Here is a 72,089-nt window from a genome sequence, read left to right on the forward strand (position 1 = left end):
AATATGTTCAAATAATCATTGCTTCATTATTTTGTTGCTTTGTATTTATTTACTTTATATACATTTTTTTGTTTATAATATAAAAGCTATAAGCACCAGACATTAATACGTAGTTTCATGTTTATACATCTTTAAGTAACATAATAAAAATTAAATCAACATTCAGTAATGAGAATTATTTTCATTTTTTTTTAATATTGGTCTTATCCAATGAGTTAGGAAGTGTTCCCTTCTATTCTGTTTTTTTAAATTTTATTTATTTATTTATTTATGGCTGTGTTGGGTCTTCGTTTCCGTGCGAGGGCTTTCTCTAGTTGTGGCAAGCGGGGACCACTCTTCATCGCGGTGCGTGGACCTCTCACTATCGCGGCCTCTCTTATTGCGGAGCACAGGCTCCAGACGCGCAAGCTCAGTAATTGTGGCTCACGGGCCCAGCTGCTCCGCGGCATGTGGGATCTTCCCAGACCAGGGCTCGAACCTGTGTCCCCTGCATTGGCAGGCAGATTCTCAACCACTGCGCCACCAGGGAAGCCCGAGAATTATTTTCTTAAAAGGAATCTTTTTTTTTTTTTATACTATAAAGTGAATTTTAATTGAATTATTACAAGAAATGAAAGTAAAAGGGATCTCTGATAAGCATGACACAAATACCAGACTGACGAAGTAAAGCATAAAAAAAAGTACAGAAGAATTTCATTTATAAATAATGATGCAAAAATCCCAAGTAAAAATGCTATCAAACAGTAGTACATTTAAAGACTAATACACCAACTGAGATTTATTCTAATAATGGAAGAATAGTTCCATATTAAGACATCTATTAATGTATTATTAGTAGATAAAAAAGAAAACCATATGCTATGTTCACAGATGTTAAAAAGGAAACAATAAAATTGACCATTTTACTCTTGGTAAAACTCTCGATAAAATAGGAATAAATACATACTTTCTTAACATGATACAACAATATGGCTTAACCAAAAAAAGAACATCATGCTTAATGGAGAAACACTGGGAGCATTTACATTAAAGTTAGGAACAATACAAGGATATTCTTCATCATCATTATTTAACATGGTTTTGGAAGTATTAGCCCATTTAATTAGATAAGAGACAGGAATAAAGCATAAAAACTGGAAAGAAGGAAGCAAAAATTATAATCACTTGTTAATATTTTTATTTACCCCCAAATTCGAAGGGATCAAATGAAAAACTGTTACAAACAGTAGAGAAATTTAGTAACACGGCTTAATATACATTTTGCATGTATTATTTTAATCAACGAGTTAGAATACTCACTGGGAACAAGATCCTATTTTAATAGCAGCAAAATTATGAAGCATTGTCATTTCAACAGGACATGCCTTTTGACTTTTGTACTGCAGGCATGTATTATTGAATGAAAATAAAAAAACCTGTGAATTAATTGAATTTTGAGAACCTAGATAGTACATTTCCTGTGCTTAGAATTAAGCCTAGTAGGTGACAGAGCTCAAAAAAATGTTTCCTTCCCTTTCCACCCTTCTCCTCTACAACACAGCTGGCCCTGAATCTTGTATCTGCAGGTCTCTTTTTTCCACAGTCAAGGGCCATTCTTCTCTCTATTCACGTGTAGCGAGCCGGGCTGTGAAATCCTGAAGGTCCTCCACCCAAGGCCCATCCTTCTCAGGGGCCCCAGGATGCACCCTGTTCCAAGGAATCATCTCTCTCCCCCAACTGCCCCTGTGCAGGCCCTGCCTGACCATGAGTGTTCCCTGATGGGGTCAAGTGGCTCACAGGTCAGAAGTGTGGCCAAAGGCTGAAGGGTTTGCTTCTCATATTTGGTTATTTGAGTAGCAGAGTCACCACCCACCATCTGTGATGTGAGAAAATTTTGATGGAGAACCCAGGGGAGCAGCTCGTGCTGAAAATTGGTCAGGAAGACCTAGGCTTTAGCCCCAGCTTCACCTTAATGAGGTATCTGTGGGGACCCAGGGGAAAAGGGTGGGGTGGGGCAGATCTTGCCAAGGCCCCTCCATGCTCCAGTGTCATAGTGGTCTAGGCGTCCCCCTGGGGTTCTGTACTTGTCCGGATCTTCTCGTAGACAGTGTGGATGGCCAAAGTACACTCCGGGTTATGTGAATGGCAGCTGCCCTTCTCCCTGTCTTTCTACAATTCAAGCAGAGTTTAGGAGTGGTCTTGGTCAATTTCTAAGCATTAGGCAGATGGGTCAGTCAAGCTACATCTCTTCATGAGCTTCTTGTACTCAACTAGGTAATTCTGGCTCTCAAAACTGATAACGCCCCAAAATATAGCTTCAGCACAGACCTCTCTCTTGAACACTGCAGAATCTTTGCACTGCTCTGTCTTCTACCCAGGATGCTACCTCTCTCTCCCCACTCTAAGACTTCCACTTTGCTCACTCCCTCATCTCTTTCAGGGTCTCTCTTCTTCGTGAGGTTTCCCCTGACAGCCTTAATTAAAATCACACCCTACCCATGCATCTCTCTTTTCTGCTTTATTTTCTCATAACACTTATCATCGTCTAGCACTTCATAGTTTGCTTATTGATTCGTCATTCTCCCCTCCCTCAATCTAGAATGTATATTCTGTGAGGCCAAGGACTTTTCTTGTTTTGTAGACTTCTGTAGCCCAGATCAGAACAATTCAGGGAACACAGTAGACACTCAACAAATATTTGATGAACAAATTTATAAATCACCTTGACTGCTCTCGTTGCAAAAGTGCTTTGAAAAACTGAAAAGCATCAGATAAATGTAAGTTATTATTATTGTAATCCTCATTTTATGAAAGAAGAAACTGAGGCACAGGGAGGAAAGTGATTTTCTAGGGTTGATCAAGAAGTCTGTGTCACAAACTTATTTTACGAAATAGAAACAGACTCACAGACATAGAAAACAAATTTGTGGTTACCAAAGGGAAAAGGGGGTGGGGAAGGGATAAATTAGGCATTTGGGATTAACAGATACAAACTACTATATATAGAAGGGATAAACAACAAGGTCCTACTGTATAGCAGAGGGGACTATATTCAATATCTTGTAATAAACCATAATGGAAAAGAATCCGGAAAAGAATCTATCTCTATCTCTGTCTCTATCTCTATCTCTATCACTGTCTCTGTCTCTATCTATATCTATCTATATCTATATCTATATCTATATCTATATCTATATCTATATCTATATCTATATCTATATCATCTATATCTATATCTATATATCTATCTATATCTGAATCACTTGGCTGTACAACAGAAACTAACACAACATTGTAAATCAACTATACTTCAATTAAAAAAAAATCTGTGTCAGAGCTGGGCCTCACATCCCTTTCTGCACTTAACTCCCTGTCTCCTTGTAGGGAATTTATTTTCTCCATCAGACTGAGAGCTCCCCAAGGGCAGGGACTGATGTGGCAGGGGCTTCAGGACAAGGTTGTGTATCTGGGTCAGATGTTGCGTGTCTGGGTCAGATGTTGCCTGATCTGTTTCTCTACCCCAAAGCCACGTATTGCTCCCCTCCTGTGCTTCTCTGGTAGGGGTATTAGGGTTTGGGTAACAATGAACTATATCCTGAGTCCCCCTGAGGCCCAGGTTAGGTAGGGACATAACTGGGAGGGACTGACGTGGGAAGTCACAGTGTGGCAGGCACTGAGGCAGTTGGGGACACTGCACGGAACACTAGGCTGGGAATGAAGACACCCCTATCCTGTCTTGTGCTTGCCATGGTTCTCTGATAAGTCCAAGTGTTCCCTCTGTGTCTCACTTTCCCCCACTATGACCTGCTGGGACTGGACTGGGTCCTGATGTTTTGTGGAGCGATGATCTAGCATTGTCCCTTCTTTAGGGGAGTCAAGGATGAGAGAGGAGAGGACCTGGCCACTGGCTACTCCTGGGCATCCTGACAGCAGCTCTACTTGCTTCTCCTCTGCTCACCATTTTAGCCCAGTAGTTCTCAACGGGTGGGACCAGGAGTATCGGCATCACTTGGGAACTTGTTAGAAATGCAAGTTCTCGGGTCTGTCTTAGACCCATTGAATCAAAAACTCCGGGAGTAGGCCCAGCAAACTTTATCTTACCAAGCCCTTCAGGCGTTCCCGATGCGAGCTCCGTTTGAGGACCACTGCTTCTGGGAAGTCCCTGAGGTGTCCTCTCCTCCTCCTGCTAGTCCTGTCTCCTGCTCTTCCCCCCGGTGAAATCATTCCAGCTGTGACCATAGCACCAATTTGCAACTAAGGGCAAATAGCCATATGAGATGCTCTCCCAGGGACGTCTCATCAGCAGAGGTATCAAAGCCTTTACACAAAGAGGTGGTATTAATGGCAGGATCTCAGGCAGGTAGGAGGGAGAGAGACTTCAGGAAGGAGGGAGGAGGAAACGGGCCTTTCCTGATGCTTCTCAGATTCCTGGGTTTGCCCTATATCCAGGCCCTGCTAGTGTGCCCTACTTTTATTTCCTTGGGGCTTATATAGATGACAGGGTCTACCGGACACCTGGTCATTTACACTTTTGCTTCTTCCGCTTTGCCATCCCTCCTCCTTGGGTGGTAGCAAGGATCTGATGAGGCTGTGGACGTATGAGTGGGGTATGTTCCCCATCAGTGGTTTCCTCCCTTTGCCCCTCAGCTCCCAGCATGTTGTGGGCACCCAGGCACAGCAACCATATTGTCCAAAGCAAGGACTGGACCCAGAACTTGATGGGAAGCAGAATACTCTGGACTTCCCAGGACTCACTGTCTCTGAGCACATATCAGTTGACCCTAATCTGACTCCCTTAGACCCACCTTAGGGTGTCTCAGGAAGCTGATCTCTTCATAGGCAGGGTCATGGCTGTTGGCCACACCAGTCTGAAGGTTAGCAGATTCCACTGTGAGAAGGACCTGGGGAGTAGCTGCTGAGCCTGGCACCACTGGCAGGAGAGTGGACCCACCTGTATATAGCAGATGCTAATGAGAATGGATGGAACTCGTGGTGACCCCCCATCAGCCCTTGGGTGAGGTGAGAGCAGCCATTGCTCTCTGGTTCATAGCATCAGGTCCCAGACCCCTGTCCTGTCCCTGCCTTCCTCCACCCTTCCTTTCTGGGCATGCATACAGCTCCCACCCCCAGCATTGCTCTACCCCAGGCTTCTACCAGGAATGATTCACAAGAGAGGTCAGTGAGCCTCTATCTGACCATTGCCCTGCCACCTTCCCTGGGGTCTCCGTCTACTCCTTTCCCCCAGATCCACCCCCATCCCAGGGCTCCCCTTAGGGTCTACCCAGCACCTGCCTCTCCCAGTGTGCATCTTCTTTCTCATCCAGATCCACACTCCAGCCACTAGGCTCACCGTCAGAACCATGAGAAGGATGCCTCTCCAAAGCCATTTGCTCTGAAGAGAACCTGGAGTCAAAGGCTAGTGTCAGATCTGCCTCAGTCAGGCCTGTTGGGTAGGCAATTGGGAGGAGGTGGGGCCACCCTGGCTCAGAGCCTGTATTCCACGTGTACATCCTTGATGCAACCCTGACAGTTTTCCTCCTTTCTAGTCTCTCTACACACTAGCCGTTGTTACTTTAATGTTTCTTCACCAGGCTTTCTGTCCCATTTCTGCACAGGAACCTCAGAGGCTCCCATTAGCTGCGTGTGCCATTGCTCATCCCCTCAGCCTGCCCCTTTTCTCTCCTCAGACTCCCAGAAGAAAAATACATTCTAAGAGGAAGAAGGGATAAAAAACTCTGGGGTCACCAGACCTCAGGGTATGTCCTTTTCTCTGTTTGGGATGTCTTTTCCACTATGCCACAAGAAAACTCCTATTCATTCGTCAAGGCCCATCTCAAGTGTTCCCTTATCTGTGATGCCTTTCTCAACTCGGGCAGCAGTTACTTAACTTTTTTCTTCCTTCCATCCTTTCTCCCTCCCTCCCTCCCTCCCTTCCTTCTTTCTTTCATACCCAAACCATGTATTTTGTATTTGCTCCAACTTTAGCATTTAACATCTGTTTTTACGTTTAGAAATTTACTCCTCCCCTTCTTTGAGCTATTTTCTGATAATTACTGACATATTATGTGTCATGTACTGTGTTGATAGCTCTATGTAGATTATTTCTTTTCATTATCACAACAGCCCTATGAAGTAGATACAATTATTATCCATATTATGGAAAAGCTACAAAAATTAAGTAAGTTGTCCAGGGTCACACAGCCAGTGTGTGGTGAAACCCCCACTGCAGTAAGTTCCTTGAGGGCAGGGGCTTATCTTACTTTTCACTGAGCCTTTCCCCCATCACCAGCACCTAGTAGGCACTCAGTGTGAGGGTTGAATGCTGAGTGAGTGAGGAAATGAGAAGAAAGGGACTGTTTAGACGAGAGCCCCACCTGAGCAAGCAGAGGTCAGGAAGGCATTGGTGGGACGGGGCAGCTGAACTGGTAATTACACCTCTTTTTTAACATCAGTTGTTCCTGCTCTGTAGCCCTCAGGATAGTAAGGGATTTGGTACTTTATGACGCCAGGGCCTGGAGTTCTTTCGTAAGGGTTCCCACCCCTGTAACCTACCCAGTACAGTCCCTTTATGAAGCTGAGGTGATGCTCTAGGCTGAAGGGGGAAGGGTGGTAACTGGGTGTAGTGACCGCAGGTTCTCACACTGCTCAGAGGAGGGCTGAACTGTGGTTTATGTACTCAGAGGTGGTAGCCATCCTTTGAATGGGCAAGTCTGGTATGCAGCAAAAAACGGGCATCTATCAGCCTGGACGTGCTATGCACGTCCTGCCCATCCAGGGTTGGGGCCAGAGTCGGGGGCACGGGAGAATTCCAGGGCTGGGGGCAGGGTACCCTGAGTTCCTCAGTCTTTACTCCTCGAATCCTTTTCCTCCCCTGCTTGGATTCTTATGTGTAATTCAGCCTCCCAGGGTCCTTGATGCTGGGAAAGGGGGTGCACACAAGCCAGTCCCACATTTATGTTCTGGGTGATGCATTAGTCTCCATATATTGGTCCAACTTCTGGACTTGCAGGTTTGAAGACTACAGTGAGACTATGGCCACTCACTGAGGTGGGGACCTTTTGGCTGCATCACATAAACTGCCTTAAAATGTCCCTCAGTCCCCCCATTTTCCCCAAGTCCTCCCAGTCTTGCTCTCCCCTGGTCTCTGCTGGCCCATTTTCATCACTTTCCTAGCAGATCGCACTCACCCCTCCGTGGACAGACGTCCTCCAGGTGTAAGGTTGCGTTCTTCTCATCCGCGGGGTTGCTGACCACACAGGTGAGGCGGCTGTTGAAGTGGCTGAAGGACAGGCTCAGGCTCAGGTTCCGGGAGCTGCGGGCTGGCCCCAGTGTCCCTCTCTGCTCCAGCTCCCTGGGGAGGCCCTGGCTCAGCCAGGTCACTGTCAGGTTCCCTGTGTTTCCTGGGGTCCCACACTCTAGACTGACGTTGCACCAGCCTGATGTGTTAGATGATGAATGAATCTGGATCTGGGGGTGGGGGATGGGCTCTGGGGTGAGAGGGGACAAAAGAGAAACTGAGCTTCAGGGTTAGAAGCTCATCCAAGTATATCACCTCTCTCACCTATATGATGCATCTGTGTAGGTTTCTAACTATAGGCTTGGGGAAGGAACCTACTCTCCCTGGACTAAGAGGTTCTGATTCCCAGCCCACAGACAGATGGTTGAGTCCCTTCCATGCTCAGTTAAGTCTAGATAACTAAATTATCATGATGTTTATGATAATTATATGTATACATGATAATATATATGATCACCATATATTATTGTATATATAATAAATAAAACATGTGTGGCATTGAGAATACAGTGTAAAAACATGATAACGTTCTTGTTTTGTTCAAGGAATAAAAGCATACTGATTATCTTTAAATGCTGAAGTAAAAATGTAAGTTTAGTCATCAGTGGGATAAAAGTACAATGTTGTATAATTTCCTAACTACTAGAGAAGTTTGGATCAAAGAAAACTGTATTAATTAAACAAAAGGCAAAAAAAAAAAAAGAAAAAAATGATAAAAAACATTAAATAGGATGTCTGGAGTAGGTCCATACATGTAAAAAATTAAAATGCATTTGGATGCGTTATATCCCCCTATTAAAAAGCCAAGACCCAGATTAGGTAAAACCAGCTGTATGCTATTTACATTACCTAATGAAACAGAAAGATTGAAAAGAAAGAGATGAAAAACAGTAGATGTGGAAAATGTCAACAAAATGATTGCAGGGGTGGCAATAGTCACTACAGACCAAATAAAATTTGAGATAAAAAACATTAAGCAGGTCAAACAGAGATATTTTCGATTACTATGTACCTAACAACATGGTTTGGAAATGTATAAATCAAATTCACTATTACTACAATAGATGAGTTTACTACAGCAGATGGACCTAAAAGGACTAGAGGACAGGATGTAATATAGGTAAATACAGATGTTAATGGCCAGGTGGCCAATCTGGTAGGTCGATCACTATATGCTCAGTCCCACTTCCCTCACTGTCCTTGACTTCATCTCTTGAAGAACCTAGAAAGCTAAATTCTCAATTTCCGTCTTTCTTACAGTTGCATTGGTTCTGACCAGTGACTTAGGGGAAATCTCCTGTGTGAGAGGAAAGGTCTTCACTCCTGAAAAGAGAAAGCCTCAACACAAGAGAGATTTTTTTTCCCCTGTCTTTCTCTTTTTTGCTATTTATGCTAGAATGATGTCTAGAGCAACAGCTATCTTGGACCAAAAGGCAACAAGCATGAGGACAAAAGCCCATGTGCCAAGGATGGCAGAGCAGGAAGATAGAGTGAGCCTCCTTCCCAGGAGACAATGTGGAGCAGATCGATGGCTGCCAGCAAAAGCTATCTCTTGACTTCTGGTGATGTGAGAAAAATAAATCCCCATTTGCTCAAGCCTTTAAAAATCAAGTTTAGGGCTTCCCTGGTGGCGCAGTGGTTGAGAATCTGCCTGCCAATGCAGGGGACACGGGTTCGAGCCCTGGTCTGGGAAGATCCCACATGCCGCGGAGCGACTGGGCCGTGAGCCACAACTACTGAGCCTGCGTGTCTGGAGCCTGTGCTCCGCAACAAGAGAGGCCGCGATAGTGAGATGCCCGCGCACCGCGATGAAGAGTGGCCCCCGCTTGCCGCAACTAGAGGAAGCCCTCGCACAGAAGCGAAGACCCAACACAGCCAAAAAAAAAAAAAAAAAAAAAAAAAAAAAAATTAAAAAAAAAATCAAGTTTAATGCTAATTGCTGTCAAACATATCCCTGACTTATGTGCATAGATAACAATAAAAAAGACTTGATCAGCAAAATCAAAGTTGATTAAAAAAAGGCCAATCAAAAGAAAAAATATTGATGTCTGACTAAAAAATTAAAGCTATAAGTAAATGTCACTAAGAATGAGAATCGGGTATAGCTACAGATGAGAAGATATTAAAAATTATAAGAAAACACTATGTACAACTGCATATCAATATATTTGAAAATATAAGTGAAATAATGTGTTTTTCTAGGAAAGTGTAAATGATCAAAATCCTATTAAGAAGTGACAGCAAACCTGAATACACCCACAGTCTTAGAAGAAATTAGAAACGTGGCCAAAGATCTGTCCTTACAAAAGTCATGAAGTGTATATGGTTTTAGGGGTGAGTGTTACCAAATGGCCAAAGAAAGAAAATTCCTGTGTTATATACACTGTTCCAGAGTTTAAAAAGGCAAAATATTTCTGAGGTCATTCTGAAAGCATAGTTTAACTTTAATACTCACGTCAGACAAGAATACCGAAACCAAAACAAGACAAAACACACAAATCCATGGGTTAATGTCAGTTACAAACAGAGAATTGAAAATTCCTAAATTAAATATTAGCAAATATAATCACACAATACATCATGATCAAGTTGGGTTTATTATAGGGATGCAAGGATAGTATAATTAGGAAATTTATTAATGTAATTTACACCACTAGCAGATGAAAAGAAAACCATACCTAGCATTTATTGACAGGCATATATTTCCAGGCATAACTCCTAAGGCTTTACATTAACTCATCTAATCCTCATAATAACCCTATAAAGTTACATGAACTAGCTGTGTCAGTAGAGTCATCTAGGGCAGGGGTAAGCAAAGGGTAAAAGATCAGATGGTAAATATGACAGGTGGTCTCTGTCACAACTACGCAACTTTGCCATTATGGGGAGAAAGCAGCCGAATACAACATGTGAAAGAATGGACGTGGCTGTGTTCCAATAAAACTTTGTTTATAAAATCAGACATTGGGCTGGATTTACCAGTGGCTGTAGTTTGCCAACCCTTGATCTGGGGCAGTTGTTGAAAATGCAAATTTGTGGGTCCTTTCCAAGACTCATTGAACATTCATCTGAGGAAAATGATATTTTTACATCACTTCTTTAAAAGATCTGATTTAATGAACAGATAACAATTTAAACATAAAACCAAATGGAATGTCTATTACAAAGTGTCATGAATTCTCCACACCCCCTCCAGCATTTAAAAAAAAAAAAAAAAAAAAAAAGTGTCATGAAGCACAGACAGGTGTTTAGGAAGTGTATGCTCTTAGGCATTTAAAGTATTCACTCAGCAAGTGGTTTTTATGAATTTTTATTAAGCTCTTTTCAATAGGTAAAGGAATATTAATCAGGCTTGAATAATAAAAATTCCTAGAAATCAGACTTCCCTGGTGGCACAGTGGTTAAGAATCTGCCTGCCAGTGCAGGGGACGCAGGTTCAATCCCTGGTCCAGGAAGATCCTACATGCCGTGGAGCAACTAGGCCCATGTGCCACAACTACTGAACCTGTACTCTAGAGCCTGTGAGCCACAACTATCGAGCCTGCACATGACAACTACCGAAGCCCGTGCACCCAGAGCCCGTGTTCCGCAACAAGAGAAGCCACCAAAATGAGAAGCCCGCACACTGCAACAAAGAGTAGCCCCTGCTCGCCACAACTAAAGAAAGCCCACACGCAACAATGAAGACCCAACACAGCCAAAAATAAAGAAATAAAATAAATAAATTTATTTTTAAAAAATCCTAGAAAAATTAGGTGCATTTCTGTAGGTAGCCTTTAAAGATTGCTTAAATCTATTTGGTTAAAGGCATACTTCCTGAATGCCTCCTGGGAGCTGTGTAAAACACTGGCAGATGCCAAGAAGAGTAGGGTATGGACCCTGCTCTCAAGTGGACAGCAGACCACACGCAAATAACTGTAGTCCAAGGCAGAGAGAAACATTACCCATAAAAGAATTAGGAAAAAGAACTTTCAGACTTCAAAATGGAAATACTCATTCAACAGGGATCAGAAAAGCCTTCATAGGACATGGCAGTTCTGAAAGCCATGAGGTAACAGAGAGAGAGAGGCTGTATTTGAGGAACAGTGTATTTGGCTAGAAACAAGGCTGGAACACTGGTGTCAATTGATGGAGGATCTCTAATGCTGGGATGAGTACTTAGTGCTGCAGGCGATGGGGTGTGAGCAAGTATTGTTGGAAGATTTAATATGGGCACTGGTGGATTATCAGAAAATGGAAAGCAAGACAAAGGGAAACCAGCTAGTAGCACTTGTACTTTTTCTAGCAACTCTTCTTTTGCTCCAACCTTGTGGTTTTGATATGATTTGTTAGTCAAATCACCCTGACCCTGGTTACAGGGGAGGGCACAAGTCCAGGCGTTGACAATCAGAATATGTTATTTCCCTGGCCAGTGACCCATCTAGGGGTTATCTTGTGACCCAAGCCCAAACAGAAAATGCCCTCCCTAGAATTTTCCATGTGGAGTGAGCCAGGAAACTCCCTTTGCTCTCTGGCTGAGTGGGACCCATAGCTGTACAAGGCCATACTCTTAACCATGTGGAGAAGCCCAGGAGAATAAAGCTGACAGGAAAGGGAGAGAGAAACACTGGAAAAAAAGATGAGAGAGTACATGGTCCCTGACAGATAGAAGAGAGTGCCCTTCAGCTTTCCAATTCCTGTGAGCAAGAGGGCCAGAGGAACTCCTTTATTTCTTTTCCTCCTAGAGACCTATGTACCTTTATCACGAAAACACTCCTTATTGATCTAATTTGAGTAGGCTTTCATTTCTTGCTGTCAAAGAGATAGGACGAGACTGTATTGGTAGGATGTTACTCAGAGAGTTATGCCAGGAATTTATCAGCCAAGGAGGAGAGAGAGACAAGTTCAGGAATTAGAAGCTGGAGGCCAGGGAGGCAGCTGATACGTTCTCCATCCTTTACCGACTGGAAACCCCAGCTTGGATAGTCAACCCAGCCCCTTCTTAAAAGCTTTCCAGTCTCCTGTGTTAGAGACCCTCACCCCTCCACTGCTCCCACTAGGTGAAGTATGCAGGGAATGTGTGGGATATGGATATTCCCTGGAGAGCCACCACCATGTGTCAAGAAGGAAGGGGCCAGGTGGCGAGGTGAAGGGTAGAAAATTTGGAGCATGGCACATGGAGGAAAGTGTCAGGAAGCAAGGCTGAAGAAGCCGCCGAGGACCTGATCCTGTGCGGAGTTAAACTTCTTTTCCTGAGTGCCATTTATCCTGTGGGGGATGGGAACCGGGAACATTGTTTGGTTTCAAGCGGGTAAATAACAGGAAGAGCGCTACATTTAAAAAAGATCAAGATATCAGCTTCATGGAGGATAATTTGGAAGGGAGAAGAGACCAGAGGCAGGGAAGCCAGTTAGGAGGCTTGCTGTGATAACCCAAGCAGAGGTGACGGAACGGGACAGGGGCTGGGTCTCTTTCTGTATCTCTGACTTGTGTCTAGGACAGAGTTTCGTCCTAATCTCTCCAGCTGGACTTCAGATCAACTGGTTTAAAAGCATTTTACCTAACGACTAGTTCTAACATTCAGTCTCCTACTTAGTGTTTTTTCTTCATCCAGTTTTGTTGTTTTGGTCTTGCCAAGTGTTTTGTCACTTAAGAATTTTTAAATCAGTTTTTGAACCAACCGGCTAAGGCTATTTCTGATATAATTGTGTATTTCTAATAATCAACTTTGTAGGATTTTACAATTGAAAGGAGAGTTGTTTTGATATTTGTGGGTGGGCCTCTATACTTTTATACTCCCCGGGGTTGCTGGGGGCTCTCAAGTGATCCCTCTGCTTTACAACTTTTATGGGCTGCCTCTCATGAGATGTGTAGCCCTGGAACCCACCCTGTACCCTGTACCTTCCCTCTGCCAGCTGTGTGTGGGCCCCGAGAGTGGGCAGTGGGATTTGGATGAGGGCCCAGCCCAGGAGGGGAGGATGGTGGTGGTCAGGCCTTACCATGGGTCTGCTAGGGGTGGATTAACTGGAAGGTGATGAAGCTTAAGCCCCTTTCTCTTCCTGTTATAAATACTTTTAAACAAACAAACAAACAAAAAGAAATTGTAAGAAATTAAGAAATTGTAGCTAGTTTTTCCTAAGACGTAATTTTTAAAATGTAGTTTTCTTTTTAGGGCATCAGAAGAGATGTAAAAACTCCTAAAAAAGAGGTTTTTTTTTTTTTTTTTTTTTTAAAGAAAACCTGATTTCTAACTTACTTTAGATAAAGTGGTTGTTGGAATGCCTGCTTGGGGCACGGTCCCATACCTTACCATATAAACAGAGTCTAAAGACTTCCTCCTGGGATTTTCCTGAGTGGAATTTGATTTTCGCTGTATATAGTCCACTCATCTCCAGAGTGAGATTCCTGATGCTCAGGAAAGCCATCTCTGTTACGTTGAATCTGTGCTTGTGTTTTTCTTCAAGGTCATACCAATCAGGATGAGGGGTATTAGGCCTCCAGGACACCAGCAGCTGTGGTTTCTCGTCATCCTCCGAATCCCAATTCCACTCAATTTCTCGGATGTTAGGACCCAAAGAGGAGTTCAGTCGCAGCTGGACAGATCCCCCCAAAATCCTTTTCAATGTGCAGGAAGAGCTGGGGTCTTTGATTGTCTGCGAATCTGGTGAAGGAAGAGCTAAGAATGGAGGAAGAAAGAAGCAGAGCAAACATTATGCTGTATCTACTGTCTGCTTTCACATCACACTAATTTTATATTTATAAAAAGAGAATTATCTCCATTTTTACAGACAAGGAAAGAAAGCTGTAGAGGTAACTTGCTTAGGCATTGGTCTTACTTAGAAGTTGGCAGTTTTGATTCAAGCACATGTCTGTCACCCTCCTAGACTCACGCTCTTTCCTTTTCTTGCAGCTTGCACCCAACATGGCCTTTGGTTTAATTCCGGGAAATAGAAACTGAAAATATTGAAGATGATAAATCATAATACAATTTCCCCATTTGTTTGTATATACCAGAAGAAAATCATTTCAGCTTTCCCTGCTGCCACCATTTTTTCACTCAACCCACTGCATTACAGTTTCTGGTCACCACTCCTCTGAAACTGCTCTTGACTGAGTTACTAATAACTCCCTAAAATTAACAAATCCATATGTCACTGGTCAATCATCAATCCTAGTCTTATGGGACCATCTTGTCACATTTGACATATGACTATTCTCTCTTTCTTGAAACTCTACTTATTTGATACAAATTTTTACTCCTTCCGGCCCTCAGCCCACCTTCATTCAATAAATGCTTAATGAGCTAGGCACCATTGAAGTTGCCAGAGATACAGTGGTGAACAAGCAGACCAGGTCTCTGCTTTCATGGAACTTCCATTCTAGTGAGAGAGACTGCTGAAAAAAGCAGGGGAAAACAAGTGACTTCAGATAATTATAAGTGTTATAAAAAAAAAAGGATGTGACACAGATTTCATATCTGTGGCCTGGCATCTGAACTCCTTTCTAGTATTTATGGCATTTTCTATCTTATGAGGCAAGCCCATATCCCGCTATAGAAGGTGAAAATGCCTGATACTTTCCTAGCCACCTTTGCAGCTGAGACAGCACATAACCTGGGCTCCTCCAATCAGATGCACCTACCCAGACTTCCAAACAGAAGCTAGTGTCATGATGAGAGGAGGACAATAGTATATGTGCTATTGACAATGGCAGTTATGGCAGCAGCCACCTGATTGCCTAAGGCAATGGAGGCAGCAGTTCTGGGGCAAGTCAAGTGTCCAGAGTCAGTAGTGTTGGGATGTAAGCTGTGGTGTCTGTGTCAGGAGTGACAGACCAGCTTCTACTGGACCAGTTCCTGGATGAGTCATCTCAAAGCCTGGTCACCTGGATCCTTCAAAGTTTTGTGGGCCACCTACTCTCCTTTAGTATACATATTTAACTAGTCAGTTGATTTCTGTTGCTTGTAGCCAAGAACTTAGGATAATGTGATAGAATACTGGTGGTTTGATGGAAGTGTGAGGTGTGGGTGGTTCATCAAGAAAGTCCTCAAAGATGGTGTGACAACTAAAGTGAGTCCTGAATGATGACAGGACAGAATGAATTATTCCAGGCAGCAGAAAGAGCATGTGCAAAGTTTCCAGTGCAGAAATGATCTTGGCCTCCATGTGGGACGAAGTGAGAGCTATGGCTGGAGCAGAGTAAGTGAAGATGAGAACTGAAAACAGATGGCCGAGGCAGGAAAGGATTTGTAGGGTGGGTAGGGGGGTTGGACGGATTCAGAATGCAACAGGAAGCTGCCAGCTGGTTTTTAGCAGAGTAATATGTAATTTACATTTTTATTGATCACTTTAGAATAGATACTGTGTGCAGAATGGTTTATAGGAGGGCAAGAGGAGGAAAAGGGATTCCAGTTCAGAGGCTTTTACAATAGGTTAAGTGAGAGAAGGATGGTGGTAGGGGATGGGGAGAAATGGGGAGATTCAGGAAAAATTTGGAGGTAGAATGATAGAGGTTGCTGATGGACTGGATGTCAGAGAGAAGGAAAAGAAGAATCAAAGATGATTTCTAGGTTTTTGGCTTAAGCAACTGGGTAGATGGGGTGACATTTATTGAGCTGTAAATACCATAAAAGCCTGGGGAGGAGAAGGTTTGGGGTGAAGATAAGCATAACACAAGAATTCAGTTTTAGACATGTTAACTTTGGCTTCCAAGAATGGATGTTAAATGGGCCATAGGGAAGGGTCTGAAGTCCAGGGGGAGATGTCAAGGCTGGAAATGTGGCCTTCAGCACAGTAATGCTACTTAACAACCACGGGATTAGCTAAAATCACCTAGGGATTAGGTGATTACAGCTAGGGAAGAAATGAGGGCATAGCACTGACCACCAGAGGATTCAGGTCCATTGAGAGAGGTGGAGAAGGAGCAGTCAGTGGGGGAAGACCCGGTGAGTGCAGGGTCAGAAAAACTAAAGAAGGAAAGTGGTTCAAGAAGGAGGGGTGGATGACTAGGGCAGCGCTACTGAGAGGTGAGGTGAGACTTCCTTCCATTCTTTTCTTTTTCTCTTTAGTACTCCCAAAATTCTTTTGTGCTTCTCATTCCATTAGTACTCACTTTCTTAATATGTATATTTCTTCACTATTATATTAAAAGATTCAAATGATGCCTGTCTGCTCTTTATTCCCCAATGCTCACCACCACCCCAAGTAGAATGAAAATGCAGAACGTTCACTACCCCACATTCTCTGCTCACTACACAGCCTTATAATATTCTCACACCTCTCCCTGCAACATCCTTCCAACTTGGAGGTTTCACTGACATAGTCAAGTGTTCTGTTTCTAGACATTTATCAGATTTTCTCTGAAAATATGACTCTATTGCAAGAATCTTCACCTACCACTTAAATCACAAATTCCCAGTCACATTACCATAATCCACTGCAGTATAATTACAACTGTTGTATGGTTTTTCGCTTACCTCTGCTTATTCTTTACCTTTCCCTACTGTTAACGATTAACTGCTTGTTTGATGGACAACTTTTTTGAGGATTTTCCTTCAATAGGCTCTGTGAGTGATATAGTCTCTGAATCCTTACTTAAATGCTAAAGTCTTCTCTTACCATGTTAGTAAGTGGCATTGAGGCTGAATAGCATGGATTCTTAGCCTTTCCTTTAAGTAGCACATAGATGTCTTTTCACCGTCATCAAGGTTCCAGTATTGCAGATAAGAAGTCTGATTATTTTTCATTTCAAAGTATTTTCCCTTTGGAAGCTTTCTAAGTTTTTTTTTTTTGTTGTTGTTGTTGTTGTATTTCAAAAATTGTACCAGCATACTCTTAGGTGCATGTCTTTTTTTTCATTGAGGTGAAATTCTCATACGATTAACACTGTAAAGTATACAATTCAGTGGCATTTTGTGTATTCCCAATGTGCAACTGCTACCTCTCTCTAGGTTTAAAACATTTTCATCATCCCAGAAAAACACCCGGTACCCAGTAAGTTATCATTCTCCCCCATCCCCTGGTAACCACTAATCTACTTTCTATCTGTTCTGGATATATCACATAAAAGGAATCATACAGTATGTAACCTTTTGTGTCTGGCTTCGTGTACTTAACATAAGGTTTTCAAGGGTCACCCAAGCTGTAGTACGTACCAGTATTTTGTCCCTTTTTACGGTTGAATATTCCATTGTACATATATACCACAATTTGTTTATCCCTGCATTCATTGATGGACATTTGGGTTGTTTATACCTTTTGGATACTATGAATAATGCTGTAACAAACATCTGTGTACAAGTTTCTGTGTGGACATATGGTTTATTTTCTCTTGCTATATAGCTAGGAGTGGAATTTCTGGGTCATACAGTAATTCTAAGTTTAATTTTTTGAGGAAATGCCTGTTTTCTACAGTTGCTACACCATTCTGCAGTCCCAACAACGCACATGGGGTCCTATTTATCCACATCTTCACTAGTACCTCTTATTTTCCTATTAAAGCCATCCTAGTAGGTGTAAAGTGGTATCTCATTGTGGTTTTGATTTACATTTCCTTAATGGTCAATGATGTTGAACATCATTTCTTGCACTTGTTGGTCATTTATATATCTTCTTCGGTGAAATATCTATTCAAATCCTTTGCCCATCATTAGTGTATAGGAATGCAAGAGATTTCTGTGCATTAATTTTGTATCCTGCTACTTTACCAAATTCATTGATGAAAAATCTGAAAGAGAAATTAAGGAAACACTCCCATTTACCATTGCAACAAAAAGAATAAAATACCTAGGAATAAACCTACCTAAGGAGACAAAAGACCTGTATGCAGAAAACTACAAGACACTGATGAAAGAAATTAAAGATGATACAAGTAGATGGAGAGATACACCATGTTCTTGGATGGGAAGAATCAACATTGTGAAAATGACTCTACTACCCAAAGCAATCTACAGATTCAGTGCAATCCCTATCAAACTACCAATGGCATTTTTCACAGAACTAGAACAAAAAATTTCACAATTTGTATGGAAACACAAAAGACCCCGAATAGCCAAAGCAATCTTGAGAGGGAAAAATGGAGCTGGAGGAATCAGGCTCCCTGACTTCAGACTATACTACAAAGCTACAGTAATCAAGACATTATGGTACTGGCACAAAAACAGAAATATAGGTCAATGGAAAAAGGTAGAAAGCCCAGAGATAAACCCACACACATATGGACACCTTATCTTTGATAAAGGAGGCAAAAATATACAATGGAGAAAAGACAGCCTCTTCAATAAGTGGTGCTGGGAAAACTGGACAGCTACATGTAAAAAAATGAAATTAGAACACTCCCTAACACCATACACAAAAATAAACTCAAAATGGATTAAAGACCTAAATGTAAGGCCAGACACTATAGAAGTCTTAGAGGAAAACATAGGCAGAACACTCTATGACGTAAATCACAGCAAGATCCTTTTTGACCCACCTCCTAGAGAAATGGAAATAAAAACAAAAGTAAACAAATGGGACCTAATGAAACTTCAAAGCTTTTGCACAGCAAAGGAAACCATAAACAAGACGAAAAGACTACCCTCAGAATCAGAGAAAATATTTGCAAATGAAGCAACTGACAAAGGATCAATCTCCAAAATTTACAAGCAGCTCATGCAGCTCAATATCAAAAAAACAAACAACCCAATCCAAAAATGGGCAGAAGACCTAAATAGACATTTCTCCAGAGAAGATATACAGATTGCCAACAAACATATGAAAGGATGCTCAACATCACTAATCATTAGAGCAATGCAAATCAAAACTACAATGAGGTATCACCTCACACCAATCAGAATGGCCATCATCAAAAAATCTACAAACAATAAATTCTGGAGAGGGTGTGGAGAAAAGGGAACCCTCTTGCACTGTTGGTGGGAATGTAAATTGATACAGCCACTATGGAGAACAGTATGGAGGTTCCTTAAAAAACTAAACATAGAACTACCATATGACCCAGCAATCCCACTACTGGGCATATACCCTGAGAAAACCATAATTCAAAAAGAGTCATGTACCACAATGTTCACTGCAGCTCTATTTACAATAGCGAGGACATGGAAGCAACCTAAGTGTCCATTGACAGATGAATGGATAAAGAAGATGTGGCACATATATACAATGCAATATCAGTCAGCCATAAGAAGAAACGAAATTGAGTTATCTGTAGTGAGGTGGATGGACCTAGAGTCTTTCATACAGAGTGAAATAAGTCAGAAAGAGTAAAACAAATACCATATGCTAACACATACATATGGAAACTAAAAAAAAAAAAAGGTTCTGAAGAACCTCGGGGCAGGACAGGGATAAAGATGCAGATGTAGAGAATGGACTTGAGGACACGGGGAGGAGGAAGGGTAAGCTGGGACAAAGTGAGAGAGTGGCATTGACATATATACACTACCAAATGTAAAATAGCTAGTGGGAAGCAGCCACTTAGCACAGGGAGATCAGCTCAGTGTTTTGTGTCCAACTCGAGGGGTGGGTTAGGGAGGGTGGGAGGGAGACGCAAGAGGGAAGGGATATGGAGATATATGTATACGTAGAGCTGATTCACTTTGTTATAAAGCAGAAACTAACACACCATTGTAAAGCAATTATACTCCAATAAAGATGTTAAAAAAAAGTAAAAAACTAAACAAAACCAAACAAAACCTTATGTAAAGCAGTGTCTGCTTACAAGTAAATGAGTATCTTAATGTACCCATTGTTTTTTAATGCATTCTGTTGGGAATGGAAAAAAAAATCATTTTTAAACAATCTTGGGACTTATCTAAACTTTTATTTTTTCCCAGCTAGACCAGTTAAATAAATGATCCATACATACATTGGTATGTAAAAAAAAATCCTTCGCCCATTTAAAAAAATTGTATTGTTTGTCTTTTTGTTGTTGAGTTGTAAGAGTTCTTTATATATTCTGGATACCAGATCCTTATCAGACATATGATTTTGCAAACATTTTCTCCTATTCTGCAGAATGTCTTTTCATATTTTTAATAATATATTTTGATGCACCAAAGTATTTAATTTTGATGAAGTCCACTTTATCTATTTTTCTTTTGTTGTTCATGCATTTGATGTCAAATCTAAGAATCCTTTGCCAAATCTGAGGTTATGAAGATTTACCCTAATGTTTCTTCTAATAGTTTTATAGTTTCAATGGGTTGTTGACCCATTTTGAGTTCATTTTTGTATATGATATTAGTAGGGGTACAACTTTATTGTTTTGCATGTGTTATCCAGTTATCCCAGTACCGTTTGTTGAAAAGGCTATTCTTTCCCCTCATTGAATGATCTTGACATCCTCACTGAAGATCAATTGGCAATAGATGTTTGGGTTTATTTAGGGACTCTTAATTCTATTCCACTGGTCTATAGATCTATCCTTATGTCAGTAGCATACTGTTTTGATTACTGTAGTTTTGTAGCAAGTTTTCAAATTGGGAAACATTTGTTCTCCATATGAATTTGAAGGCCATCTTTTCCATTCCTGAAAAAAAAAAGTTATTGGGGGCTTCCCTGGTGGGGCAGTGGTTAAGAATCTGCCTGCCAATGCAGGGGACATGGGTTCGAGCCCTGGTCCGGGAAGATCCCACATGCTGCGGAGCAACTAAGCCCGTGCGCCACAACTACTGAGCCTGCGCTCCAGAGCCCGCGAGCCACAACTACTGAGCCCATGTGCTGCAACTACTGAAGCCCGCACGCCTAGAGCCCGTGCTCAACAACAAGAGAAGCCACCGCAATGAGAAGCCCATGCACCACAACGAAGAGTAGCCCCCGCTCGCCGCAACTCCGAGAAAGCCCTCATGCAGCAACAAAGATCCAATGCAGCAATAAAAAAAAAAAAAAAAGGTTATTGGAATTTGGTAGGCATTACATTGAACCTGTAGATTTATTTGGGGAGTATTGCCATCTTAACAATATTGTCTTATATTCCATGAACATGGGAAGTCTTTCATCCATTTAGGTATTCTTTAATTTATGTCAACTCTATTTTGTAGTTTTCAGTGTGCAAGTCTTTCACCTTCTCGACTAAATTTATTCCTACCTATTTTTTTCCAGTGCTATCATAAGTGGAACTGTTTTCCTAATGTCCATTTCAGAGTTCTAATTGCTGGTGTATAGAAACAAGATAGATTTTTGTGTGTTGGTTTTTTACCCTACAACTGTGTTGAAGTTATTAGCTCTAGTATTTTGTGTGTGTGTGGATTCTATAGGATTTTCTATGTATAGAATCATGTCATCTGCAAATAGATATAGTTTTACTTCTTCCTTTCCAATTTGAATGCCTTTCATTTCTTTTTCTTGCCCCATTGCTCTGGCTAGGAATTCCTGTACGATGTTGAATAGCACTGGTGAAAGCAAGCAACCTTTTCTTGTTCATGATCTTCAACAGAAAGCTTTCAGTCTTTCACCATTGGATATGATGTTCACTGTGGGTTTTTCATAAATGCCCTTTGTCATGTTAGGGAAGTTCCCTTCTATTCCTATTTTGCTGAGAGTTTTTGTCATGAAAGAGTGTTAAATTTTATCAAATGTTATTTCTGCATCTATTAAGATGATCATGTATTTTTTTTTCTTCATCCATCAGTATGATGTGTTACACTGGCTGATTTTCTTATGTTAAACCACCATTGCATTCCTGGGATTAATCCCACTTGTAATGGTGTATGTAATCCTTTTAATGTGCTATTGGATTCTATTTGCTAGTATTTTGTTGTGGATTTTGCATGTATATCCATCTTCATTGGTCTATATTTTTTGTGATATCTTTGTCTGGCTTTGGTATCATGGTACTGCTGGCTTCATAGAATGTATTGAATGTAATACAACATATAGAATGTAATGTACAACAGGGTAACTATAGTTAACACAACTTTATGGTATATTTAAAAGTTGTTAAGAGAGTAGATCCTAACAGTTCTCATCACAAGGAAAAAAAACATTTTTTGTATCTATATGAGATGACAGATGTTACCTAAACTTATTGTGGTAATCATTTCATAATATATGTAAGTCAAGTCTCTGTGTTGTACACCTTAAACTTATACAGTGCTGTATGTCAATTATACCTCAATAAAACTGAAAAAAAAAAGAATGCATTGGGAATTTCCTGGCAGTCCAGTGGGACTCCGGGCTTTCACTGCCAAGGGCCTGGGTTCAAACCCTGGTTGGGGAACTAAGATCCCACAAGCCATGTGGCGTGGCCAAAAACAAAAACAAAAAGAATGTATTGAGAAGTGTTCCCCCCTCTTCTTTTATTTTTTGAAAGAGTTTAAGTCGGATTGGTTTAATTTTTCTTTAAATGTTTAGTAAAATTCAGCAGTGAAGCCATCCAGTTCTGAACTTGTCTCTTTGGGGAAGTTTTTGATTACTGATTCAATTCCTTGTTATATGTCTGTTGAGATTTTCTATTTCTTCTTTAGACAATTTTGATAATTTATGTATTTCTAGGAGTTTGTCCTTTTCACATAGATTATTTAATTGGTTAGCATAAATTCTTCATGAGATTCTCTTATAATCTTTGTAATTTTTATAAGGTCAGTAATACCTCAGCTTTAATATTTGACCTTAGTTATACTACAATCTTCTCACTTTTTTTCTTAGTCAGATTAGGTAGAAGTTTGTCAATTTTGTTTGATCTTTTCGAAAAACTAACTTGTGGTTTCACTGATTTCACTGATTCTATTATTTTTCTACTTTCTATTTCATTTATTTCTGCACTAATCTTCATTATCTCCTGCCTTCTTCTGGTTTTGGGTTTAGTTTGCTCTTCTTTTTATAGTTCCTTAAGGTATAAATTTAGGTTGTTGATTTGAGATCTTTTTTATTTTTTAATGTAGGCATTTATAACCATAAAGTAATCTCTGAGCAGTACTTTTAATACATTTATACATTTTTGTATGTTTTGTTTCATTTTCATTCATCACAAAATATTTTCTAATTTCTTTTGTGATTTCTTCTTTGGTCCATTGATTGCATAAGAGTATGTTGTTTAATTTCCATGTAATTACAAATTCTCCAGCTTTCTTTTGGTTACTGATTTCTACCTTCATTCCATTGAGGTCCAAGAAGATAGTTTCTATAATTCTGAAGTTTTAAAATTTATGGAGAATTGTTTTATGGCCTAACATGGTTTATCTTAGAGAATGTCCATGTGTAATTGAGAAAAATGTGCATTCTGCTGTTGCTGGGTAGAGTGTTCTGTATATGTATTTTAGATCTAGTTGGTTTATAGTATTGCCCAAGTTCTCTATGACTTACTGATTTTCGGTTTAGATGTTTTATCTGTTATTGAAAATAATGCATTGGAGTCTTCAATTATTATTGTAGAACTGTCTATTTTTCCCTTCAATTCTGTCAGTATTTGTTTCAAAACTGCAGGCTCTGTTGTTTGACATGTGTATTGCATACTTATTATATCTTCTTGATGAATTGACCCTTTATCAGTAAAAAATGTCCCACTTTGTCTCATAACATTTTTTTTTTTACTTAAAATCTATTTTTATGATATCAGAATAGTCACCCCAGCTCTCTTTTCATTATGACTTATGTGGATCTTTTTCTATTCTTTCCCTTTCAACATATCTGTGTCTTTAGGTCTACAGTGAGTCAGGGCAGTTTATTTTTTTTAACTTTATTAAGCTTTTGAATAGCCAGTAAAGTCACAAGGCTCAAAATTTAAAAGGTATAGAACGATAAACTGTGAAAAGACTCTCATGCTTTCTTCCTTTTCCCTGTACCTTTTCAGAGATATTCTACCCATATGCATCCATGTGCATAGAAAACACATACATAATTCCCCTTCTTTTTTACACAAATGATAACATACTATGTAATCTTCTCTGAACAGTGCTTGTTTTCCTCCTTGATGATGTAGGTTAGTAATTATTTCATAACAGCACATAAAGAACTGACTTAGCCTTTTGCATAGTCACATAGAATTCTCCTGAATTATTATTGATCCTCTTTTTTTTTCTCAACTGATGAACATTTAAGTACCTTCCTCTTTTTTTGGCTTTTAATATATGAGTTATACTATTTTTCCTAATTTGTGACATTTTTTCTAACCATGGGTAGTCATTTTTGCCATGAGGAAATGTTAATTTTCATAAGGTTAATTCTATCAACATTTTCTGCTTACAGAGGTTTTTGATTTTGCCCTTGTCTTTGTCATGCTTAAGCCTTTCTTACTCCTGGTTATTAAATAAATCATCCCATGATTTTTTTTCATTTTGTATTTAAATCTTTTATGTGATGTATTTTTTATTGTGGTAAAAATATACATAACATAAAATTTACTATTTTAACCATTTTAAGTGTACAGTTCAGCGGCTTAAGTATATTCACAATATTGTGCAACTATCACTTATCTATTTCCAGAGGAAATTTCCAGATGCATGTAAACCTTTGGTCCCTGTGGAATTTATTTTGGTATGAGGTATGTGGTATGAATACAACCTTTTTTTTCTCTGATGGCTAGCCAGTTGTCTCAAAATAATTTATTGTGTCTTTTCTGGACTTATCCCGTCTATTCATGTGCTGATATTCTGCTGTTTTATGATGTGTTTTAATGTCTGGTAAACCTATTCCCTCGATTATGCTTATGTTTTAGAATGTTTCTGAATGCTCTTGCCTCATAATTTTCCATATAAACAATCTGGATTCAAAAAAAAACTTTGTTGGTAATTTTTTCACTAGGATCACATTTAATTTATAGATTAATTTCAGGATAACTGATTTCCTTACAATTTAATTTTCCTATTGGGTAATATGCTGTATTTTTCTATTTGTTCAGGAATTATTTTGTGTTCGTCAATAGCATTTTATATTTTTGTCACATGTCTTTGACACATTTCTTGTTATGTTTATACATAGGCATTTTATTTTTCTGATGTCATGTCTTTCTGGTTATTAGTACTATGTAACATGTTCATTTATTTCTTTGTATTAATTTTGTATACAACTCTTTTCCTGAATTCTCCTATTATTTGTAATAATTTTTCTCTGGATTCTTTTGGATTTTTCAAGTAAAAAATTAAATCATCTATAAGTAATGATAATAGAACCCTTCTCTTTGAAATTTTATACCTCATTTCTTTCTCTGGTCTGTTGAAATAAATTTCTAGGCCCAAGACTAAGTCACTCCTGTCTGGATTGCCATGTCAGCAAACCCAAACTTAGATGACTTTTGTGCTCTTGTAAATGTTCCACTTGACCAGAAACTGCAATATCCAGTCAGCCAATCCCCAAACACTAGGCCAGTTCTGGGCTCCGTACTTATTTTCTTATTCCTTATTCATTATCTATTTTCCTCTTCCTTATTCCTTGTTCTTTATCCTATAAAAGCTTCCTGCCATCCACCCCATTTTACAGTCCTCTGGACCCTTGGAAATGGAGAATGCCCACTTCATGAAGTGTTAAATAAAGTTGGTTTGTGTCACCTAAGTTTCCTTTGTTAATCATATTTAACACAGGTCTAACTGTATTAACCAGTATGTCTAAAGCACTGTTAAATTGTAGTGGTGAAGGTAAAATCATCTGTACTATAAACATTGGTTATAAGTAATCTATGAAACTACCTGTGCCAATTTCTTTTTAAAGAATAGGTCTTAGACAATTTAACCTATTTTTAAAATCAGGTAATGTGTTATTATTATTTATTATATATATATTTGGTCTTTGTCCACTACTCCTGGGACAGAGCTCCTAAAGCCTTTGCAATTTCCTACATAAGCTCTCCAGGGGCATTATAGTATTTAATATTTTTCGCAGTTCCTGAAATAGCTCCAGAGCAATAAATGTGAAATGGGTATCTTTTGTTATTCATAACAAACCCCTTTGTACCACAGCTGAAATTTATGTTCATAAGATGACTTTGGAAAGCTCCTTAGGATGGGAGCTGGTTGTCAGGGGAACCAACCTTGTTGGCAGGTTGGAACTTTCAGTCCCACACTCTGTCATCCTGACAGTGGAGAAGGGCTAGCAACTGAGTTTAATCACCAGTGGCCAATGATTTAATCAATTCTGCCTGTGTAATGAAGTCTCCATAAAAACCCAAAAGGATGGGGTTAGGAGAGCTTCTGGGTTGGTGGACACAAGTAGGTGCTCGGAGGGTGGCACACCTGGAGAAGGCGTGCAAACTCTGCCCCCCTCCCTACATACCTGGCCCTATGCATCTTGCCCATCTGGCTGTTAATGGGTTACATTTTTTAAATAATAAACCAGTGATCTACTATAAACTGATCTCCCGTTGTTCTGTGAACTGCTCTAGCAAATTAACCAAACCTGACAAGAAGGTCACGGGAACCTCTGATTTATAGCCAGTCTGTACGAAGCACAGCTAACAACCTGGACTTTTAACCAGTGTCTGAAGTTGGGGGAGAATAAGGGACTGAACCCTTAACCTGTGGGGTCTGACACAAGCTGCAGGTAGATAGTGTTATAATTGTGTTAAATTATAGGACACCCAGATGGTATCTGGAAAATGAGCAAATTGCTTGGTGTGGGGAAAAGAACTCATACATCTAGTGTCAGAAATAGTGTGGTAGTAGTGGGAGAGTAGGGGAGAAACACCAGAGTCTGTTTCCATAGCAGGTAATTTACCTGTTTAGATTTTCTTTCTCTTTTGGACTCAGTATTGGTAAATTATATCTTTCTAGAAAATGATCCATTGCATCTCAGTTTTCAATATATTTGTATAAAGTTAAGCAAAATAGTTTTTTGTTTAACTTCCTTTGTATGTGTGGTTATTTCCTGCTTTTAATTTCTTCTTTTGGGTATTTAGATTTTCAAGGGACGGTTTTGAAAGACTGGAGACACTAGATCATGCTTGTGTGCTGGTGGCAGTGATTCAAGTATTTTACTCTCTTTCAGACAAAACACTCTAGAGTAAGAGACAGTTTGTGATCACAAAGCAATGTTTGGTTTTTTGAACAGGGAATTAAATTATTAAAGAGAAAGCAAATGGTCAGAGTTCAGGAAAAGGTAGGAATGAGGGAATTTCCAAAGACGGACAATTTAATGAAGAGACCTGCAGGAGCTCCATACAGCTGTGAAGCTTACATCTGTGTGTTGTTGCAAGCTTCCTGACTCCTGGGTTTTGGGTTTGTTTTTTTTTTTTTTTCTTGCTTGTTCTCTCTCTCTTTCATTTTTAAAGAAATTTATTAAGCTATTTCTCTTGGGCTACAGAAAAGATTCTTTACTATGAACAGGGAGATAAAGTTAACAATTTACAAGAAAACTGAGAAAAATCGCTAGAGAGAAACTGGTGCCACAATTTTTACAAGATCCCAGTTCCTGATTTCCAATTCTCTTCCTAGTGCACTTCTGGAACCCATTAGAACATACTGAAAAGGGACCAAATCCAAATATGACTGAAAGGCTGGGTAAGAGCAGTGTAAATAAGGTCATTTCCATTTCTCCTATATCAACACATCCTGTGTGCCCTGCCTTGAGGACACATGCAAATATACGTCCATACAATTTTTCCCTTGCAAATTTTTAAGGAACTGAAATTAAATATGATGATATGATACCATACCCTTTAAATGTCTTAAAATTATTATTTTAAATAAAGGACAAAACCTCACTAGTTCAATCAAGTTCAATTCTTAATAAAAATGAGTTAATCGTGAACCCAGCACTGCCTGAATCTGCTTTAATCCAAGATGCACTTAGAGGAAAAAGTTCTTGTTTTGTCACTGTTTAAGGAATGAAGAGAACATTGTGGCTAGAGCCACTGGCACCCATCCAGCTCCCTGCCCTCCCCTGTCATGTGGGACTCCATGCAGCCTGGTTATGACTGCTCTCGATCTGCTTATAATTCGGCATGGCTGATGCCTGCTTGGGCAAGGCAGGAACAGCTATATCTTCTATGGGGGACTTCCGGCCCTCAGTGGTTGTTAGGCAACTACAAGTGCACAAACAGAGAACAGATGGGCAGATAGCTTCCTGTGTACCCCTCACCACCCTGTCACCTACACAGCTCTCTGAGAATGTTGACAAGTGCTCTAATGGCAGAACAGTAGAAGTGCTCTGGGAGCACAGAGGAGCCAGCCTAGATGTAACTACATCTCAAGAAAACCCCCAGCAGATCTCCCTGAATTGCTCCCAGTGGACTCTATGATCCTAACCAGGAAATGATAGCACTGTTGAGTAGAAAAAGGAAAAGGAATTCAGATGGGGGAAGGCACTAAGGGAGCAGCTGTTTCCTTACTGAGAAATGTAAATGGGATAATTTTCCTAGAGGCTGGGGTATGAAGGGAGGGTCAGAAGTAGCGAGAGAAGAGTGATTTCTTTTAAATAGCAGAGGTTCCCCTATCCCTTAATTAAGAGGTCAGAGTTCTGTGTGTGGGAGGCGGGGGAGGGTTAGGACAGTGAGGGCAGTGCAGCCCGTGTCCACCTCTCTGCAGCCTGAGGAACAACAAGGTCCTGGAGCTGTTAGATGCCTAGTGATGCTTCTTAGTTCTGAGACCTCAGGCAAGTTAATTAGCCTCTGTGAGCCTTAGTTTCCTCAAATGCAAAACGAAGGTAGTGTCATCTACTTAATGGGGCTCATGTATAAAGCCAGATTTCCGACATATGTCACAGTGCCTGGTGTTTAGCAGGGGGTCTTCCATTGTGTTGACCCTTCCTGCCTCATTAGGAAACCCCACAGGAAGCATGTATTGTGTGAGGCTGAAATGAGATAATGTATGTAATATTCCTAGCATGGTAGAAATCCTATATGGTAGATGCTCAACACATATTTATTCTTGTCTTTCCTTCTAACCAAGTCCTTTTCATCTTCTCACTCACCCAGACAGCTCTGCCTACCTATAGCGGTCATTGTCACCACCTTCGTGTTGTAACTTGCCCATTGTAATTTACCCTCTTGTTTGGTTCCAATTTCTTCATTATTATAAGTAAACCAAAAGGAATGTCTTTGTGCATAAGATTCTTCTGCATGTAGGTTTTTTTTCTTTGGGGTAAATCCCAGAAGTGAAATTACCAAGGAAAAGGTATGAACATTTTAAATGTTTAAATGTTTCTGACACATAAGATGGACTACAGAGAAGCTTTATACTTATTTAAAAAGCTGACCATAATATATGAGAGCGCCTGTCACACTGTTCCGTTGTCATCAGAGTAGTCTCATTAAAGAAAAACACCTGTGTTAATTTGATAGGCAAAATATGATATCCAGTCTTCTTAATTTGCATTTGTTTGATTACCTGTGAAGACCATTCTCTTTCATGCTTATTTATCTTATCTATTTTTTCTTTATGCTTCATCTATTCATACTCTCTGCTCACTCATCAACAATGGTGGTAGTATTTCTCTTATTGATTGGTAAGGGGAAACTGACTTTTTTTAAAGGTTCTCACAATGTTCACCATGTGTAGGAGGTGGAGGTGGATGGGGAGTTTAGTAGAGTGTGCAGTCTCTGTGTTGCTGCAATGCCCTTGATTCCCGGAGGAAAACCTTTTCTCTTTTATAAACTGTTGGATCATGATAAAACTGTCAATTATAAAACAAGGAAACAACAATTTTTTGTGTCTTTTACAGTGTCTATTTGCAAATCTTTCACCAAGATAGAAAAGTACCACATTACGTACATGAGTACTCTGCGTCCCTATGTCAGACGTTGCTCTGACATAGGGATGCATGTGTTCTGTTTCATTTAATCTCCCAAATGACACCTCAAGTTAGGTGTTATTCTATCCATTTTACACGTGAGGAAGTTGAAGCTCAGAAAGGTAAAGCCACTTGTCCCAGGGTATATACGTTTGTCCAAGATTTTATGGCCAATATGTGGCAGGACCAGAATCTGTGACCCAGTGGGTCTGACTGCAGAGCTCAGCCCTTCTTTGCAAAGGCAGGGGGGCAGCTCACAAGTCACACACAAGGCAGCACCTGCAGCATTACCCCCGCCCCCCCAGGAAGAGTTGGAAACAACTGTAACCACACATAAAGGTCACCGGCAGATGAGAGGCTGGGGTCCCACTTCCCCTGCCTCCCCACCTCTGCGAATGGTGCCACAGCTCAGCTGTCCCTGAAAGATGGGGCAATGGCAAGCTGTGCCGGCCCCTCACCCCACGTGCCCTCCCCAGCCTGGGAGGAGAGGAAGGAAGCAGGCTGGGGGATGGGTAGGGGCTGGAGAGAAGGGCCTCAGATTGTGGAGGTTTCTCTGCCAAACAGGAAGCTGGAAAATGAGACACTGCTCTAACCATTTCAGCAGCGGCAGCCCAGTAAAGCTGGGCAAATATCTGCCTTCTGAGGTAAAGGTTTGACGGTGATTTTCCCATCCTGAGGAACTTGCAGTCATCTCGGAAAGGCCCTAGTCCCTCTTTCCTCCCCCCTCAACCCTCAAAGAAGCTGGAGGAACAGGATGTTGATACCATGCAAGCCCCAGCTGCCCAGCTGTCTCCCTCACACTTGTCTCCTCAGCCTCCTACCACAGCTGCGTCGTTCCAGGAGCAGCCCCCGCCGTCCTGTTACTCACCGAGAACGAGGCTGATTTGGAGCATCAGGGTCTGGGTGGGGAACCAGCGGCTGCATAAGCAGTCCATGACTGCCTGGTGACTGCGTTAGACCTGGGCTCCTCCTCTGCCCCGCTCCCCGCCCCTCCCGGCGCCCACTGTCCTCTCAAATCCTCTCAGCACAGCTAGAGCCTCTCCTTGCCTGATGAGTCAAAGGACAAAGTTTTAAAAGCAAGAGGTTTTTTTTTTCTGATGAGAATAATCCATGTAATAATTTATGTAAGAATGTAATAATAATCCATATAAAATTTGGAAAACAGAGAAAATTGTACAGAAGAATAAAAAATCACTTATCACACCTCACAAATCTAACCATCATAAACATTTTCCAGGTTATTGAGATATTATTGACACATAACGTATGTAAGTTTAAAGTGCACGACATGATGATTTGATACATGTGTGTATTGCAAAATGATTACCACAATGAAGATAGTTAACATCTCCCTGCCCTCACACAGTGACTCTGTGTGTGTGTGATAGTAACATTTAGGATCTATTCTCTTGACAAGTTTCAAGTATGTAATACAGTATTGTTAATTATAGTCACCTTGCTGTGTAATAGATCCCCAGAATTTATTCATCCTATCACCCAAAGTTTGTACTTTTTGACCAACGTCTCCCCAACTCCCAGCCCTGGAAATGACCATTCTACTCTCTATTTCTGTGAGTTCAGCTTTTTCAGATCCTATGTATAAGTGAGATGATGCAGTACTTGCCTTTCTCTGCCTGACTTATTTGCCCTAATGTGTGGCCCTCACGGTCCATCCATGTCGTCACAAAAGGCAAAACTTCCTTCTTTTTATGGCAGAATATTTTCTTTATCCATTCATCCACTGATGGACACTTAGGTGTTTCCATGTCTTGACTGAAATGAACACGGAGTGGGGTGGGGTGCGGGGTCAGATATGTCTTTGAGATCCTGATTTCACTTCCTTCAGAGGTATACCCAGAAGTGGAATTGCTGGATCATATAGTAGTTCTATTTTAAATATTTTGAGGAACGCTGTACTGGTTTCCATAGCGGCTGTACCAATTTACATCCTCACTAGCAGCGGACAAGGGTTTCCTTTCCCCCACGGCCTCACCAATACTTGTCTCTTGTCTTTTTGACAACAGCCATTCTAACAGGTGTGAGATGATATCTCATTGTAATTTTGATTACATTACCCTGATGATTAAGGATGTTGAGCATCTTTCATGTACCTGTTGGCCATTTGTATGTCTTCTTTAGAAAATGTCTATTCAGTTCCTCTGTCCATTTTTTAATTGATCATAAGCACTCTTGTATAGTTCCTCTGGGTATGTTTTTCTGTGCATTTTAAAATAAAATGAAAAAAAAGGTTAACTTTTTAGATAAGGTAGTGGCCTTCAAAGTGTGCTCCACTGAAGTATAAGAAGAATGTCCACATATTTTTTTAAGATAAGAAAAAAAGTCCCACTCATAACGTGTAATAAAATTTCCCTGGCACCCTGTCTTGGTCTGTTTGTCAGTCGCGTGTGAATAAGTTACCCCAAGAGAAAGTGTGGAGTCCCAAGACCAAGGTTGAGAGTGGCACTCTCATTTGTTGGGTCAGTTTCAGATGATCGCTCTCTAGACGGCATGGGCATCACTGAATTAACCAGCACAGAGTGGTCAAGTTGTTTAAAACGTTCTCCTGACATTTGTGGACTGGAGAGAACACATGTAAGGCAAAGAACAAGAAAAAGACAGAGCTGACCCTCTCCTACACCTGATTAAGTTCTTTGTCAGCACATTTATGAGGCAAAACTGATGACCCAATTAAACTGGACAAGAAACTCACCCCAAATTCAAAGTTGTTTAGGTCACCATGATTAGATCTCTCTTACTAGCTGCCTAGTGTATTCCTAACAGACACAAATGTTTGTTGTCACATTGCTTTAAAATAGAAGAATAATGTAAATAGTCTAAATGTCCCTAGCTTTAATTTTTGAATTAAAAATTCAAACTCACAAAAAATCAAGAATACGCTATGAAATATGGATTTGCCTCCACTACTGTTAATGATAAACCTTACTCTAAATGCATATTGAGCCTTGAGGTATTAGCTAATGTTGTATGAACCATCATGAACAGTCAGTATTAAAATACTGTTTATTTCATGGATATGGATATCTCATATTTTTATAGATTTTAATTTTTGGTGTCTGATTTTAAAAATGCAGTTCACAATTAAGAAATATACATGTGGTGGGATTGCCTGCTTAAAAGCTTTTAACTTATTTTTCACAACCCTGCCGTAAAGTTTGTAGACCACGATATAGACTCTATTTCTTTTTTCTTTTTTTTGGCTACACCGTGTGGCACGCAGAACTTCCCTGCCCAGGTATTGAACTGTGCTCCCTGCATGGAAGCACAGAGTCTTAACCACTGGACCACCAGGGAAGTCCCTAGACTCTAGTTCTTTACCTTCTCTACTTTCTAATGATTTTGATGATAAACATCCTGTTTTCAATTTTGCTAGTGGTTTTCTATAAATGAATAAAAATGAGTTTGAACCTATTTTTCCTCTTATCATCAATGATATGCATAGAATGCTATTTCCTTTCCCATGTTCAATGAAAATTGAGTATGTTTCCTCTCTTTCTCCCAATTCTTAGTTTTTTTGATATAACTTGGGGTTTTATATACAGTTTATATAGCTGTTGAATCTTGTTTACTTTATGTCTTCTTTTCCACAAATTAAAAAATATTTGCATTACAAGTTTGGTTCTCTAGCGGCTCGAGAGGAACGTGCTGAAGTGCAGCCAAGCTCAAGTTACTTTAAGAATAAAAGAGGTTCAATGTCAGTATTCTCATATACTGAGACTGGAATTCGATCTAGAAAGCCAGGAAAGTGGAAGCGAGGGGCATTTATACTGCTTACATTATTCCCTCTATTTTAAAGCAGTGTTACAGCAAACTTCTGTCTGTTAGAAATACATTTGACTGCTAGCGAGAGAGATCTAATCATGGTGAATAGTAATGGTAAATAATGGTAAATAAATTGTGGGCTTGTTTTTCTCCTGTGTTCAGGAAAAATCTGTAGGAAGCAGTGCAGAGCAGCAATGGTAATTCTATGAAGCATCAAATTCCCAGGCTTCTTATATTTTTCTATTCCTTGGTGTGTGGCTTCCATCCTTAAGGTCACAGAATGTCTGCTGGAACCCTAATCATCATGTCCAAGTTCCAGACACTAGAAAGAAGAAAAGAGGAGAAAGCTGAGAAGGTTTTTCCTCAAGTCCCATCCAATTACTTCTGCTTACATTTCATTGCCTTTCTCTGTCTTACAAAGGAGTCTGTGAAGTGTCAGTTTTTAGTTAGGCACATCACTACTACCAAATATATAGTTAGAAAAGATAATGAATAGGTAGGCAACTAGCTGTTTCATCCATAGCACCCTTAAACATGATTCTTTGAGCACTTATATGGCTTTGCTCCTGTTAAGATTTCTCCTTAGAAGTAGAATTTCGAGATCAAAATGCATTGTGCATTTACAGTACTGATACACTGTCAGATTTCTTCCCCAAAAGGCTGTGCATGTTTACATTCCCACAAACAGTGTATGAGAGTTCCCATTTTCCCATAGCCTTGCCAATACTGGCTATTATTATCTTGATTGTCAATTTGATATATGAAAAATGGTATCTTGTTTCACTTTTTATTTCCCTGATAACTGGTGAATTTGAGCATTTTTTACAAGTTAACTTATTGGCTTTTACAAATAGGGGTTTGTCCACAGAAAATACTCTTCCATCCATGCCATCTTTCACTCCCTCCTCCTAACTACCCAAAACAAGACTAGGCTTATAAAGAGTGTTCAGAACTAGGGATGTGTAGAAAGTTAATTGAGCCAGTACAGATAAGTTCTGCGACATGGCATCTGAAGGAGAAATTGAGTTTTCTTTCTGGACACAGTAAAATTCTAACGAGGAAGAAAAGGCCAAGGGAGATGTTTGCTAATCAGAGTCATGAGGTCTGGGTGAGGAGAGAGACAGAGAAGTGGTTATTTAGGATGTTCTGGGAAGCTGTTGATTCAATTCCCGTTCTTGGCTCATAATGAGGGTCTCTGTCTGGAGTTGCTCACGTGGTGGGAGGAGTGGCAATGTCTGAGAGGAGGAAGAATATCAGCTCAGTCCCTACCAAAGGCTTGGATGACTCACGGTGTTACAGACCCATCCAGCCTGAATAGGGAGACACTTTTGATCTCCTTTTGATCTTCCACCCAGCATAGAAACCCCACATGCACCATTGATTAATGACACCCTTGTCACTGAATAACCCAATGATACAGAGTTCATCTGGTCCAGCATCCCTTGGAATGAACATTTACATAACTCAGATGTCAACTTGATTAAACGTGGTCTGAGATTCACTTTTATACCCTTGAACTATCAAAAGCCCTCCTTGCTCTTCAGTAATATTTGACCTCTACATCCTCATAGCCTCCTCCCAGGGCCTTCTGCATTACTAAATCCCTCCTGATGTTTCAGATCTGCCCTATTTGCATTCCGCTGAAACTATCCACTTGAGCTAGTCATCTTATTGGCCTAATAACTTCACTGAACATCTGGAGGTTGTCATACAGGGAACTACACTCTTGTTGGCACTTCCCTCAATGTCTGTCTCCTTTCAAAGTCAGGTTCTCCCGACAAGTGACTCTTCCCTCAGAGGGGGTTCCAGCCTCTTCACTCCAATTGCTTGTCTCAAGTCTTCCTCATGCTGCTTTCCTCAACCCCTGGAATTTTGGTGAATAAAATTTTCTCCATCTCATTACATTTTTTCAGAAAAAATATTCATAGGTCCTTGCAAATTTTCTCCTACAAGTTGGGAAGGAGAAAACAAATCACAACATTTACTTGTGAGACTGAGCTCTTCCATCCTGTGTAATGTCACACTCCTTACTTTTTATAATGGTTGTGGAAGAACTCTTCTGTGGGTGCTTTTAATGATTTGGAACTTTATGGTCCTTTATGGATCTGGCCCTTTCCTTGGGTACATGAGATCATCAAATCTGGCTTTCTCTATCCAACCCAGGCACAGGTCCCACTGCATCATTAGGATGTTTTAGGGGGTTCATACTGGCAAATATGCAACTGTTGTTTGATCAAATCTGACAGCATTCAGGTTTAGAGATGATCTGCCACATATCCTGCCTGTTCAGAGTCAGGGACCAGCCTGGTATCTACTCACTGGAAGAGAGCATCTTTTGGTGGATGCCCTTCTTTTTACAAGAGGAGCAGAATACTTTATCTACCAAGGTGTTTCAGCTGTAGATCTAAAACTACACATCACTCTGATTCCCTTCATTTCTTGATCTTAATTTCTGGGCTCCCAGTGTAGGGTTTGCTTCTGGTGCAGTCTACAACAAAATACCACCTCCTGCCTTAGCTGAAACAAGTGGGTAGGATTTTCTGCCTCCCAGGATCCAGGCAGTGTTTCCATTTACCTGAATCTGCACCATATACACTAGGGCTGCTAGGTACTTAGGGCAGGTGGTCATATGTATGATAGTTCCTTGCCACCATCCCACACACATGAAAATTAATTAGTGGAGACTATATATGACAATGCTTCTTACACATTTGGTCTCTTACACAAGAGGTCTCTTCTGTGGCTAGAGGTGGAGGCCTCTTTATTCCCCTACCCAGAAGGTTGCTTTGCAGAAATCTAACTTTAGGGACTCAAGATACTTTCCACTGGTCTCTGGATCCCCTAAAGCTGAACCGATGTCTCCCATCCAACCCAGTCTTTTGGTATATTTGACAATATTGCCACCATCTCTTCTTCCTCTTCAAATTGCTTCACCCAGAACAATAATTTGGAGGCCCGTCTGGTGAAGTCCAGGCCTCGTCTGTAAGATTTCATTATAGGTTCTCCGGCAATGCCATGGTGTAGCAATCAACGCCCTCTTCACTTGTGTTGTCTCACTGAATAAATCTCTCTAACCTCAACACATGTGTAGAGGCCTCTTCTTCCTTTTGAGGCATGTGTGGTCAGAAACCTAACATGCAAGTCTCTCTGACTGTCGGCATTACCAAACACCTGTGAAAATCCTGTCAGGTATTGATTTCACGGAGAAAGAGACATTTGCAGCTTTAAACCCAGATATGGTATATAATACTAGATATTTCAAACTTTCTCTAATCTCTGTCAGTTCTCTGCCTCCAAAGCCACACTGTGGCATGCCTTCAGTCATAGGCACTGCACTTCTTGCTAATGTTTCTTATTTCTGGTAACAGCCTACCTGATGGCCGTTCCCTTAGCTGCAAGAGTCAGTCTTCAGGAAACTCTGTTCCATCAACTGAAACAAGTAGGAAGCCCATGTTAGCCCAGTGTTGGCCACAGACCTCCTTTCTCTTCCAGGAAAGTTTCTAGTTTCTTAAGGAACTGTGGTTCCATTGGGTTAACATTAACTTCCAGCTTCCAGCTTCCAGAGTAATTTGTTAGAATTTACTCATTCATTTATGCTCACAGGACAATATTGCAAGGTGGGAGAATCAAACAGATCTTATTTAACATTAACCATATGTAGACATATGCTGTGTGCATGTTCATTTGTCCTCTTGTCCCAGGTTCCACAAATGTTAGAGATGGTCTTGGCAGCAGGAATAGGTGCATTGGGATTGTAAGGGAACTGCTTATGCAATGTAATTTTGTCCTCAGGTCCTGCTTGAGCCTACTCTTGTATATGATAATGAAATGCTAGTGGACATGCCTGATTGTATGATTACATGGATTGAAAATCCATCCATCAAGTTAGGGATGGTCAGCTCAGGTTGCATGGTCATTTGTGGTGTCCCATGGTCAGGTATTAAGACTATGAGAATCTTAATATCAAGTCTAAAGCTGTATGAGAGGAGAGTTACTTTCCAAAGAAGATGTGGTTCTGCTTAATATCAGAGGACCCTCTCTTAGCTTTCTGCTGTCATGGTCTTCCACAGGCCCCAAAAAGTAATTAGATGGCTCAAGATCACTTCATACAGTGGTCAATGGCAGAGCTGCTTACATTGTAGCTTGTACCAGCTAGAGAATCCTCTTTCTCTGGGCCCATTCAAAGGTGGTTGCCTTATGGATTACTTGGTAAATGTACTAACATAGTACACCCAGTTGTAATGCATTTGCCTCCAAATACAAAAAGGCCTAGAAAGCACGGTGTCTCTTTCCTCATGACAGGGCATTAAGGTAAAACAAATTTGCTTTTAACTTTGAGGGGATATGCTGATATTCATAAAATTAACCACACACCATGCAAACACTAATCCAGAGAAAGCTATAATGGCTTTCCAAGCAATTATATCAGAGAAAATAGACTTCAGAGCAAAGAAAACTACCAGGGATAAAGAAGGATATTACATAATGATGAAGGGTCAATTCACCAAGAAGAGATAAGAATCTTAAATATGTATGCACCTAACAACAGAGCACCAAAATAAATGAAGCAAAAACTGACAGAACTGAAAGGAGAAATAGACAAATCCTCTATTACAATAAGGGACTGTTAAATTCCTCTCCCAGTAGTGGAACTGGTAGATAGAAAATCAGCAAGAATATAGAGGAAATGAACATGACCTTGAAAAAACTTGACCTAATTGATACTTATAGAGCATTCAACCCCAAAATAGCAGACTACACATTTTTTTTTCACATTTTTTTAAATAATTAAAAAAAAATTTATTTATTTAATTAATTTATTTTTGGCTGCATTGGGTCTTCGTTGCCGTGCGTGGGCTTTGTCTAGTTGCGGGGAGCAAGGGCTACTCTTCGTTGAGGCGCACAGGCTTCTCATTGCGGTGGCCTCTCTTGTTGCGGAGCACGGGTTCTAGGCACACGGGCTTCAGTAGTTGTGGTGCGTGGACTCAGTAGTTGTGGCACTCGGGCTCTAGATCGCAGGCTCAGTGGTTGTGGCGCAATGGGCTTAGTTACTCCGTGGCACGTGGGATCTTCCTGGACCAGGGCTCGAACCCATGTCCCCTGCATTGGCAGGTGGATTCTTAACCACTGCGCCACCAGGGAAGCTCCAGACTACACAGTTTTGTAGTGCACATGGAAAATTTATCAAAATATATCCTATCCTGGGTCATAAAACAAATCTCAACAAATTTAAAAGATTTGAAATAATATAAAGTATATTCTCTGACCATAACAGAATTAGAGTAGAATTTAATAACATAAAGATAACAGAAAAATCTCCTAACAGTTAGAAATTAAACAAAACACTTAATAATTCACAGGTCAAAGAAGAAGTCTTAAGAGAAATTAGAAAATACACAAATCAAATGAAAATGAAAATACAGATATCAACATTTGTTAGAGGAAGCTAAGGCAGTAATATAAAGACATACATTACAGAAAAAGAAATGTTTCAAATTAATAATTTAAGATTTTACCTTATGAATCTAGTAAACCAAGAGCAGAGTAAACCTGGAGCAAGCAGAAGGAAGGAAGGAAGAAAAATAGGAGCAGTGATCTATGAAATTAAAAGATCTAATAAAGCATATGTACACAAAAAAAACAATGATGCAGTTAATATCATGCGTAATGGTGGAAAACTGAATATTTCTCCCCTAATATTGGGAATAAGACAAGGATGGCCATTCTCACCACTCCTGTTCAACATTCTATTGTAAGTCCTAGTCAGTGCAATGACAAGAAAAAGAAATAAAATGGTATATACATTCGAAAGTGGGAAAAAGACCTGTCTTTATTATAGACATTATCTGTAAGTTTTTCTAAATAGAAAATCCCTGGGAATTTACACACACATACACACACACACACACACATACAGGTTCCTAGAGGTACTGAGCTTACCAAAGTTGCAGATATAAGAGCAATAGGGAGGAAAAATTACACTTCCTAAAGCCTGATTAATAAATTTGTATACCAGGTTGTGGGAAGTGCCTTGAGGTTCTTGAAGGGGATTTTCAGAGATGGAGATTAATCTAGTCAAGCTCTACAAAATGAATTAGAGGGTGGGGCAGGACACTAGTGCATAGAGCCCCATTAGGCTTTGTAGGTATTATCATGGCCTGTGTACTCACCTGCAGTACCTGATTCATCCCCCTTACCATTTGGTCTAAATCGAAAATATGAATCATACTTAATTCAACTTGAGGTTATTTCTCCCACGGATTTTGTGTAGTGTAGTTAATAATAATAATATCACCACCTGCTATAGTTAATGCATCTCAGTGTCCCCTGGAATGGTTCTTACCTGCTCCCTGCCTGCCAGCAAGGTTGAGTTTCTAGGACCCTGTAGGGAAAGGATCTTAGCTCAGTACAGTTACTGCACAATTCGGAGAGACAGCCCTGCTCCCCTTCCCATCTGGAAGATAATGATGTTCTCAAATACTTAGAATCCTCCTTTAAATTGCAATCTGCATGTTTTTGGAGTAGCCTTTGTTATAATTCACACACAACTGCATGACTGTATACTGGTGTGTGTGTGTGTGTGTATGTGTGTGTGTGCGTGTGTGTGTGTTTCTTTTCAGAAGCTGAGGTTTTAGTAATGATAAGCTTTGCGAGTTTCCTCTGATCTCTGAGAGTCTTAACTGCTACAGGTGGAGATTGCCGGCCAAGCTGGGCAAATTTAAAGGGAGTGACATATGAGACACGGTTTTGTCCTGTTTGAATTAATGATTTGGGCAAATAGGAGGCTGCTTTGTTTCTATGAGGCTAAAGATCGTAATAGGAAAAAGAAGGAGAGAGAATATGTTGTATGAGAAAAGATAACCTTACAATACTTTCCATAGGCCCAGGTAAACCAGCTGAAATTACTCTAGCCTTTCCCATGAAACAAAACACACATTTATTGCCAGATTACAGAGGTAATGATTGCTTCTGCTTTCATTTCCTGTGGGAAAAGAACAATCTATCCTCTTTCTCACCAAGTTTGATGTTATAAAAAAGGAACTTGGCACACTGCGATATAGAGTGATGAGAGAGCTCTGGAGGACATACAAGGAGCAGTCCTCTGGTCTGAAACCAGAGAGAGGGGTGAGGATGGGGGGGGGGCGGGCACTGTTCCAGACATTCAAAAAATGAGGGGGTGGGGTAGGAAGCTGAGAAAAAGTGTGATGGCTCGGGGAATTCTTCCTTGATTTCCTTAGCAATAAGGATAAGAAACAGTTAATATTTAATTATTGTTTTCTTACCTCTGAAGGTTATACCAGTAAAATAAAATCATTGCATGTGAGGTCCTTAGCACAGGACCTGACGTATGGCAGGCACGTAATCAACCACACTAGGGAGTGGGAGAGGAAGAAGCCAAGGAAAAGGTCCAAATTTCTGGAATGGGTCATTGGCTGAGAGTGGGAACCCAGCAATAGGATGGAAGTTGAAGACAATGAATGGGGCATTGGGCGTGTTGAACATGAGCCCCAGTGGAGATACCTAGTAGAGAGTTGGATGCAGGGTCTGATAGTTGGAAGCAAAGGGTGTGGGGTGGAGATATAGACTTGGGCATTAGCAGCATGTGAATGATATTTGGAGCCCACAGGGTAGCTGTCCTAGAAAGAGAATGAAAACGAGTTGAAGGGAGGCTATGACAAAACCACTGGAAGCACCCACATTTGAGGAAAGCATTAGAGATAGAGGAAGAGTCTGAGGAGGATGGCAGAGGGGAATGAGGAGACCTAGGGTGCATAATATCAAGGAAACCAAGGGAAAAGAGACTTTAGGAAGGAAGAGTCAACAGTGTCAAATGCTGGAGCAGCTCCTGGTCCCCTCATGATGCTCTAAGGAGTCAGGGTGAAGGGAGGCCGAGGACTGAGTGTCTTGGAGCAAGTGTAGTAGTGGCTGTGATGTGGGAGAGAGAGAAATAGGACTACAGTTGGAGGTCTGAGTTTAAGGGGGTGTTAAGAAGGGAGAGTACCGAGAATGATTAAGGGCTACAGGAAAGGAGGGAACAGGTTCAGCGAAATATGCCAGAGAAAGAGAAAGTACATTAGACAGTAAAGTTCCTGAAAAGGGGGGAGAAGGAGGGGTTAAAGCATAGGTGAAAGCACCAACTGTAGACTCTAGGACCTCAGTGTCTTTTGTGGGGACAGAAGAGAAAGTTAGAACAGATGTAAATAAATGCAGGTCAGTTAAAAGTTAAGTGACAGGAACTTGAAGGCATCGCTTTTTTTCTTTCTTTCTTTTTTTCTTTTTGCAAAGAAACTATTTTATTGTCTTTAAAATTTGGGGGAAATGTTATTTACAAGAGTATAAAACATTAATTGAAACTTCTGAGTTGAGGTTTTGGGAAGTGGCACCTCATCTGGCCCTTCTATCATTCAATGGAGAGATCAAGCACATATCTTTCACATCCTAAGCCAACAGAACAAAATTTCATCCTCTGTTGCTTCAAATACATGGTTGCAGAAGGCATCGCTTTCTGACTTCTATTTTTGTTTCCTGAGAAATAGGAGGCTCTTTCATTTCCCAAGGGTGATAAGGTAGAATGGAGGTTTGGAAGGCTATGAGAAAAGTCAGCAGTGTGATGAAAAGGTGGGTTCTGGAGCTCAATTACCTGTATTTGAATCCTGGTTCTGATATTTCCCAGCTACGTGACTTGATCACATGATTTAGTCTTTCTGTGTCTCCTCTTACTAATCTGTGAAATGAGGATAATGACGTCTAGCTCACAGAGTGTTTATGAGGATTAAACGAATTTAAAGCGTGGAGAACTGTAATAGAGCGGGCGCTCGGGAGGCCCCGAGGCACCCCGCCCCACCCCGCGCCCTCCCCATGGCGAGGGGAGACCGGAGCCCCTGAGCCTGCCTGGGATCCTGGGGTGGAGCTGGGCAGTGCGCAACCCTTGGCACGTGGCCCGTTGCTGTGAGCCATTACCAGGCAACCATTATCAGCAGACCGAGAGCCAGAAGGTTAGAGCGGTGGCGAGGGGGCCCCCTCGGCTAAGGGCGGGGTGGTGGTCCTCCAGCGGAGAGTGAGGTAAGAGGCAGATGTGGCCTTCTCCCGGGGGCCCTCCAGGGACAGGAGGGCTGGCGGGTGAGCTGTGGGGCCCGGGGACAGGCTGAAGGCTGTGTCCTGCAGAGCTCACGCCCTCTCCATGGCCGCCACTGGCTGGGCCCAGGCCTTGAGGCGGCAGTGAACCTCTCCCCCATCCCCGCCTCTGCGACCCTAATGGCAGCAGCAGTCTACATGGCTCGCAGTCTGCGTGACCTGGCCCCACCGTTTGTGTGGCCTGAGGAGCCTGAAGGCCAGTTGGGTCCTGGGCCCCTGGCTCCCTCAGTGATGACGGCTGGGCAGGGTCTGGGGACCTGGCCCTGAGGGCATCTCCAGCTGAGATCTGCCCCTTCAGCCGGGCCTGGGCAATGGCGGGAGGACCCAGACAGGGTGCTGCACCAATGCTCCCGGCAGGGTAACCGACCCCCGCAGGGACCCCCTCCTCTTAGCCAGGACCTGGACTTCGGAGGGTGAAAGTTGTGCCTTGGGACCTGCCTTTTCTTGTCAGAACAGAGAATAACATTTGTCTGGTGGAGATTTATAGGAACGTCGTGACCTGACCTCAAGAACAAAGGATCTTTTGTCAGTTGCTTCATTCCAAAATTTACAAGCAGCTCATGAAGCTCAATATCAAAAAAAACCCCAACCCAATCCAAAAATGGGCAGAAAACCTAAATAGACATTTCTCCAAAGAAGATATACAGATTGCCAACAAACACATGAAAGAATGCTCAACATCACTAATCATTAGAGAAATGCAAATCAAAACTACAATGAGGTATCCCCTCACACCAATCAGAATGGCCATCATCAAAAAATCTACAAACAATAAATGCTGGAGAGGGTGTGGAGAAAAGGGAACCCTCTTGCACTGTTGGTGGGAATGTAAATTGATATGGCCATTATGGAGAACAGTATGGAGGTTCCTTAAAATATTAAAAATAGAACTACCATATGACCCAGCAATCCCACTACTGGGCATATACCCTGAGAAAACCATAATTCAAAAAGAGTCATGTACCACAATGTTCATTGCAGCTCTATTTACAATAGCCAGGACATGGAAGCAACCTAAATGTCTATCGACAGATGAATGGATAAAGAAGATGTGGCACATATACACAATGGAATATTACTCAGCCATAAAAAGAAACGAAATTGAACTATTTGTAGTGAGGTGGATGGACCTAGAGTCTGTCATACACAGTGAAGTCAGAAATAGAAAAACAAATACCGTATGCTAACACATATATATGGAATCTAAAAAAAAAAAAGAAAAAAAATGGTTCTGAAGAACCTCGGGGCAGGACAGGAATAAAGACGCAGACATAGAGAATGGACTTGAGGACACAGGGAGGGGGAAGGGTAAGCTGGGACGAAGTGAGAGAGTAGCATGGACATATATACACTACCAAATGTAAAATAGATAGCTAGTGGGAAGCAGCCACATAGCACCGGGAGATCAGCTCTGTGCTTTGTGACCACCTAGAGGGGTGGGATGGGGAGGGTGGGAGGGAGACGCAAGAGGGAGGAGATATGGGGATATATGTATATGTATAGCTGACTCACTTTGTTATACAGCAGAAACTAACACACCATTGTAAAGCAATTATACTCCAATAAAGATGTTAAAAAAAATAAAACAAACAAAGGATCTGACACCAAGAATTTGCAACAACTAACCACGCCCCTCCCTCACCTTTCCTATAAAAGGGCTTTGCTGAAAGTTTTCAGGAATTTTGGGGTTTTTAAGGCATGAGCCACCTGTCTCCTTGCATGGCCCTGCAATAAACCTTTCTCTGTTCCAAACTCCATTTTGGTATTGTTTGGCCTCACTGTGTGTTGGGCACACGGACTTGTGTTTGGTAACAGAATGATTAAGACAGTACGTGGCACATGGCAAGCACTCAATAAGTGTTAGCTATTATTAATTTATGTTATTAACTTTTTTTTTTTAAAGTATTTTTTTTTTAAACGTTTCTTTAATTAATTAATTAATTTATATTTATTTTTGGCTGTGTTGGGTCTTCGTTTCTGTGCGAGGGCTTTCTCCAGTTGCGGCGAGCGGGGGCCACTCTTCATCGCGGTGCGCGGGCCTCTCTCTGTCGCGGCCTCTCTTGTTGTGGAGCACAGGCTCCAGACGCGCAGGCTCAGTAGTTGTGGCTCACGGGCTTAGTTGCTCCGCGGCATGTGGGATCTTCCCAGACCAGGGCTCGAACCCGCGTCCCCTGCATTGGCAGGCAGACTCCCAACCACTGTGCCACCAGGGAAGCCCATGTTATTATCTTTAAATAGCTATCATGCACAACAGCTGATTGCTGGGTGGTGTTAAGATTAGCTGAGGCTAGATATTGTGAATTTATAATGGCTTTGTCAAGGAAGGTTGATGATTCTGCCAGGCAGTTTGAGTGTGGTACAAAGGTGGGGGAGAGTTGGGCCAATATAGGGTTGCCAAGTAGGTGAGACTAAATAGTACCGCAACATATATTTGTTCTAATTTATTTACTCATTTCCCCCTTGGCTTACCACCATTTGTGTCTTATGATAAATTTGTGCAGAATGTTTTAGCACAGAAATTAGCTGATAGTTAGATAAATCCAGTTCTTCCTCTTAATGGTCACTTTCCATTAGTATTATGCTGAGGAGGCTTTAACTCGTATCGCCAATATACTTGACCATCAATATCAGTATTATAATCTTACCAACAATGCTAGTTGTTATGGACTTAACTGTGTCTTCCCAAAATTCATATGTTGAAGCCACTCCAATGTGACTATGTTTGGAGACAGAGCCTTTAATGAGGTAATTAAGGTTAAATGAGGTCATAAAGATGGGGCCCTAATCTAATATGACTGGCATCCTTATAAGAAGAGGAAGGGATACTAGTGATGTATGCATGTACAGGAGAAGGACCATGTGAGGACACAACATGAAGGTGGCCTTCAGAAAGCCAAGAATAGAGGTCTCAGGAGAAACCAAACCTGCCAACACTTTGATCTTGGACTTTCAGCCTCCAATACTGTGAGAAATAAAATTTCTGTTGTTTAAGTGACCCATTCTGTGGTATCTTTTTATGATGGCCCTAGCAGACTAATAACCAGTGTTACACCATATCTCAGTATAGTGGTATATACAACCTGAAAAATAAAGGCCTACTGCCTGGGGAATATCCTTCTTGTTTGTAGATGGAAAAGTTCTTGTTGGCATTTTGTGCCTCAGAGGGTATAAGAGAACATGCCTAGATTCAGCTCATCTCTGCATTGCTGTAGTAACTCCATATCCACTAATTTCATGGACCCAGGCGGCCACCTCAAGTAAGTTGCACCAAGATATATACTTGCTGGTTCCAATCACCCTTGCTGGAAAGGGGTTCTTTTGATGTGCATAAAAAAAATATCCTTCCTTAATTCACTCCTTATATTCCCATAGTCATTTCCGTGGGGCCACATTCCATAAAGATATCACATTAGGACCGTTTCCATTACACTTCTGCTTGATTATATGGCTAGGCCAATGGTCACTGCCCATGAGTCAAAAAAATTCAAACATGGGGCAAACAGCATGCAATTAACATTAATCAGCATGAACCATTTTATTTTTACTTCCTTTAATCAAGCTGTTGCCTTTCCAAGCAAGATGTCATTTATTCATCGTGCAGCTGCCTTCCATAAAGCGAGCAAATCTTTGTTGGTCAACAGAGAGTTGTTCATAAGCCACTTGCCAAGTGGCCCAAGTGGCTGTAGGATTTAGCAACTCCTCAGGTATTTCCAAAGTTGACCCCTGGGGAAAAGAGCACCCCTGCTCCTGAATTCTCCTTGCACTGCCCCAGTAGCATATTCCTATATAAATCATTTCCATTTTATTATGGAACTCTTCTTGGCACTCTCCTCCCCATTAGAACATTTCTCTGACATCACTCAAGACATTTTGGGTATTTCAGTATAATTTTACATACTCCAGTCATAAGACTAATCTTAATTAGCATCCAATAGCAAGTTTGTTGTCTCCCAAATAGTTTCCTCTCAAACTTCTGGTCTGAAATGCCAGCAGTCAGCAGTCACTGCTAGGTAGTACCCACTGGCTTTTGCCATAAGCCCCCAGTCTTTCCTCAATATAGGGCTACTGTACATAAAATACGTCTGTACTATCACCCCAGCTAGATACCAATAGAGTGTTAATTAAAGTGCTAATCTCTTTTTGCCAGATATTCTATACTGTTTCAAGTTAATGACTTGTGGGCTCAGGCAATCTTATTGCTTCTCAGTTAGCATGTTCTATCAACATTGACTGAATGGTATATTTACATGTCTTCTATTTTACAATATTAATAGGGGAATCATTCCCAACTCAGACACAATATTCATCCCCATAATACATTCAAGTAAAGGAGATGAAACCTCTTTTCATTAAATCTGTTCAAACATTTCAATTTTCATCCAAACTTCACCTTAATCTCATCACCTGTTACATCCCTATATCCTCCCAATCTAACTGTAGACCCTGTTAGGACTTCGTCAACAGGTTTTGGAAGACAGTTCATGAGAATCCCGGTCAGAGTCCCAGAAATAGCTCTTCTCTACTCCCTGACCATTTTTCCAACGCCTGTGCACATGCCCATGGGTCTCCTTTGGTCAGTTCTTCTCTTAACTAGACTGTAGGATCATTGCTCCAGGTGCTTTGAGGTTAAATTTCTCATTCTCAACTTTGCCCTCTAGATTTTTAAATTTCTCCAAACTAGTGTGAATAAAGCAGATTTTTGGAGACCCCTGATTGTCGTGGGACCAGCAGGGGTTCCATTGGTCCACCTAACTTCCAAGAAAGCTGCATTAAGACATTTTTGACACTATTAATGTCTGCTTTATTTATCTCACTTCTTAAAAACCATTTATAGATTTCTACCCTCCTAAGATGACTCCCTTGATTCTCCCCTTTCCCATTCCCCAATCTCTTGTAAATCAGTCTAATTCTGTTCATTATCTGTTCTTTTCTCTTAGGTAGCAACCCTGAGGCTAGCAGCTGTGGTGTGAAGTTGTTGGAATTCAAGCTTGGCCCAGCATCAGGATCCACCCTAACATTCTCTATAACTTTTATTTTAGCTATTACAGATAACAATTACCAATGGATTGCATATCTAGCTTTTTTCTTGTTACTTTGAATTTTCTTATGCATGTAACAAAACAACTCTTCGGAATTGGATCCATCATTTCTAAATTTAATTGATAACTTCAGCCTCTAATAACTGATTGCAGCACAGCTGTAATTCCATACTAGGGGTGACCTTGAGTACATACAGGAATCAAAGATTTCTCATCCTCTGCCTCTTGTTCTTATTTTTCTCAAACCACATGTTTCAGTGAGCAAGGACTGTTGCAGGGAATCCCTCTTCTGACACCAAATGTAAGAGCTGGGCTCACTATAAAGTTAGGAGGCACTGTGCACACAAGACCACTTGTTACCCAGTGCAAGCTTGCTCTGCTCGCTGCATGACAGGCAAATAAATCAGGAGATGAGGGGCTGAGGCAAGGAATAGCAACTTTATTCAGAAAGCCAGCAGACTGAGAAGATGGTGGACTAGTGTCTCCCAAAAAACATCTTATTGGGGTCTGGATGCCAGTTTCTTTTATAGAGCAGAGGGGGGAGGAGGTGAGGAAGTAAAGTAAAAAGGCCATTAGTTTTGCATGGCTTGACCAGCATCGGGGAGAGGATGTGGTAATTTCTTCTTTTCTACAGCCATTCACCTGTGGACAGGGTCAGATTGTCTCCCTGTGAGCTGAACGAAAGCACTTTAGTTTAACGTTCAGGCAGAGGGGCAGGGTTCCCTGAGGCAGGCCATTTTGTATGATTATAATAACAAAAGCAATGAAAAGCAAAGGTTAAAGTCAAAGAAATGATCCAACATGGAGTCAGATTTTGCTCTTCCCTGTTACATACTCACACTTCTGGCACTAACTGCAAGTCCAGCCACCTCAAGTTTTGATAGCTTTGTTAGAAGGACTCACAGAACTCCATTTTTTTCCTTAAAAAATTTTTTTAAATTTTAAATCGTGGTAATCACAGAACTCCTTTGTTATAAGGACTGTGAAATAAGATCCATATTTTATGGCAAGACAAGAAAAATTTAAACATAAAAAAATTTCTCTGCCTTTTGGCTTCCTCTCTCCCCTCTACTATGCATTGTGTATCTGCATTATGCATTGACCAAACCTCCCCATTGGCAGAAATACCTGCTCAGCCATAAAGAGCAACATTCTCCTAGCACGAAGACAACTCCTTAAAAGATGACATTCCTTCTTGATCTTGTAAGAGGTCATGATGACCCATCACTTTGTACTTACATATCTGGATTTTGCAAACTATTGACATCTTTTAATGTACAGCTCTCTGTCTCAAAAACCTGTGTAACTGTGCTTTGAGCTCTAATGGGCAGAACAGTTCTCGGAGCCTTGTGAGAAGCTGTTCCCAGGTTATAATCCTCAATTTGGCTTGAATAAAATTTTCTACACAGGGAACTATATTCAGTATCCTGTGATAAACCTTAATGGAAAAGAATATGAAAAAGAATGTATACCTATGTATAACTGAATCATTTTGCTGTACAGCAGAAATTAACACAACATTGTAAATCAATTATACTTTAATAAAATAAAAAAATTTTCTATTTCTCTCTTTGATTAATTTCTTTTCATCAGCAGGACTCACAGACTCACTGAAATCTCTTATATTCAAGGTTACAGTTTATTACAGGGAAAGATAAAGAGTAAAATTAGCCAAAGGAAAAATACACAGGGCAAAGTTCAGAAAATGTACCACCTCACCATGGAGTCAGGATAACCTTACCTTCCTGGCATCAATGTGTAGCAAATACGCACAGTACGCCAACCAGGAAAGCTTGCCTGTGCAGATCCTCAGTGTCAGCAAGAGATGAGTGCTTAGGGTTTTCTCAGACCTTTCACAAACATCAATATGGTACTGGGGATACACACAGCCCTATGCATGCAAGGACCTTCTAGATTCCAGGGAATATGTCAGAGCTTTCAAAAGCCCCTATGGACATCTAACTCCCCAGTTTTTCCTTTAAAGCTTTTTGGTGAGCCTATTGTTTGCTTCAACTATTATCTACTACTGCATATAGCCACAAAGTTAAACACTTGTTTGCAGTTGCTTTCAACAAATACCTCCCTTCAAGTAAAGGGAGAGCACTGAGTTAGGTAAAATACAGGCATCATTGCAAATGGGGTCTTCCAGGAAGCCACCAGAGAGGCAAACAATGACAGTTCTTTGCACATGAACCTTTAAAAAGAAGTCCAGCCCTGTTCTGCTCTTTCAAGTGGCTGCTAGACTGCTAGTTTCACCATGAATTCAGACTGCTATTTTTCAAAACTACAATGGAGGTAGGGAGTAGGCGGTGGGACTGAGGCAGGTTAAAACACCACGAAGTTCTCTGTTCTTATTGAGATTACGCTGTTTCTCTTGAATAAATTCTCCTTGGGTTGCTGCAAGGTTAATTTTCAGAGTTCTGAAAAAGTACTCTAAAGTTAACAGATTTTCTCATTGCTTTTATGGAGGAGAGAATTTCTGAATGCTTTTACCCCACCGTTTTCTACACTTTACATTTTAGCATACATGTTGAATTATATTCTTTTTTCTTATCAAAGCTAAAGTTGTTCAGTGTTTATATATTCCCCCCTTAATGACCCATTGAAACCACCCATCATCCTATTATTATTTTATGAAATTTTGTTCTAAGTTTTTAAGTTAAAAATATTTTTAACAGAAAATAGTTGGGTCTAGAGGTTGAGGGAAAGAGGAACTGACATTCAGAGATCAGCCTACTGTCAGCCTGCTCCTGTAGCTGTTTGTTCTTCCTCATAACCCAGACCGGGGCTGCCGAGGGCACACTGGTCATGAAAAAGACAGTAACTCAGAGCATCTACTCCAAGTCTTCCCCTTATCCTCCTGGGTTGCAGTCCCCCGCACCCCCCGCACACCACCCCCCCCCCCCCCCCCCGCCACCACCCAGCAGGAAACAGCCATCCTCTTTCTCCCCAGGCCTCTCACAGTCCTGACTTGAGTTTCTCAGAATCAACACTCTCCTTCCCTTCCCGGGCATGTCTATGGTTGGGCGGGTGTTCACAGCTTATGAGTATCTTGCCACTTACTATAAGGTGTAAACTTGGACAAGTTACTTAATCCTATGGACATCTGAGATGCTTATCAGTAAAGTGTGTGTAATTCTTAGATAATATGGTTAGTCTGAGGCTTCAGTTCAATGTATATTGTGGATTAATTAAAAAAATGCATGTAAACCCATAGAGAATAGTAAATATTGTCAAACCTGGAGGCTATAGGGCCATGAATACTGGTTCCCAGCCTAAGGTAAATGCCAATATTTGCACTGGGGATGTGGGGAGTTTACACTTTGAACAAGAAATTTATTCTTTGCTCATAGCTTCTTATGTAGGCAACCAACCAGTTGAAGTTTGTGGAAAGCCAGAAAGGAAACTTGACTCATTAAATGAGGTAGAGACAGAATCCAGGAGGAGCCTAATTCAGCCTTTCTGTAAAGCATGACTTCTGTGCCTGACCACAGGTTGCCACTTGTGGTCAGGGCTGCCTGGAGCAGAGCTGTTAACCTGAGGAAGCCGCTAAGAGTAAGAGGTGGATATGAGGCTGTGGTGTGTGAAAACACCAAGGTAGTCACAACTGTAAGGAATGGGGCCTGTTCAACATAGTGCCAGGCAAATCATAGACCGGGGCTGTTTACGCATTTATTCTACAATTATTTACTCTGTCCATACTATAGGTGCTGGAGATGAGATGAAAGACTTTTCTCTAGCGTGGTGGGGCTGTCTCCTTAGAACTAACTTGATGGCCAGAGATCAGCTAAGAACTGGCTTTACAGCTCCACCCTGGAAGAATTGTGTAAAATGCCCCTAGAGCTCAAGCTTTTACTTTTCTCTTGCCTCTGCCCATTCTGATGTTTCCTCTGCAGCAGAACAGGCTGGAAGGGAGTGGGGCCCTCCTCAGAAGACCCCCACCTCTGCTGGGCCTCCTTGGCTCTGGGATATAACGACCCCCTCCTCAGTGAGTGGCCTGGGCTCCTGGGAAGGGAGGGAATTGTGTGGAGCTGTGGTGAGGCAGGGAGGGGAGTGGTTGACCACTAGCAGGGCTCCTTAGGTTCAGGTTCTGGTGTCCTTCGTGAACAAAAGGAGAAAAACACAGTCTTGTAATTTGTAAATGTGGTAATTGTATATTTGGTTTAGAGCTCTGGGATGAACAGAAAAAACAAAATGGCTTTTTGGTGGTGACAAGCCAGAGAACCCTGAGCTCAGGTGTGGTAGGCTGCATTGAGGGATCATTTACCAGGGAGGGGAGGCTATTTCTGTTGCATTAGCAGAGAAACCACTAGAATCTGGAATGTCCCTGTGACTGTTGGCAAGGAGTGGAGGAAGAAAGGGTCCCTGTTATTATGGGCTCCAGATGGTGGAAACAGCAAAAAGAAATGGAGGCTGGATTTGATGCCCTCTGATGTCCTGTGTGACCCAGGACAAGTTCAGAGGGAACTACTGTTGATTGCACAATGTGGTGATAGGGTAAGAAAAATGAACAAAATTTTGTGTTAACATGTATGAAAGTTTTTAGTTTTATGTTATTTAAATACATTTTAAACTCAGTCTTGTTTACTACCACATCCACCCCTAGTACATGTTTTTTCTCTTTGAAGATTAGCATCTTTTGTAGATCTGAGCACTTTGCTTTCCTTCTCTTTCCCTGTCTTCTTTTAACTTCCTCACAGCTGGGCTCACCAGCCCCTTCTGGGTGGGTCCTCCCTGCAGCCTGAGGGCTGAGCCTCTTCTCTCCCTGGTTCCCTCCTTTCCAGCACATGGGGAGTCTGGTTAGGCTGCTGTCTAACCCTCAGCCGGCCAGAAGTCCCTGCCCCGCTAAACCCCTCTAAGTACTTGCTTCCCCTTTCCCAGGAGAGGAAAGCTGGAGAATGAGCCTCCAGGAACTGCTCTGATCCTGGTGATGAGAGAGCAGTGCTGGGAGGGGAGCTCCTGGGGAGGACAGGCACAGAATGGGGATGGGTGATGGGCGGCTCCTGCAGGGGAGAAGCACTGGGCTGGGAGACAGGAGCCCTGGCTCCAGGCGTGGCTCCGCCCTGTGTGACCCAGGACAAGTTCACCCCCTGGGGCGCCTCCTCCTCCATGAAAGGAGGGGTCTGGGCAGATCTCCTCGAAGGCCCCTCCCAGTTGTGACATTCTGGGATTCGGTGCCTCCACCCAGACTGGACTCTCCTGTGGGGACTTCAAGGCCTCTGCTCTGTCTCTTCATCCTGTCCTGTCTTATTCCTGTGTCCTGACAGGGACTGACAGCTTTTGAGCCTGTTTAGGGAACCTTCAAAGAGAAGACCCCTGGCAGTCCTTGTGGTCACTTCTCAGTCCTTCAAGGAGGGAGGAGATGCTCCTCTTCAAGCCTCCCCTTGGGAATCCAGCCTGGACCTCTGTTTTCTCTGCCTCTGCTCTGGGGAGGGGTCTTGGGACTCAGTGTCCTCACACCACCTGCTGAAGGACATCATCTCCTTCCCCACAGTGTGTGGAAACTTGGTCTGCAAACCACACTCCGGAAAGCATGTTACAGCTGTGCCATTTAGAAGCAGCTCACTAATAATTCCAGCCAAAGTGTTTCAGTTTCTGTTTGTTTAGCAGAATATTTAGCTTCCTCCTTGCTGATCCCAAGTGGTGAGCCCTCTTATCAATGCTTAAGGGGAGTGACACAAACATTGTTTTGGCCAGAATTACCTGTGAGAACCTCTTAGGAAGGTACCACGTTGGAGACTGAAATACTGTTCCTCAGTAAGACCAACTGCCACATTTCCCTTATTGGAACAAGGGCTGTTTCTTGAGCCCAGATTAAATGGAGCACTTATGGCTAGTGTCCATTATACTAAGAATTTTTTATTTAAACATTAGATTAATAATTTTAACACTAGATTCTCTTTGGTTATTTATAATCTTTTTAATACATTATTAGATTCAGTTTGCTGGTATTTTGCTGATGATATTTTGTCTGTATTCATATGCTATATTGGTCTATAATTTTCTTTTCTTGTGGTTTCCTTAACTGGTTTTGGTATCAGTGTAATATTATACTCATAGAATGAGTTAGGAAGTGTTCTCTTACCTACTTTTAATTCTAATTTTAGAAGAATTAAAAAAGATTGATACTAATGTTTTAAATGTTTAATAGAATTAATCAGTGAAACGACCTGGTCCTGGACTTTTCTTTGTCGGAATGTTTTTTTTGGTTAGTAACTCAATCTTTTTATTTGCTGTAGGTTTGTTGTGATTTTCTATTTCTTCTTGAGTCAGTTTTGTTAATTTGTATTTCTAGGAATTTGTCCATTTCATCTATGTTACATAATTTGTTGATGTATAATTGTTCATGATATTCTCTTACAATCCTGTTATTTCTGTGAGGTTGCTATTAATGTTCCCAATTTCATTTCTCTGGTTAATGATTTGTGTCTTCTATCTAATTTTCCTTTTTCAGTCTCACTAATGGTTTGTCAATTTTGTTGAGTTTTTTTCAAAAAACCAATTTTGGTTATGTTGATTCTTCCCATTGTTTTTCTATTATCTATTTCATTTATCTCAGCTCAAATATGTATTATTTCCTCCTATCTGTTAATTTTGGGTTTTGTTTGCACTTCTTTTTAGTTCTTTAAGGTGTCAAGTTAGGTCATTAACTGGAAATCTTTTTTCTTTTTAAATATAGGTATTTACTACCATAAATTTCCCTCTGGGTGCTACCTTTGCTGCATCCCATATTTTGGCAGTTCTGTTTCCATTTTCCTACATCTCAAAGTGTTTTCTTTTCTCTTTTTAAGTATAATTGACTTAAAATATCATATTAGTTGCTGGTGTACAACATAGTGATTTGATACATTATATTATAGTAATTTTGTATATTATGAACTGATCATCACAATAACCCTAGTTATCAGCTGTCACCATACAATGTTATTACAATATTATTCACTGTATTCCTTATGGTGTATATTACATACCTGTGATTTAATTATTTTATAACTGGAAGTATGTACCTTTTAATCCCCTTCACCTATATCATCCATCGCCCCACCAACACTGCCTCTGGCAACCACCAGTTTGTTCTCTGTATCTGTGAGTCTGTTTCTGTTTTGTTATGTTTGTTCATTTGTTTTGTTTTTTAGATACCACATATAAGTGAAATCAGAAAGTATTTGTCTTTGTTTGATTTATTTAACTTAGCATAATACTCTCTAGGTCCATTCATGTTGTTGCAAATGGCAAGATTTTATTTATTTTTTATGCTGAGTAATATTCCATTATATATATAAGCTACATCTTCCATTATCCACTTATCTATCGATGGACATTTAAGGTGCTTCCATATCTTGGCTTTTGTAAATAATGCTGCAACAGTACTGCTCATATCTTTTCAAATTAGTGTTTTCATATTCTTCAGCTAAATATGGAGAAGTGGAATTGTTGGATCATATGGTAGTTCTATTTTTACATTTTTGAGGAAATTCCATACTGTTCTCCATAGTGACTGCACCAATTTACATTCCCACCAACAGTGCAAAAGTGTTCCCTTTTCCCACATACTTGCCAAAACTTGTTATTTGTCTTCTGATAATAGTCATTCTGGCAGGAATGAGGCAATATTTTATATGGGTTTTGATTTGGATTTTCCTAATGATTAGTGACTTGAAAATCTTTTCATGTGTCTGTTGCCCTTCTATATGTCTTCTTCAGAAAAATTTCTGTTCGGGTCCTTCTCATTTTCTAATTGCATTGTTTGGGTTTTTCATTTGATACTGACATGTATGAGTTCTTTACAAATTTTGGATATTAATCCCTTATCAAATACATCATTTGCAAATATCTTTTCTCATTCAGGAGGTTTACTTTTCATTTTGTTGACAGTTTTCTTCACTGTGCAGAAGCTGTTTAGTTTAATGTAGTACCATTGTTTATTTTTTATTTTATTGCTATTGCTTGAGGAGATAGATACAAAAAATTATTGCTAAGAATAATGTTAAAGAGCATACTGCCTATGTTTTCTTCTAGGAATTTCATGGTTTCAGGTCTTATGTTTAACTGTTTTACCCATTTTGAGTTTATTTTTGTATATGGTATAAGGAAGTGGTCTAGTTTCATTCTTTTGCATGCAGCTGTCCAGTTTTTTCAGAATCATTTATTGAAGAGGCTCTCTTTCCACATTGTATATTCTTGCCTCCTATGTTGTAGATTAATTGACTTTATGAATGGGAGTTTATTTCTGGGCTCTATTCTGTTCCATTGATCTATGTGTCTGTTTTTATGCCAGTACCATATTGCTTTGATTGCTTTGATAGCATGGTAGTATTGTTTGAAATCAGAGAGTGTGATGTCTCCAGCTTTGTTCTTCTTTCTCAAGATTGCTTTGGATATTTGTTTTGTGTGTGTGTGTGTGTGATTCCATACAAATTTTAGGATTATTTGTTCTATTTCTTTGAAAATTACCAGGAATTTCAGTTGAGATTGCAATGAATCTGTAGATTGTTTTGGGTAGTATGGACATTTTAACAATATTGATTCTTGCAATCCATGAGAACAGAATTCTCTTTCCATTTACTTGTTCATTGTCAATTTATTTCATAAGTGTCCTATAGTTTTCAGTGTATAGGTCTTTTCCTTCCTTGATTAAATTTATTCTTAGGTATTTTATTCTTTTTGATGTAATTTTAAGTAGGATTGCTTTCTAATTTCTCTTTCTGATAGTTTGTTATTAGTGTATAGAAATGCAATAGATGTCCGTATATGAACTTTGTATACTGCAGCTTTACTGAATTCATTTATTAGTTCTAATATTTTTTGGTGGAGTCTTTAGGGTTTCTTATATATAGTATCATGTCATCTACAAACAATGACATTTTATTTATTTCCTTCCAATTTGGATTTTTAAATTTCCTTTTCTGATTATCGTTGACAGGACTTCAAATCCTATGTTGAATAAAAGTGGCTAGATTGAGTATCCTTGTTTTGTTTCTGATCTTAGAGGAATGCCTTCCTTTGTCTTTTGTTACAGTCTTTTTTTAAACGTCTATTTTGTCTAATACAAGTATTGCTAACCCAGCTTTCTTTTCATTTTCATTTGTCTCTTGTAGGCAGCATAAGAATGGGTCTTGTTTTTCTGTTGTTGCTGTTTTTTCTTTAATCCATTCAGCCACCCTACATCTTTTGATTGGTGCATTTAGTCCATTTACATTCAAAATGATTATTGATAAGTATGTAATTATTGACATTTTTTACTTGTTTTCTGGTTGTTTAGCTGGTCTTCTCTGTTCCTTTCTTCTCTTGGTCCTTCCCTTCTGGTTTGATGATTTTTTTTTTTAGTGTTATGTTTGGGTTTCTTTCTCTTTATTTTTTTGTATCTTCTGTAGGTTTTGGTTTGTGGTTACAATAAGGTTCATACACACACACACACACACACACACACATATATATAGCAGTTTATTTTAAGCTAATAGTCACTTAAGTTCAGATGCATTCTAAACGCACTACATTTTTCCTCCTCTTCCTCCACATTTTATGTCTTTGATGGCATATTTTACATGTTTTAATTTTGTGTAAACATATTAAATACTTCTTGAAGGTACAGTTGATTTTAGTACTTTTGTCTTTTAACTTTCATACAAGTTTTTAAGTGGCTGATCCACTGTCTTTACTACATATTTGCCTTTACCAGTGAGATTTTCTTCTTTCATATATTTTCTTACTTCTCGTTATGGCCTTTTCTTTTCTGCTTAAAGAAGACCCTTTAACATTTCTTTAAGGCCAGTTTAGTGGTGACAAACTCCTTTAGTTTTTGCTTGTCTGAGAAACTGTTTATCTCTCGTTCAATTCTGATTGATAACCTTGCCAAGCAAAGTATTCTTGGTTGCAAATTGTTGTTGTTTTTTTTTTTTTCCTTTCAGCACTTTAAGTATATCATTCCACTCCCTTCTGGCCTACAAAGTTTCTACTGAAAATCATCTGATTGTCTTATCGGGGGGTGTCCCCTTGTATGTGACTAGTTGTTTTTCTCTTGCAGCCTTTAAAATTCTTTCTTTATCTTTCACATTTTTCATTTTAATTATGATATGTCTTGCTGTGGATCTCTTTGAGTGCATCTTGTTTGAAATTCACTGTGATCCCTAGACCTGGATATGTGTTTCCTTCCCCAGGTTAGGGAAGTTTTTAGTCATTATTTCTTCAAATAATTTTTCTGTCTCTTTCTCTCTCTCTTTTCCTTCTGGAACCCCTGTAATACAAATGTTACTATACTTGATATTATCCCAGAAGTCCCTTAAACTATCCTCATTTTTTAAAATTATTTTTTCTTCTTGCTGTTTGATTAGGTCATTTCTACTATTCTGTCTTCCAGATCACTCATCCATTCTTCTGTATCATCTAATCTGTTGTTGATTCCCTCTAGTGTATTTTTCATTTCAGTTATTGCATTCTTCAGCTCTGATTGTTTTTTTCTTATGTTTTCTGACTCTTTGTGAAGTTCTCACTGTGTTCCTACATTCTTCTACCAAGTTCAGTTAGCCTCTTTATGACCATTTTTTTGAAACTCTTCATCAGGTAAATTACTCATCTCTATTGTATTAGGGTTTTTCCCTGGGGTTTTATCTTGTTTTTTCATTTAAAACATATTTTTCTTTCTCTTCATTTAGTATGACTTCTGTGTTTGTGTCTATGACTTAGACCAAGCAGCTCCTTATCCTGGTCTTGAAGGCATGTCCCATGTGTAGACTATGTGTGCTTGGAGGCTTTGGCAGGCTGCCTGGAGCTGGAGAGGGTGCCAGCAGGAATATCCTGGCTTGCACCACATTGGGGTTGGCCTGGCAGGATGACTGGGGCTGGAGGGGGCACAGGCTGGGTGGTTCCTGAGGTGTGCCGTGCCAGTACTGTCCTTGCAGGATGGCTGGAATTGGAGCAGGCATGGATCAGGGGGTGGGGTCCCAGAGTGTGCCACACCAGGATGGCTGTAACAGGAGTGAGCACAGGCCAGGGATCTCAGGGTGCACTGAGCTGGGGCCATCCCAGTGGAACTGCTAGAGCTGGAGCAGGTGCAGGCCTGAGGGGAGGGGATGGTCCTGGGACACACTACACTGGGGCCACCTTGGAAGGATGGCTGATGTTGGGGCAGACACAGATGGGGGAACCCAAAGTACATGGTGCCAGGCCAACTTTGGGGGAAGTTGTAGATGGTGGGGGCCAAGTGTCTGGGGTGTGCTGGGGTGGCCTTGGCAGGCCAGCTAGAGTGCCTAGACCATGCTCCCACCTGTGCTATCAAGGGGAAGGGAAATGCAAAAATGGCACTCTCTCGTGCCTCCAACTCTGGAGAAAATTACAGCAGTGCCCCACTCATTTGGCTGATTCTCTACACTTAGTAAGTGGATTTCCTTAATGTATAGTCTAGGTGACCTTTAAACCACTGTTTTATCATTGTGCTCCCCAGGGTAGGCTAGTCTGTGCATGGACTCCTCAGTGATATCCCTCCCTACTGCAGTTTACCACATCAGGGGTGGGGTTCCTGTCTACAACACATCTTCATCTTTCCTACCCACAGTTAGGTGGTCCCTCTATCATTTGTTGTACAGAAGCTGTTCAATCAGCCCTTAGTTCTTCTTTAGGAGGAGTTGATCTATATGTATGTGTAGATCCAATGTGCCCATGAGAGGAGGTGTGTTCAGGGTCTTCCTACACTGCCATCTTAGGCTGAAAGCCTCTCATATTCTTTTCTGATTTCCCTGTGAGTTCACCTCCGACCCACAGGTTGTTTTATTGTGTGTTATTTAAATTCCACATATTGGTGAAGTTTCTAGTCTTCCTTCTGTTATTGATTTCTAGGTTCATCCAATGGTGGTCAGAGAATATGCTTCATATGATTTTATTCTACTTAAATTTATTGAGACTTATTTTGCGGCCTAATACAAGGTCCTGGAGAATGGTCCATGCACACTTGAGAATAAGCGTATTCTGTTGTTGTTGGGTGAAGTAGTCTATGTGTTTCTGTTAAGACAAGTTGGTTTTAGAGTATTGCTCACATCTTCTATTTCCATACTGATGGTGATGGTTAATTTTATATGTCAAATTGGCTGGGCCATGGCACCCAACTATTTGGTCAAACATTATTCTTGATGTCTCTGTGAAGGTATTTTTTGGATGAGATTAACATTTAAATCTGTGGAGTTTGAGTAAAGCTTATTACCCTTTATAATGTGGGTGGGCCTCTTCTAATCAGTTGAAAGTCTTACTAGAACAAGGACTGACCTCCCCTCAGCAAGAAGAAATTCTTCCAACAGACTGCTTTTGGACTCAAGCTGCAAATCTTCCCTGAGTCTTCAGACTTCTGGCCTACCCCATGAGCTTTTGGATGCACCCATCTTCCACAATCACATGAGCCAATTCCTTAAAGTAAATATATATATTTACTTTGCTTTAAGTAAGTAAGTAAATAAATATATAAATTTATATAAGAATGTATAATTGGAATAGACATACTCAGCAACTGGCAGAATCCTCACATTGGTTTCCTGACTTGTGAAGTGAGAGCTATTCTGATAGGAAAGGCAAAGTGAAAGCCACTAGAACCACTTCTACCTAAAAAAATAGTAAACCATGAGTAATTCTGCTTTCACAGAGGAACTACATAGATTAGTGTCAAGAACTTGAAAGATGCCAGGGTGGTGATTCCCATTCCCAATCAACTCACCTATTTGACCTGTGCAGAAGAAAGATGGGTCTTGGAGAATGACAGTGGATTCTCAGAGTTAGGCTTGCTTACAGTGGACAGTAAGCTTAGCCAGGTGGTGACTTGAATTGCAGCTGGTGTACCAGATGTGGTTTCATTGCTTGAGCAGATTAACTCCTCCCCTGCTAGTGATCTGACAAATCCTTGTTTCTCCATCCCTTTTAAGAAAGATCACTGGAAGCAGTTTTCTTTCAGCTGGCAAGACCAGTAATACACTTTCATTGTCCTATTTGAGGGGTATACCAACTCTCACCTGTATGCCATAACTTAATTTGCAGGGATCTTGGTTACTTTTCCTTTTTACAAGATATCACGTTGGTTCATTATATTGATGACACTGTGCTGATTGGACTTACTGAGCGAGTAGTTGCAACTATTCTAGACTTACTTGTTAAGACATATGTATGTTAGAGGGTGGGAAATAAATCCAACAAAAATTCAGGGACCTTCTACCTCAGTGAAATCTCTAGGGATTTGATGGGGTGGGCCATGGTGAAATATCCCTTCTAAGGTGGATGATATGTTGCTGCATCTGGTCCCTCCTACAACCAAAACCAAAAAAACAAAAAACGTAGGCATAATGCCTCGGGGGTCTCTTTGGGTTTTCGAAATAGCATGTTCCTGATTTGGGTTTGTTACTCCAGCCCATTTACCAGATAACCCAAAAAGCTATGAGTTTAGAGTAGGGCCCAGAACAAGAGAAGGCTGTGCAATAGGTCCAGGCTGCTGCACAAGCTTCTTTGCTGCTTGAGTCTTGTGATCCAACAGATCCAGTGGTGCCTGAAGCATTAGTGGCAAATAGTGACGCTGATTGGAGACTTGGAAGCTCCCTATATGTGAATCACAGTGAAGGTCCTTAGGATTTTGGAGCACAGCCCTGTCATTTGGGATAATTACTCTCCTTCTGAGAAACAACATTTGACCTACTACTAGGCCTTAGTAAAGACTGACACTTAACAATGGGCCACCAAACTACCATGCTGAAAGCAAAGGAAAAACAAAATAGGTTATTGAAGAAAGTAGTTATAAATACCAGCTATGACCATATACCAGTTACAGAAACCAGAAGCAAGGACTGTAATTGTCAAGGGTATTTTTTTCTCATTTTGTTATGAGTGCATTTGTGTGTGTTTGTGTGTTTGTATGTGTAGTGTGTGTGTGTGTATAGTGTATATATTTATATTACATATATAATATCTCCAATATCTTTGTTTTCTTCCATCTCTTATCCCCTTATTATATAACATAAGACATACTGACTGTGACATTAAACTAAAAAGCTTCTGCTCAGCAAAAGAAATGATCAATAAAATGAATAGGCAACCTGTGGAATGAGAGGGAATATTTGCAAATCATATATCAGATAAGGGGTTAATATCCAAAATATATACAAGAAACTCATACAACTCAATAGCAAAAATACACAAAAAATACAATTTAAAAATGTGCAAAGGACCTGAATAGACATTTTTCCAAAGAAGATATTCAAATGACTAATAGGTACATGAAAAGTTGCTCAAACCACTAATCATCAGGGAAATTCAAATCAAAACCAGAATGAGATATCACCTCACACCTGTTAGAATGGGTATTATCAAAAGACAAGAGATAAGTGCTGGTGTAGATGTGGAGAAAAGAGAACCTTTGTGCACTGTTGGTGGGAATGTAAATTGGTGCAGCCACTATGAAAAACAGAACAGAGGTTTCTCCAAAAATTAAAAATAGAACTACCATATGATTCATCAAGTCCACTTCTGGGTATATATCCTAAGGAAATGAAATAATCATTTCAAAGAGATATCTGCACCCCCATGTTTACTGCAGCATTACTTACAATAGCCAAGATGTGGAAACAACCTAAGTGTCCATTGACAGATGAATGGCTAAAGATGTGATATATATTTATATCACAATGAAATATACGCAGCCATAAAAAAGGAGGAAATCCTGTCATTTGGAACAATATGGATGAAACTTGAGGGCTTATGCTAAGCGAAATAAGTCAGACAGAGAAAGACAAATATTGTAGGATTTCACTCATATGTGGAATCTAAAAAAAAAAAACAACTCATAGAAAGAGAAAAAAGATTGGAGGTGACCAGAGATGGGGGTGGGGGGTAGGGGAAATGGGTCAAATAAAATAGGTATCATTGCATCCCAAGTGCTATAGAGATCCAGAGACTCTCCTACAATTTCTGTGAATTCCCAGGGGCTTACAGCTCAGATCTCTTGTTCTTCCTGAACTCCCCATCTCACTCAACTCTATATTTCTCTCCTGTATGGCACCTGCCCCCACTCCCGCCACTCCCTACACACATGCATGATCTGCTGCTGCAGATCAAAGTCTGCTTTCCTTTAATTCCACAAATATTATTGGCATAAGACCATTGTGTATAGCAAACTCTTACCAAAGGTACTGTGGTTGGTACACATGTGCTTGTTTATATGTTATGCCTTCACACAGGATGGATGGAACATTAAGGTGAGACTTCTTTAAAAAGTCCTTGGCATATAAAAAGTCAGCCTTGAATGTGTATTGGCTGACTCCTTTCCAATGTCCCTGGCCTCCAGCTGCATTACTGGTTCCCCTCTCTGGGCCCCTCTTCCCCACCCTCCCGCACGGAAATCATTTTCATAATCAAATAATTCCCAAAGAAGGAGTCCTTTCAAGAGAGGTATAGGGACATGAGAGGGAGTGGTGGCAGATGGGACTTGCTCTCCATTACCATGCAGGAGACCAGGGGACGAACTGCTTAGATTTTGACTCCACGTAAGAAGAAGTGTCTGACCCCAGGCTGCACAGATTGCCTTTGCAAGATATTTCCCCATTACTATGTGGAGCAGAGGGGAAATAAAGCCAATGCTGAATATTCTCTTGTCTGGGATGCTTCAGAGCAGTTTTGGGGAGAGAAGAGACTGGACTGCAGGTGACTTGCTTGAGGCCACACAGTGGGATGGGAGAGGGGCTGTGATGTTGGGGGATAATTCCTGAGTTTGTTTCATGAGTCCAGACTCTGTCCCTTGATTAGCTGCGTGACCTTTTATAGGTCACATAATCCCTCTAGGACTCATGTTTCACATCCGTAATATGGTTTTGTATGCAGTGACCCAACTTTCTTGAGTGTGTGGGAGTGAAGTCAAACCTGCAGGCTACAAGGCCTTGAATACTGGTTCCCAGGACAAGGTAAATACCAATATTTGCATTGGAGATGTGGGGAGTTGACACTTTTCACTCAGAGCTTTGTTCTTTGCCCGCAGCTTCTCAGTTAGGCAACTGACAGTTGCCATTTATTGAAAATGAGAGAGGAAATTTGACTCACTGAAGAGAGTAGGAAGAGGAGACAACCACTATATCCAGGAGGGCCTAGCCCAGCCTTGCTATAAAAGCATGACTTCTGTGCCTGACCACAGGCTGGCATTGATGAGCAAGGCTGCCTGAGGCAGAGCTGTTGATCCAGGAAAGCGGCAAAGTGTGGGCGGATGATGTGTGTAAAAACACAGAGTGGGGACTGCCCAACACGATGCCAGGCGGGTCCTAAAGTGATGCTGTTTGTTCATTTAGTCTATATTATTATTGAGTGCCTACTGTGGTGCTGGGAGCTCAGTGCTTATTATGATTCAGCAAAGAGGATAGTGGGAGCACAGAGATGATAAAGTTCAATTCCAACCCTCAAGGGGCTGACAGTCTTCAGGGAGAAACTCAAATGACCCTATTAGGAAAAGAAAATTGCTCTACTGATGTTATACACAAAATGCAGTTGTGAGCGTAGAAGCACCCTCCATTGGCCTGAACACTCAGAGAAGTTTTCAGAAGTAAAGAATGTGAAGGCAGTTGACAGGTCACCACAAGTTTGCTAGTGAGAGCCAGTTTGAAGAATGTGCTCTTGGCAGGAAAATAGCACACAGAGACACAGAAGGGCAAAAAGCTCAGAATGTTCAAGAAGGCAGAGGAAGTAAGTCTCTGTTACCAGAAGTGACAAAGAGCCTTGACATGCTTTGGAAAGAGTTTTGGTTTCGTTTTAGCCTGTCATCCTGGCTCTCTGCCAGGGTCATTTCTCCAGAACTAATTTCTTAGCCAATGATCAGCAAATGTGGTCACAGTTTCCTTATTTCCAGGCCTGTCTGGGTAGCATTTTTCTTCTCTGTGTCATCTGCAGCTGATCAGGTAGCCTGACATGAGACCCCTGCTCAGGGGCTTAGGCCTCTGCTGGGCCTCCCAGCTTCTGGGCAGCATTTGCCTCCGGCAGGGTAAGTGGTTCAGGATCCCTGGGAATGCATGGCAACTGATTGGAGCCAGGATACAGGGTCCTGACCATCCAGAGGGCTGTTTAAGCTGCCAGGGCCTAGGAAGCTGAGCCACAGTGGACCGCTGAGACAATATGATCCACTCTGACAATCCCTCACTATTGCACCCACCATGTTTCATCTCGGTCACTCTGATTCCCACCCCGTCTTCCAAAAGACTCTCTTCCCAGCAGCAGTCTTCTCAGAAAGCTGGCAAATGGAAGGGTGCCTCCCTTTCTTTCCTGCCTTTGGGGAATAACAATTGCTCTGTACACAGAATTCTGAATCCACTCTGTTATTCAGCCTTTCTGAAAAAACTGCCCAAATAGCTATAGTGGGGTCCTGGACCCCCTTCAGATCTAGGATTTAAGGGAGAAATGAGCTTCCACCTTAGAACGGAAATCTGCAATCAGGCTGCCACAAAATTGGAGAAATACTTATAAATCATATATCTCATAAAGCATGTTTATTGCACCAAATTTTTTTGTTTTGGAAAATAGTTATTTTTTTTCATTAAAAAAGTGTTATTTACTTAAACATGTAGTGGTTTCCTAACAAATTACCACAAACTATGTGACTTAAAGTAGCCCCCCACTTGGTATCTCTCAGTTCTGAAGGTAAGAAGTTTGACACATCTTGGCAAGTTCTCCCAAAGCTGAAATCAATGTTTCAGCAGAGAGCATTCTCATCTGGAGCTTTGGGTCCTTATCTAGGCTGATTCTTACTGTTGGAAGAATTCAGTTCCTTGTGGTTATGGGTCTTGCTACATGTTAGCCAGAGATGACGTTCAACTCCTAGAGGTCATGCTCAAGTCCTTCCCCAGGGACCCCTCCATTGGAGCAATGAAGAACCTCTCACGCTTTTGATCTCTCTGTTCCTCTTTTTCCATCATCTGGAGAAAACTCTTGTTTATGAAGGGCTCATGTGATAAGGTTAGGCCCTCCCAATCATCTCCCTTCCTTAAAGCTACATAATCTAATCAAGAAGTGAAATCGATCATGTTCACAGTTGTGGGGATTAGAGTGAGAAGTCTTGGGAGCCAATTTAGAAATATATATATATATATATATATGATTTATATTTATATTTGTATTTATGTTACATTAAATATTTAATTTTTTTCTACACAAGAACTACAAAAACATGCATAATATCCTTCCCGTCTTCCCTCTGCCACTCTCCCCACAGCTGCACCCATGTGCTCAGGTAGCTGGTACCTGACAGTGGCTGGGAAAGTCAGCTGCTCTCAACACAATACAACGAATGTCTTCTTAAAGTCAGTAACTTGTTGAACATAAAGGTTCTGACGGCACCACAACTCCTTCCTGTGCAACAGAATATACAGATGCACAGCTCCCTGGATTTGAACCCTCCTTCTGATTCTGTCCCCTGGTCTCTGGGGAGGAGCCCCTGAGAGGGGTGCTTGGTGGAGAAGAAAGGGCACTGGCTGGGGAATTGGGAACACTGGTTATGTCTATGGTCTTTGTCAAATAATAATAACAGTAATAGCTTTATTGAGTATTGTTTGGACCAGACTCTGTGCTCAAAGATTTATAAAGATTTTTATTTTAGAAAAGAGATTTTGGCAGCCATGCCAAACATGCAGGTGCTGTTTACATGACATAAGAACTGATGAATAGCTAGGTGTGAAGAGTTATGGGCCTGGGGCCTGTGAGAGTCTCTATTTCCAGGAGAGCCTGGGATGCAACCAGCAATTGCTCTATTTTGCTCTAATGGCGTATAGAAAGGGGCCAGAGGAGGACAATTTGCTTCAGAAATTCATGGGCAACTTTTGGCCACATGGGAGGTCCAGAGACTCTTAGAGGCCTTAGGGAAGTTTGCTAAAGTCTCTACAGTGAAGCAGAGTCTGGGGGCACTAATAGGAGTGCCTGTTGTATTGCAATTTGGACAGACTCTAGAGCAGTTTCTTGTAAGGGACCACATTCAAAGTGGGCTGATTTGTGAGTAACAGCAGAAATGGGCTTAAGTAAAATTTGTAAAGACATTACACATCGCTTCCAGAACCCACAAAGGCCTAAAAGATTCTGGGCTTGTTTTAATGTCCTGAGTACTGAAAGGGTAAATAGTTGTTTCTTGAAAGTGCCAAGGATGGAGCAACCCTTGACTTCCCAAATAATGTTTAGAAACTTAACCAAAGCGGAAGGGTCTTGTAATGTGTGTGGGGCAATGGCCCACCTCTTTGTGAGGATCTGTAGGTCCTGAATGAGTGTGTCAAATGATTTAGCAATCTCACTTCTGGGTATATATCCAAAAGCATTGGAATCAGGACTTTGAATAGATATCTGCACTCCCGTGTTCATTGCAGCATTTTCCACAATAACCAAAATATGGAGATGACCCAAGTGTCCATCAACAGGTAAATAGATAAAGGAAATGTGGTATATGCATACACTGGAATATTATTCAGCCTTAAAAAAGGATGAAATCCTACTATTTGTGATAACACGGATGCACCTGTAAGACATTATGCTTAGTGAAATAAGCCAGTCACAGAATTACAAATGCTGCATGATTTCACTTATAAGGTACCTAAAACAGTCAAAAAGTATAGAAGAAGACAATAGAATGTTGGTTATCAGAGGTTGGGGGTAGGAGAATATGGGGAGTTGTTTTTCAGTGGGTGTTAAGTTAGAGTTACACAAATGAGTATGTTCCAGAGACCTGCTGTAAAACAGAGTGCCTATAGATAACAAGAAGGTATTGTGTACTGAAAATTTGTTAAGAGGGTAGATCTCATCTTTCTTACCGTGCATACACACACGTGCACACACACACACACACACACACACACACACACACTAAAAGGGCACAAGAAAACTTTTAGAGGTGATGTTTGGTAATAAACATTACCTGGATTGTGGTGAAGGTAACACAAGTGTATACATATGATCAAACTCACCTATTTGTATTTATTAATTATGTACAGTTTTTAATATCAATTATACCTCAGTAAAGCTGGCGGGGGGGGGGGGGAAGTCAAACATCAAAAATGGAGTCAGACTCTTTATTACAGGGAAGGTTAAAACCCCCTGCCCTTTCTTAGCTCAAAGAAGGCTCTGACTGCTCCTTGGTATGAGCTCTGACAGAAAATCTTCAGCTAAAAGTCATGTATGTAGCCTTCCTGAGTCACGTAAATGCAGCTAAATGCAGCGTCAACAGGGTCCTTCAAGGCTTAGAAAGACTAATCAGAAAGGTACTTTACTCCTGCTTGAGAAAAGGCAAAAGTTAGTTGCTGAGAGGTGGGACAAAGTCTTGGTCTATGGTGGTGGGCACAGGAGTGGGTCCTGTTTAGCCTCCATGGTTGTGCCACGCCCGGGAAAGTGGCCCTGTGTGGACCAGAAGATGATTTCTCAGAGCCCTGGTAATAGCTGTAGTAATGACTTCTTAGGGAGTTGCCAGTGAGTGTGTCCAAGGAGTTGGCCTTTCTCCGCTGTAGGGAAGGGCTCTGGAGCAGCTGCACGGGGACCTCAGCTTCCACCGCCATGCCCAGGCCTTGGCCTTCAGGGACAGCCTTGTCATCCTTACCCTCCACCATAGACTGCAAGAAATTCATGAGCACCTTCAGACCACCTTTGCTGCTTTACCTCCTTACTCTTTGTCCTTAGAAGAGAGACCTAGACTCCTAACCCACGTGACTCCGTGGGGTTGCTGTAACACTGCCCACCACAGCCAGACCTCCTCTGCCTCGAGCCTACTGCCCTCCCACGTCTGCCATGGGACAAGGGCTGGGGAGCAGTGGGGGCAGAAAGAGCTCTCACTTGGAGGGCCCTGGCCAGACTTATGTGGGAGGGAGGGCACTTCCTGGGTGTGACTCTATTTTTTTTTTTTTTAAACACTATGCTGCCTTTTTATTATTTATTTTATTTTTATTTATTTTTGGCTGTGTTGGGTCTTCATTTCTGCGCGAGGGCTTTACAGACAAGCAAAAGCTAAGAGAATTCAGCACCACTAAATCCAGCTCTACAACAAATGCTAAAGGAACTTCTCTAAGTGTGAAACACAAGAGAAGAAAAGGACCTACAAAACAAACCCAAGGGGCTTCCCTGGTGGCTCAGTGGTTGAGAATCTGCCTGCCAATGCAGGTGACGCGGGTTCGAGCCCTGGTCTGGGAAGATCCCACATGCCGCGGAGCAACTAGGCCCGTGAGCCACAACTACTGAGCCTGCGCGTCTGGAGCCTGCACGTCTGGAGCCTGTGCTCCGCAACAAGAGAGGCCGCGATAGTGAGAGGCCCGCGCACCGTGATGAAGAGTGGCCCCCGCTTGCTGCAACTGGAGAAAACCCTCGCACAGAAACGAAGACCTAACACAGCCAAAAATAAATAAATAAATAAATAAATAAATAAATAAATAAATAAATAAATAAATAAATAAACTCCAATCTCTTAAAAAAAAAATTTCTTCTTCTTCCCACTCCCTTATGTCTGTTATTTCTTCAAAGTGTTTATTTTTGCATTATAGGCTTGATTCCTTCCTTAATCCTTTTGAGCAGTTAGTCTACACATGTACCCTGATGTGGAAGTCTCCACATGAATCAGTTTAGTATTTGCCCCAGCTTGGGTCTTTATAAGCGCCACCTAGTTTTAAGATAGTTTCTGGGCTCTGATTTCTAGCATGTAGTTAGAATTCACATCCACACCCACACACAATGAAGGCTTGGATTCCAATTTCTCACATTCCTCTCATGGAACAGGGCAGGTTGCAGCCCCCATGCTGGCTTCCCATGACAGAAGACAGACACTTTCTTACCCTAATTCACCCATCCTCTTATCTTTTTGCAGCATCCCTACAAGCTCAAGGCCACGTTTACACTTCATCCCCACTTACAGACATGTAACATTGGCCTCTAAGGTATATTTCTGGTTCTGATAACCCACTGGGACACCTGAACTTCAAATTCCACTCAGCTCTTCAACACTGAGTTCCCTTTTGTTTCTGAACTTAAGTGGCATAATTAAAACATTTTAATTACATTTAATCAAGATTTGTTGTGTGGTTAGATTGTAAGGAGGAACTCCTGAGTCAGTTCATGTGTCTTCTCCTCTGGAGGATTCCAAAGTATTTTTCCACTCCTGTAATCATTACTCCCACACCCTCCAACACTTGGGGCTGAGACAGCCATGCTCAAGGCAGAGGTCAGAACCCCGCTGAGAATGTGCAAATCCGTGTTCATCTTTTGACTTCCAAAATAGGCAAGAGCCATATTTTATTGACAGAACAAAAGAGATTTGTGTGCTCCCAAACCAAGATTATAGACTAAGAGAAGAGAGTTCATTTGGCAAATCACAAACTAAAAAGACGCCAGGTAGGACACGAGAGCGGTTTTATATATCTCTCTGAAATTAAGTAATCATTAAAAATGCATAAAGGGGGCATCCCTGGTGGCACAGTGGTTAAGAATCCGCCTGCCAATGCAGGGGACACGGGTTCGAGCCCTGGTCCGGGAAGATCCCACATGCCGTGGAGCAACTAAGCCTCTGTGCCACAACTCCTGAGCCTGTGCTCTAGAGCCCACGAGCCACAACTACTGAGCCTGCATGCCACAACTAGTGAAGCCCGTGCGCCTAGAGACCGTGCACCGCAATGAAGAGTAGCCCCTGCTTACCGCAACTAGAGAAAGCCCATGCGCAGCAACGAAGACCCAATGCAGCCAAAAATAAAATAATTTATTTTAAAAAATGCATAAAGGATAAGACTGTAATTAAAACTTAAACAGAATGTGACATGCCATTCCCTAGGGGCTCAACAGAAGAAGGCTATGTGGCAGGGGGTGAGGAGCCAGCCAGGTGATAGGAATTCCAGATAAGATGAGCAGGAATGCAAAAGCAGAAGAAGCTTCCGTCCTACTTCCTTCTTCTTTGGGAGGGTAGTACCTCCTCCTAGGGTGTCATGTTTAGTAAATTGGGCCATGTGTGTTTGTGTGTTTGGGCTTTAAAGGGCCTCTAGAAGTGCTACAAGTTCCCCTTAGCTTGCGTTCCATGTTGGGGAGGTTCAGACGTTCTCATGGGCTCCTAGAGGGGAGATGAGGTGCTGAGAGGGGCCATGGGCCAGAAAGTGCCTGAGTTCAGAATAAGAAAGGTCAGAGTGCAGGGACCTCACTACAGGGGAGGCCGTGGCAGGGACCAAGGACGTCCCCAGTGTTGCCCACACAAGCCCAAGACAAGCAGGAACACCCACATCAGCAGCAGATGCAGCAGAGGGTAGACAGTGAGACCCAAAGACCAGGGCAAATTTCCTTGGCAAAGACCCACAAGGATCACAGAGAACAGCAAAATAAACTGAGCTCTCTTCCCCACTCTACAGGGACGGGGAGGGAAGGAGGAGCAGTAAGGAAGATGGAAGTTGGAGGCAACAGGAAGGACCTTCCTTGACTCATCCTGTTGTGGAGATCTAGCACTTGGGTTCTCTGGGTGTGATAGCATTTAGGCTGCTGGTTCTTCCTCTCACGGGGCATTTTCATAGGTTCCTTGGATACCTCTCCTCTCCCATGCTGGGGATCTCACCCACCCTGTCATAGGTGACACTCTCAGAATGACCACCTATATCTTTCTCTTTGGTTGCTGGTCTTGGCTGGTCCATTTCCACATGGACCAGCCAAGATTCTCTTTGTTGGGAATCTGTTGCCTCTCTAGATGCCCTTCTTGTCAAAGTTCTTTTAAGGCCCTACTTCTAGTTGATAAAAAGCATGCTCATTTGACTCATCAATGCCTTTGCAATTTCTTCCCTATTGGCAGCCAATATTTTACTACTATAGGCTGTCTCTGCAGCATTTTATTCCTTCAGCTTCTCAGGCATAAATCAGACACTTGTCCAGTGCATCCCCAAGCTGCAGAGGACACACATCAAGTTCTCAGAATCATCTCACTGAAGCCCCTATCACCATGTTGAGGTGAGAGGTAGGCACCCATCATGTTAGAAAGGAACTCACAGCTCTCTCCAAATAAAATCTCTTTCTGCTTATCTCCAAATCCTAAACTTTGTATGTCTTCAGTTTGGGTGAGAGAGGGTTAAGACTCTCAAACCAGTTTTCAGAACCTTCTTTAAAAATTCTACCCATGGGAAGTATTTGCCCAAGAAGTTTCATTACACCCTCTGAGTGCTATGGAGATTGTGAAGGTTCTGATAATGCATGTGGAGGGCAAGCAGGTGTGATTTCAAGCCGTGTGTGGTGACAGTTGGGGGTACG

At 41.2% G+C, this 72,089-nt stretch overlaps 1 protein-coding gene across 2 annotated transcripts; it reads right to left on the reverse strand.

Moving 5' to 3' along the window:
* Positions 1–1,247: 1,247 nt before the first annotated feature.
* On the reverse strand, positions 1,248–30,877 carry LOC137761349 (CD48 antigen-like). 2 transcript variants are annotated; one of them, XM_068538265.1, is made up of 6 exons: positions 30,779–30,877; positions 13,566–13,931; positions 7,167–7,466; positions 5,272–5,382; positions 4,785–4,930; positions 1,248–2,148 (listed from the first exon to the last, which is right to left on the reverse strand). In XM_068538265.1, exons 1-6 carry the CDS (start codon positions 30,843–30,845, stop codon positions 2,038–2,040), a joined length of 1,101 nt encoding a protein of 366 aa, XP_068394366.1. In that variant the 5' UTR covers positions 30,846–30,877; the 3' UTR covers positions 1,248–2,037. The 2 variants fall into 2 exon arrangements, with proteins under 2 accessions (XP_068394366.1, XP_068394367.1); XM_068538266.1 differs by lacking the exon at positions 5,272–5,382.
* Between the last annotated feature and the right edge of the window lie 41,212 nt (positions 30,878–72,089).

The sequence above is a fragment of the Eschrichtius robustus genome, chromosome 3 (genome assembly GCF_028021215.1).
Source record: "Eschrichtius robustus isolate mEscRob2 chromosome 3, mEscRob2.pri, whole genome shotgun sequence".
NCBI lineage: Eukaryota > Metazoa > Chordata > Mammalia > Artiodactyla > Eschrichtiidae > Eschrichtius > Eschrichtius robustus.

What these genes read in the sequence shown, in the direction of transcription:
- LOC137761349 (XM_068538265.1), bottom strand. Translation starts at nt 30,845, where the DNA reads ATGGACTGCTTATGCAGCCGCTGGTTCCCCACCCAGACCCTGATGCTC. An exon ending in CTTTAGACTCTGTTTATATG is followed by an intron (nt 7,467 to 13,565) that starts GTAAGGTATGGG and finishes CTCTCACCCCAG; the next exon opens with AGCCCATCCCCCACCCCCAG. An exon ending in GAAGATGCACACTGGGAGAG is followed by an intron (nt 4,931 to 5,271) that starts GCAGGTGCTGGG and finishes TGCTATATACAG; the next exon opens with GTGGGTCCACTCTCCTGCCA.